General features: G+C 45.0%; 2 protein-coding genes across 3 annotated transcripts in view; one reads left to right on the top strand and one right to left on the bottom strand.

Moving 5' to 3' along the window:
* Nucleotides 1-3,660, top strand: part of Lexm (lymphocyte expansion molecule) — a 29,172-nt gene extending 25,512 nt beyond the window's left edge. Inside the window, exons 10-11 of one of the 2 annotated variants that reach the window (XR_007351995.1) lie at nt 1,209-1,338; nt 2,020-3,660. Coding sequence is in view for 1 of the 2 variants with exons in the window: in XM_048815320.1 (XP_048671277.1) it covers nt 1,209-1,281 (73 nt within the window). In the remaining variant the exon portion in view is untranslated. The remainder of the gene's footprint in view (nt 1-1,208; nt 1,339-2,019) is intronic. The other variant, XM_048815320.1, reaches the window with a different exon arrangement.
* A 6,706-nt stretch (nt 3,661-10,366) lies between these two features.
* On the bottom strand, nt 10,367-34,462 carry Dhcr24 (24-dehydrocholesterol reductase). Its single transcript, XM_015484946.2, has 9 exons — nt 34,109-34,462; nt 31,473-31,628; nt 24,130-24,235; nt 23,361-23,479; nt 21,243-21,506; nt 18,156-18,299; nt 13,699-13,896; nt 13,211-13,389; nt 10,367-13,095 (listed from the first exon to the last, which is right to left on the bottom strand). The coding sequence occupies exons 1-9, from the start codon at nt 34,337-34,339 to the stop codon at nt 12,942-12,944; spliced, it is 1,551 nt and encodes a 516-aa protein (XP_015340432.1). The 5' UTR covers nt 34,340-34,462; the 3' UTR covers nt 10,367-12,941.
* Between the last annotated feature and the right edge of the window lie 36,634 nt (nt 34,463-71,096).

The following is a 71,096-nucleotide window of genomic DNA, read 5'->3' as shown; positions in this document are numbered from 1 at the left end:
GATTTATTCACGATTTCTAATTTGTATTTTTTTGTTTTTTTGGCTAGTGTCTTTTTTTTTTTTTTTAATTTTCGACAAGATGTTGAACATCTTTTCATGTACTTCCCCATCTCTTCTTTGTTCAAGTGTTTTAAAATCTTGTGCACATTTTAAAAATTGGGTTGCTTGATTGTATTAAGCTTTGAGAGTTCTTTATAGATTCAGGACACATGTCCTTTCTCAGATATGTGTTTTGCAAATATTTTCTCCCATTCAGAAGGATTTTAATGAGAAGTAATACTGTGCTTTAATAAGTTTACTCTGTGGCATTATTGGGTGGAGAATGGAGTGGGGAGAAATAGAGAGAAGGGGAGATGGGCCAGGCCAGGGGACAGGGGGATGGCAGGGAGGAGTGAAGAGACAAAGAGATGGAGACCCACTGGATAGCAGGAAAGGCCCCCTTTACCCAGTGAACCCTCCTTCTCTCCTTCTCACTTCCTTCCGTTGGTAAATATTTGTGGAGCACTTACTAAGCATCAGGTGATGATCTAGGCATAGGGGAAATCCAAGGAAGAATCCACGTCCTTCCTTCACAGAGTTTGCCTCTTGATGGGGAAGACAGATAATCAACAGGGACATAGGTGTGTAAGGCTCATTCGGGATGCTCTTTGACACACAGCCAGGGGTTCCTGTGGGAATGCCATCTTCCTATTGGCTCATGGGAAATGGATCAGAGTCCTCAGAGGTTCACTCCCAGGACAGAATCCAAGCAGAAAAAGAAATGTGGGACTGAGGTCAGGAGCCCTGGGCCTGGATTCTGACCTTCCCTCTGATCTGCAGGTGACCTCAGGCAAATTCCCTCTTCTCTCTGGCCCTTGGTCTCCCTCTCAGGGTTGGCCTAGATGTTCTTTCAGGTGCTATGGATTTTTTAATTTGAAGTTGGGTTTTTTTTTTTTTTTTTTTGGTTATTTAAATTTGAAGTTCTTACAAACAGACCTCAGTGCTCTGATGAGTCCAATAGGTGCAAAGTGGAGGGACCTCCTGAGGATCAGGTCCTTTCATTGGTAAAGGTCTCAAGGTCATCAATTTTGGCCCCTCATCCAGTGTGGGATCTCGGGGAAGAACAACCGACAGGGACCTATTCATTTCTTGGGGTGCCCCTCTAGGGATGGGGGGCCCACTCCCTTCCAAGGGATTACTGCATTATGTCTTTCTCTGTCTTTTTAAAGGGAAAGGATCACACCTTTTACAAAGGGCAGGTGCCCTCCAACTGTGGATTATAATTCAAATCCTACTCCTTAAAGCCACATGGGAAGAACAGCTATGGTGACTGGAGGGCCCAAAGCCTGAAGACAGATGGTGGGTGGGAGGATGGGAGTGGGATCAGGGGTCTTGGAGAAAGGGTACATGAGAATGCCTGGGAGAAGGGAGAGGTATGGAGGGATCTCCTTCACTGGAGCCATATCCCAATGTCTTTTGGGACAGCAAGGGCCAGTTATCTTTTGTTACAAGAGATCAATTGTCCTGAAAAATGCCAATCAACCAGTAACAGAAATATGGGAACCACACAGCAGAATGACCCCAGGGGTGGGATGTGGGTGAACCCTGAAGCCCCTTTTATTCTAAAGCCAGAGTGCTGGTTCCTGCGCTTTAAAGTCCAAAAGGAGGTGGGAGAGTGTGGCATATATCTTATGGCAGACCCGGGCCCCCTCCAGGACCCCATCTCCATCCCTGGATGCTTCTGGAAATTCAGCAGGGCTTCATGCCAGGAGGAGACTGCTGACCTTCAGGCAATGTCCATCCACTGGGGATGACCTGCTCCTCCCCCAGAGGCACCCCTGTGCGCACCCTGGTTTAGCCCAAAGCTGTGTCTGTGGGGGCTGGTGACAACATTCCGAGCTTCTTCCCTCACAGTTTTTTGTCAGTGAGTGTCGGATGGGGTGGGGGAGTAGGTTGTTCCTAGAGGAGAGGAGGCTGGGACCCCAGACTGAACCACAAAACTTACGTAACAATAAAATATATTCCCAATGCTTCCTTCAGAGGGTGTCTTACAGAGAGCAGTTGCTTTCTCAACCGTGTCAGACAGCAGTCCTGGAAGAAGTCAGACCATCTTTATTCACGGACAGCAAGATCAGCTCCATTAAAAAGTCCTCCTGAATCTTCCAAAAAGCTACGAGGTCCAAGAAGTCAGTTTCGTAAGATTACAACAAATAAGATCAATCTACCCAAACTGTTTTCCTATACTAGCAACACACAACAAAAAAATTGGAAATTTAAAATACAACTTATATGGCATAAAACTATGAAACACTTAGTTTGAATTTTGACAAAAGAGATCCAAGGTCTGTACACGGAAAGCAACTAATACTGCGGGACATTAAAGAAGACAGAAAGGGAGAGATACCACATTCATGGGCCACAAGATTTGATATGGGTGTTAAGCTGTTTTCCCCAAATTCATCTATGGATTTAATGCAATGCCAATCGAAACCTCAGTGACCTTTCTGTAAAAGTTGACCAGCTGGAACTGGGGGTGTTGCCTAGGGAGGCCCTTGGTCTGATCTCTAGCATTGCCAAAAACAAATACCCGCAGACTGACAAGCTGATAGCGAAACTGATACAGAAATACAAAAGACATAAAATATCCAAAATAATTTAGAAAAAGAACAACGCTGTAGGACCAACCTTATCTTATTTCCAGACTCATCATCACAAAGCTGTAGGAACCAAGACAGTGGAATTGGTGCCAAGATAGATAAAAGGAACAGAGCAGAGAATCCAGGAACAGGAGATATGGACAACTGCACTTCAACAGTGGTGCAGAGTCAACTGGGGGTGGGGTGGGGATCTTTTCATCAAGTGTGCTAGAACCATTGCATACTAATCTGCAAAAAAGTGAACTGTGATCAGCAAGTCCCCTCATGGACAGAAACTAACTCCATCTGTGATACTCAGAAGTACAGTATATACTTGGTTTTCCTCTTATTTCATGACTCACAGCTCCTAAAACCCTGGGAACCTCCAGAGTGATGTCTTTCATATACTAATTAGATGACTGGTCTCTGAGGACCCTTAGATAGCTTTAGGCTAGAGAATTGTCACCAGAAAGACCCAGGCCTGTTTAAAGAGTTGAAACCTTTAATCCCACACCTCTGAGGAGGGGAAAGAGGCTGAAGGTTGAGTTGATCACTAATGGCCAAGGATGCAGCAATCATGCCTAGTAATGACCCCTCATAAAACCCCAGACAGGCTAGGTGTGGGGAGCTTCTAGATAGCCGAACCCACGGAGGACACCCAGAGAGAGCAGGGAGGCTCCCCCTCTTTCCCACATGCCCTGCCCTCGTCATCTCTTCCATCTGGACTGTTGATCTGCACCCTTCATAATGTTCTTTATAATATATGGGTAAATATATGAAAAGCATTTCCTGAGGGCTGTGAGCCATCCTAGCAAGGCAACTGATCCCAGGATCCCACACATCTGGCATCAGAAGTGTTGAGTGGCGTGTGAGAGGAGGAATGAGCTGTTTCCCCCTCTAGATCACAGACCTAAATGTAAGACCTTAGCTGTGAAAATTCTAGAAGAAAACACAGGAGGAAAACCTTTGGACATTATGTGAGGCAAAAAGTTCTGAGATGCAGATTTAACTTTAAAAAAAAAAATAAATCATACATATTGTTAAATTGGACTTAATTGAGATTTTTTTGTTCTTTCAAAGGTGCTATTAAAAGAATGATAGGTCACAGGTTGGGAGAAAATATTTGCAAATCATATATCTGATAAAGGACTTATATTCAGAATATGAATATATATATACATATACATATATATGCATATATATTTTAATATATATATATATATATATATATTTCAAGAATAAGAAACAACAAAATAGAGGCTGGGGTTGTGGCTCAGTGGTAGAGCACTTGCCTAGCATGTGTGAGGCACTGGGTTTGATCCTCAGCACTGCATATAAATAAATGAATAAAATAAAAGTCTATCAACATCTTAAAAAATTAAAACAAAAGAAACAACAAAATGAAAATGTACAGAAGATATAATAGATACTTTACCAAGAAGATAGATGGCAAATAAGCATATGGAAAGAAACCTGAACTCTCATTAGTCATTAAGGAAATGCAGGTGAAAACCACAATGAGCTACCGCTGCCCGCCCATTAGTTTGGCTAAAATGAAAAAGGCTGACCCTACCGAGGCTGGAGGAGGACGTGGGGTTCTCATGTAGTGCTGGGGGACATGTGTAATGGTACACCTCCCTTGGAAGACAGGGTAGCAAGAGAAGGAGTGAACCCTAATCCCATCTGACCCCGATCTTCCTCTCCCAGGTGTTTGCTCAAGAGAAAGGAAAGCATATGTCCTTGCAGACTGTTCACAGATGTCTTTGGCTGCTTGATTTCTAAGAGCCCCAAACTAGAAACAAGCCATCCATCCACCAGCCGGTCAATTAAGAGACATCAGTGGTGGTTTTTACCCATACACATGTCAAGACTCAGCCAGTTGATACCTTCAGCATGTGCAATTTATCATATGCTAGTTGCACCTTGGTAAACAACTGCAATTTGAGACAAAAAAAGAAAGAATGGGCAGGTGCGATGTAGGATACTGGATAGGATTCTGGAAAGAAATTATGGGGTTAAAGTTGGTGAAATTCAGATACGGTCAGTGGTTTAGTTGACAATGTTATGCAATGTGAATTTGTGGGTTTTGATAATTTTGCTGTGATCATGTAGCCAGTGTGAACATTAGGAGAGAGTGTGGGAGAGGGAATGTTGGAACTCTGTACTATCATTGCAGCTTTTCTGTTAAGCTTAAACTAATTCAAAATAAAAAATATATTCAATAAAACTTTTGTTAAAAGACAGTTTACCTTATAGAATGAGTACATTTCTTGGAATGAATCTGTCAACTATCATATTACTGATAGTCATTGACCCCCCATGGAGGTCAGCAGATTTAGAATACTCACTTTTATATAAGAAAAGACTGTGTAACAACTTGCACTTAGTTCTTTTAAGTATTTTGCCTGAGATAACCAATGAACTTGCATGTTGTTCTGAAAGTCATTTGTGCTGGGGAGGAATGCCCACCTATGAGTGCAAAGGTTGGCTGGCTGCCAGGTCAGGTTTATCAGTGTGGAGGCTAGAGGCACCACAACCTCAGGGGCTGCCCTCGCTGGTGGAAGTTGGTGTATCTGACACCCAGCTCCCTCAGCCCCTGAGGGGTACAATTTGAAGTGCATGTTTTACATTGGCTTCTGAAGCTTTTCCCATGCAATTAAACTCTAGTTGCCCAGTGGGTAACTGATCCTGTACCCATTACTGGTTGTCATCCCATCCCTATTCCTCTTCTGCTATTTTTTCACCTCCCAAATAAGCAACTTGCCCTTGAATTCTTTTCTCAGGGTCGACTTCTAGGGAAACCTAAACCAGGACAAATGCTAATATTTATTCTGGCATCATTCCGGTGGATCATCTTGCACACCTCTGGATTTGGTACCTCATTTTGAAGACCATTGTTCTTCTCCCTGTCAATCACTCCATCTTCCAGTCTATCCTCTCACGTTCCCCAGACAGCCTCTCTCATCACAGAGAAGCAATGATTGTAGTGTCCTTTGATGTTGACTTGAAATCTTGCTTCTGTGACCTTTGCCCTTTTGCTTGGGCAAGGCCAGAAGAGGACACGAGATGTGAGGTTTATTAACAGGGCCCTGCTGAGGCCTCTAGTACCCCTTGGGGAAGGAGGGCACAGGGGCTGGACTTCTGGCTCTACCCTGCTGGAATCAAAGAAGTTCCATGTTGGTCATACAGTGGACTTTTCCTAAAAGCATTTGTTTGGAAAAAAAAGAGTTCTATGGCCAATAAATAATAGATGCTAATAGCCACCTATTCTAGTTTGATCTTTTAACACAGTTCTGTAGAAGACTGGGTTGAACACTTGGGCACATAAATCTAATAAAGTTAACATAGGTTCTAGCACCTCCCCAGCTGGTCAGGAAGGTAGCACTTTATTCCACTCCAGTGTGAGATCCTGCCAGGTTGTGAGAAGCTCTGAGCAGAACCAAAATTGCCTTTCCCAAGCCACCAGACCTAACATCAAGGTTCCTCACTAGGCTTCCCGCACTGTCCTGCCACACAGACTGCAGGTACTAAAACAAGGAGCGGGCATCACACTCAGACAGTTTTGCTGCAACCAGGTCCTGGTGAGCAGCTAGTGGGTGTGGCAGGTGGGCATTGGCCATGCTGTGGCAGCACCAAGAATAAATGGCATAGCTGCTCACTTGACAAGGAGAAACCGAAGCCCAGAGAAGGACCCCATTTACCTAGTTGACACAGGGTTAGTGCTTTAGTAAACATATAGAACAAGGTTTTCCTTGGCTCTGTGAGGGTCTTATCAGTTTCTGAGGGCAATGGTTCTGACACCAGTGTCTTATTTGGCTTTATATTCACAAGCCACAATATTCCAGCAACCAGGGTAGATGAGAGGAGTACTCTTCTAGGACCCAGGGTCACAGGCATGCTAGGCAAGTGTTCTACCACTGAATTACATTCACCACCCTTCTTATATTTTATTTTGAGACAGGGTCTTGCTAAGTTGTCCAGATTGGGCTCAAACTTGGGATCCTCCTACCTTAGCCTCCTGGGTGGCTGGGATCTTCAAAGTTGTTGGCTGCTGGGCATGTGTCCTGGTCCCGAGTCAGTCAGTCTCACTCATTGAGCTTGACCCTACAAGTCCTCCTTAGGGCAGTCTGTGTGTGTCCTGGGTTCCATTATCCACTCCCTCTTCTTAGATCTGCTACAGTATTGGCCAAGGAATGGGGATTCAACAAGAATGGAAATGAGTGGCTGGGGTGTGGGGAGGATCCAAAGCCTGAGAGGTGAGTGTGCTGAGGCCAGAGAGAGCTGAGGGATGAGACCCTTTCCTGCTGAACTTGCAGGTGGGAGGGTGTCAGGAACAGAGCTATCGAAGTGGTGTCTGACAGTTGGTTCTCAAAACGGAGCACCTGTTAAGGTTATATGTCAGTTCACACCATAGGGTGCCCAGATCCTGGAGCAAGCATTCTTTGGGTTGTTCTGTGAGGGCATTTATTGCTCCTCCCTAGTGTGGGTGGGCTTTATCCAGTCCACTGAAGATCTGAATACAAAGACTGAGTGAGGAAACCCCTCCTGCCTGACTACTGGAGCCCAGGCTTCAGTCTTTTCCTGCCTTTGGACTTGAATGGAAACATTGGTTCTTCCTGGGTCTTGAGCCTGCTGGCCTTGGATTAGAACTACAGTATAGGCTCCTCTAGGTCTCTACCCTGATGACTGTAGACCTTGGAATGGTTTAGCCTCTGTAATCATGGGAGCCGATATCTTATAACTCTCTGTTGTGCTTGTTCTCCGGAGAACCCTGACTCTCATAACACCAGAGCAAAACAGGCCCTGATCTGTAGTGATTGCTAATTTCTGTGGTATAGACAAATGATTTCATGCTGTGGGCATCACTGAGCACAGAGGTGGGAGAAGGTATGTACAGTGGCTCTTGAAGACAGTTTAAAGCAGCCCAGCACACCACTGTCCCCTTCTCCACACACCTTCCACATTGCTCCCACTGAGGAGTCAGACTTGCGGTTTGTGGGTGAGGCTTCTGGGAGTTTCAAGGTCATGCATGGGAGGGCTCTTCTGCCTGCAGCTCCACAAGGTTGGGGAGTGGACATGCTGCTGGCCTGACCACCTTGCTCTTCCACCCTCCTGCATGGCTGAGTTGACAGCAAGACAGGGTAGTCCCCTTGCTCCTTTCACAGGTCTCAGTGCCAGGTCCTAGGCTTCAGGTCAGGAGCCCACTGCTTCTAAGATTCAGGATTGGAACTGGAGGAGGACACAGCAGTGTGCAGACTGAAGTGCAAACCCAACCCATCAAGGCCTCTGGTCTGAGCTCTTGGGCATCAGCTCAGTTAGCAAGTGGTTCAATTTAAAACAAAAAACATTCCTTGGATCTGCTCCATAGGAGGCCCATGGGGAGGTGGGGTGATGGGCAGAGCCAAGTTCAGCTCTTTCTGAGTCACTTGGCCCAACAAAATTAACATCATCAAAAGGTCACCTCCTGGAGCTCAGCAGGCCTCGCAATCCTCCTCCACACAGCACAGTTAGCTGTGTCATCAGTGGCCATAGGATGCTACCTGTGGGCCATATCAACACTGGGACACAGCCGAGAAGCATGTTGTTGAAATGCATTCCATGTAACTTGCATAGTGGTGTGTGATTTTTCTTTTTTTGGTACCAGGGATTGAACCCACAAAGTCTTAATAACTGAGTCACATCCACAGCCCTTTTTGTTTTGTGCCAGGGTCTCCCTAAGCTGCTTAGGGCTTCACTAAGTTGCTGAGGCTGGCTTTGAACTTGCAAACCTCCTGCCTTAGCCTCCTAAGCTGCTGGGATTATAGGCATGTGCCATCACCCCTGGTTTGTGATTCTTTCTCTTTGGAAAGCCAGCTATTACAACTCTGGCATGAAGGTCATTATCTGGACACTGCCCTGAGGACTGAGGGTCTGGCTCCCAACAGAAGGAATTGCTCCAGGTCAAAGCAGAACACTCCTTGTTGACCACTAGTGCCTTCCCTTCTAAGCCAAGTCCAGTGCTGTGAACTCTGACTACCTGCCACCCACAGGCTCAGACACAGGCCTCACCTCCGATGGCTTGGGCTCTAAAGTGCTTTGATGGAAGGCTAGTCGATGAGTCTGCATCCTTGCCTAACCCATGAGCAGTCTCAATGTGGCTTTTTAAGCAACTCATTTAAGCTTTCTTGAGCTTCACTTTTCTTCATTTGTAAAATGGGGATAGAAGCTGACCCTTCTAAAATTGTGAAGATTAAATAAGATATTGTGCTATTAAAATGTAAGGTGCAGGGGGAAGTGCTGGGGAGTGATACTGGTCAAATTATGAAGTGACATTGTGTGCATGGACAAATACCCGGTAACCCATCCCACCAATATGTACAGCTATTAAAAAAAAGAGAGAGAGATAAAATGTATTCAAAAATTATGGAAGCTGCAGGCTGTTCTAAGGAATGCTATGGCTTGGATCTGGAATGCCCCAAGGGCCATGTGTCAAAGGCTTGGCTCTATTGGTAGGTGGTGGAACCTCTGAGAGGTGGGAAGTCTTTAAGCCTCTGGGGGACTTGTGTCCTCAGGAGGACTGTGGACCTCAGTCCCCTTCTTCTTTTTATTCCCTGGCTGGTGAAGTGAGGGTCTAGGTCCACCACGATCAGCTGCCTCACCAGAGACCCAAAGCCACAGGCCCAACTGACCATGGACTGAATCTTTTCAAATCTGTGAGCCAAAATCAATCCTTTTCTGACGGTCTCTGGTGTTTTGTTATAGTATAGCTGGAAAGCTGAGAACACAAAGAACCTTAAAGATTTCTCCTTTAAAGAGAATACACAGAATCCAGTTTGTGAAACTGAACCACTGGAAAAGGAATTTCGTAAATGCATCTCTGGAGAGAACTTTTAGAGTAAGATTCACACATCGCATATATTTTAGGAAAATGACCACTATGTATATCCTTGTGTTTGCATAAAATTTTTTTGCATTAAATTCAACTTTTATATCTATTCACTTAGCCTATGGTATTTGAGGTGAACTACTATACAACCTTGTTGAGGTGGCTCAACTGCCATAGAAGTTTTTCTTGCTCCCATAACTCAGGATAGGGTTTGGGTTGGTGGCCAGTTCTCCATACAGTCACTCAGGGATCCAGTCTCTCTCCAACTGCACCTAAGCCCTGCCTCCTATGCTTGGAAGACTGCCTCTTTCAGGCAAGATGTCATTTTCACCCAGCTTACATTCCACTGGAGAACACTCTTTTCAAGGTCACACCTGACTACAAGGGAGGCTGAGAAACACCATCCAGCTGTGTGTGTATAAAGGGAGGAATGTGCTCTGGTGGACAGCTAATGGTTCCTGAACTAATAGATGAGGAAAACACTCAATGGGATTAACTAGCTTGTCAAAACCAGTCGGTCACAACCAAGTGATAAAGCCAGGACGGTAGCTAAACCTCCTGATGACTCTGTCTGGTGCCTTAAAAAGGACTGCCCCACCCTGACCTGAGCAGCCCTCCTCTCGCTTGGACTCCAGTCTTTTTTCTGGCCTCGCCACTTGCTCTCCCCACTGCGGCCTGTTCTCTACCTGGCAGGGGACCCCAGGAGAGCCCAGTCCAGACCTCACTAGGATGACAGAAATGCAGCTCATCCCCCCATGTTCTTGTTGTCCGTCCCTGGGCACGCAGGTTTGGAGAAGGCATCTGAGGGGCAGAGCAGCATGGCCTGCACCTAAGCCCAGGAGTGACTGTGCATCGTGGCCCTGAGCAAGAGATGACAAAGGCTAGCTTCCAGGCCATACTTTTATTTTGACAGAAGCAGCAGCCCCACAGCCACAGGACGCGTGTTCAAGCAGGCACAGTGTCTGCAGCTGCAAGAGCCTCATAGGGGAGACTCATGCCTTTCTCTTTGGTCCCCACGACCAAAGAAAAAAAAGTAAAAATCACACACCACACAACGCCACACCCATCCCCACCCCTCTCTTCTCTGTCAGTTAACAGTCAACAATTCATCCTTCAAAAGAAACGGGATTTTACATTAAACCTCAAGCAACCAAGAAACCAGGGCCCTGGAGGGGAGAGGCTCACTGTTCCTTTCTACACTCACTGCCCCGTGGCACCAAGTTTAACTCTGCCCAAAGCCACCACATGGATGGACAATGACAGGGCTGGCTACAAGAAAAGCTAGAATGCGGCTCAGCATGCTTGGGAGACGGCCTCTTTCAGGCAAGATGTCTCAGGGGCCAAACATCAACGTGGTGGGATTCCAAAAACCTTCCCTTTGAAGCCCTGGGTTCTGCCTAAGGTCGGTGAAGGGCTGGACTGGGGTTATAGGACTCAGGGTGACACAGGATGCTGGCATCTCTGGCCACCAGTGGCTTTGCGATGGGGCCTCCACTGGTGAAATGATGACACTTTAGCTGCTGGATTAACCTCTCAGGTCAACCATTCATCCACAGAAGTGGAGTCATCAGTTGACACCGAGTGGGGAAGCCCGGGGCCCACTCAGAGCTCAGGCCACAACGTGCGGCTTTGCAGACTAGAGAATGAAGGCTACTTTCTTCTGCCTCGCCCAGAGGCCAATGGGTAAGGGTGGCTCCTTTGCCTCCTGAGTGCCACAGCCAGACCTCACAGGACCACATGAAGACACGGCAGTGTGCCAAGGCCTGGATGGGAAGGTCCTTCAGTAAAAGTGTGACAAGATCTCAAGAGGATACTGGCCCTGGAAGGGACAAGACAGAAGCCAGCTGAAGATGAGCCGTTCTGAAAATGAGATGGGAACTGGCCCTGGGGCTGAAGGAAGGACCTTAAATGACGGACAATCCCTAAGGGTCACCTGCCTCATTTACTCTTCCTCTGACTTTCAACACAAATAAGGGTTGGTCCTCATGGGTTTTGCAACCATGGTATCGAAGACAGAAAGGCTCTAGGGAGGTCTTATCTGTTCCAATGTGACAGATGAGGAAACTGCAGCTCAGAGGGACAAATGATTTGCCCACGGTTGCACAGCTCGTTGACGGTACAGCAGGGACTGAAAGCCAGGCCCCCTGACTCCATCATCATGGCCGTGACTGGCTCAGCTCACAGACCTGGCTTCCCTTTAATAGGTCCTTCCCACATTCTGGGTTTCCAGCTGGGCCAGCAGTTCTCAAAGCGGAGCTGCGTAAACAAACAGGCTTTGATAACAAGGCAGAAGGACCTAGGAAGGTCCCTTCCCTCTGAACGGAAACTGAGCTAACTTTCTCTGAGCTTAGGATTTGTAAGGCACTGAAATTAACTACAGCTGGGGCGGGAGAAAGAAAAAGGGGATTGATGATTGGAGAAATCCAGTTGATGGTCTTTTCTTTCAGCCCCACAGCGAGACTCCTCACAGAAACACAATGATGGCGGACTCCACTTTCCCACCTGTTGCAGTCCACCTGCCCTGATGCCACAGAGCAGCGTGGACCTGCCCCCACCATGCCTAAGTGGGGTCTGCGTACAAGAGGAGGCCTAGGGGGTTGGTGAGCCATGGAGAATGAGCCTGGTGCTCTGGATCCAGTCAGAACCAAGGCCCTTTTCCCCACCTGGGCATACTGGGCCGGGCCGGACAGGATCCCAGATGTCTTCTCCAGGAACACAGTCCTCTGAGTGAACTTGGTGACGGCTGAGGTGGACCCACAGGCTTGAGCATGCAGGAGAAAGGGATAGGACATCACCAAGGATGGCAGAGAGAACTTTGGAATCGAACCTGGCTTTGGCACGGCACATCTCGGGCCTGCCCACCCTATGTGTTGCCCTCCTGAGACCCCAGGGGTGGAGAGTAGTCTTCCTTCTCCCCACGAGGAGCTCTTCTGACTGACTCAGGCAATGGCAGTACAACTCCAGGGCGTCCCCTTCATCATTCCAGCCAAACCTGTGCCCAGGGGACCTAACCCAGGTGGCCTTTTTGGACTCAGCTGCTGAATCCAAAGCACTTTAGTCAGAATGACACTGAATGGGAAGCACTAATAACAGCTCCTGCTCATACAGCCCCTTCCATGTGACAGGTGCATGACTTTGAGGACAACCTGCAGGTAGGTATTACTGCCCCTTCAACAGATGAAGAGGCTGGGACACAGAGGGATTAAGTGACTCACCCAGAGTTACACAGCTAATGAGTGGCTAATCTTGAGCCTGGATTCAGGTGTGCCTGATTCCAGATCCCATGTCCTTGCCACCTGATTGGGCTGCCCCTAGAAGCCAGTAGGAAGCGGTCAGGGCTCTCTGGATGGGATTTCTGCAGGGGATTCTTTCTGAAAATGTGGATCTGGGAAAGCAGCCAAGCTGGAGTAAAGGGAAGACGCCTGTCCCTGCCACGTGTCTGTCTCTCCAGGCGGCCCCCCTCAGTGCCTCGCGGCCTTGCAGATCTTGTCGTACACCTCAGGGAAGGCGTCTTGGCAACCGAGCTGCTTGCGCAACTTGTGGTACAAGGAGCCGTCAAACATCTCCCAGAATTCCTCCCGGTTCATGTAGCAGTCGGCATAGAGCATCTGGAATCTGCAGAGGGAGAGAAGCGGGTGAGGGCACGGGTTGATGGCATCCAGAAGGGTGGGAGATAAGAGGCACGTGGGAGAAGCCACAACTCCCCTGGCACCCTGAGACACCTGCTCACCCATGCACGCTCCGGACGAACTTCTCCAACTGCCTCATGCAGGATCTGGCTTCAAAGTGCTTCACCCGCGGCTCTCCATATGCCCCGATGTCGACGTACAGCTCTGCCTCGTCTCCCTTGGGGTGCACCAGGCCTGGCTGGCTGGGCAGGATGAACGGACACAGCCAGATGGGGTAGACCTGAGGAGGCCAGGGAGGAGGGTATTGGTGCTTTTTCTCCAGCAGGTGACAGTTGCATGGCTGTAGCCCGCCCCCTCCAGTCCTGCCTAAGACTCCCGACTCCCCCACATGAGGCGACCCACCCGAGCGGTCCACAGAGGCTCATCTCCAGGCCATCGCTGAGATAGGCTGAGGCCCCCATAGGCTGGGATGAGCCCCCCATTTTGTAGTTGGGGAAGGTGAGGCCCAGAGGGCAGGCCTGCCAAAGTGGGGCAAGTGGCTTAGATAAGACTGGGGATTCGGTGGGACCCCGCCCGGCCCCTGGCTCACGTGGATGTCGTTGTGGAAGGTGAGCAGGGCCTGCCGCAGGCACTTCATGGGCACCAGCATGTCCTGCACCACGTGGTGCTGCTCGTACAGTTTGCGCAGGGTCTCGCCCTGGGTCAGCTTCAGGAGGGAGATCTTGGGAGGCACCATCCAACCAAAGAGGTAGCGGAAGATAGGGTTGTTGCCAAAGGGAATGATATCCTGCAAGATGGAGGCGGGGGTGGAGAGCAGGGTTGAGGGTCCACGTGCATGGATCAGGGCCAGGTCCTTGTTCTGTGCTCCATGTAAGTACTCCATGTACAATCTCCTCACGTGGTGGGGCGTGAGAGCACTTAGGACTTGATCAAGTAGGTGTGGGTTTGATTGTCAGCTCTGACATTTACCAGCTGTGATGACCTTGGGCTAGTTATTTAACTTCTCTGAGCTTAGTTTCCTTATCTGTGAAAAGGGACTTGTGAGGCTAATAAGACATCAAATGGAAGACACTCTGCCCAGTTTCTGGAGCAAAATGATAAGGCTGCTATCATCCCTGTTCTAATAATTGAGGTCAGGGTGGCTGGCACAGAGCAGGCATTCCATAAATGTCTGAAAAATGAATGCTGTTGAATGAGAAGAGCAATACCCAGAGAGCTTAAGTAATTTCCTTCAGGTTACACAGCAGGGAGGGTGAAGCCTGGCTCAGGTTCCATAAGGAGTCCGCTGACTGGCACTTCCCTTGCTCACAGCCTGACGCTTGCCTGCCTTTCCAGCTTAGGGCTGCTGGCCACCCTGCTGAGCAGAAGCAGCCCTTCCTCTTCCACAATGCTGACTGCCAGGAGGGATGAGCCACCTCACACAGTGCTGCTGCTTTCCAGTGATGCCCTCTGCTCCCTGCCAGCCCCTCCAGGGCTCTCATAGCTGGTGATCCTGCTGACCCTAGAGAAGACTTTGGCCCCCTGGCTAGCAATGTTCCTCAATGCTGCAAGTCCTGCCATCTTCCTAAGAGCCTCAGTGCCCGGGGGAATCCCTTGAAGCCATGGCTGCTCCATTCTTTAAACAGTCACAAGGCACCTGTGAGGTTAGGTACCAGGTTCTATGCTGGGCACTGGTGCTACCTGTGGCAATGGAGACATGGGCCCTGTCCTTATGATACTTGTTCCCTCAGGTATGGAAGGAACAGGTCACTGGATTGTGGTGTGGATGAGCTGAGACAAATGGAGACAGAAGCAGCTCATCAAAGAAGCCACACATGCCAAGCACTGAAGGCATGTGAGTCTTCTGCACCCCCTCAAATTATCAGACCATTCTATAAGGTCAGGGACCTATCTGCTTCCTTCTCTGTTGAATCCCTGCGGCTCACCAATGCCTGTACACTACAAAGGCTCAATAAATTATATATATCTTTTATTGTTTCCTGGGAAGCTTTAAAAAAGCAGCTATCCCATTGGACAAAGGTTAAAAAGGCCTCCTTTCACACCCCGACTCTTCCCAAGAGCAACCGCTAGTGTGAATTCACTTGTGTGCACTGCTGGGCTGCAGGGGCCACTAGGGACCCAGCCAGGCCAGGACCCCCATTCCTAGAAGCAGAGCCTATGACAACAGCCCCCCAAGAAGACCAATGACCAAGGGCCCAGCATCTGCTCTTACCTGTGCTAACTGCCTACAGGACTAGCCACCTTCACCAAAAACAAGAGGACTCCTCTCTTGGGATGCCATCTTCTGGTTTTTCTCTCCCAGCTGCTGGGTTCCTTGGTGGGTTTGCCCTCCCCTAACCTATAGGCCCCCCCAGGCTCTTGCACCTTTCTTTTATCCACCCTCACTCGTCTACTCCCCTGGCTTTAAATAACATTCATCTGTTACTGACACCCACATTTATTTTTATAGCCTCAACCTCTGCTGAATCTGAGGTCCTGACCCACATACAGGCTGCCTGCAGGTGTCCCATCCAGGTGTCAGGAGGCATCTCAAACTGACACGCCCCAGACTAAGCTTCTGATTGCCCTTCCAGAGCCCCCCTGCTTCTTCCCGTGGCAGCCAAGGGCACCTCTGTCCACCCAGTTATTGGGCCCCTAACCTTGGACTCATACCCACTGCCGATCTGTCTGGAAAGCCTGTCAACTGGCTTGTCTCTTACAGTACATCTCAGGCCCAACACTTCTTTCCAAAGCTGTCACCTGGTCAGCAGAAATCTTTCCTTTCCTCTTCTTCTTTTGTCCACCTGCTATGCCATCAAGCTGTTTAAAAGTCATTCTTTAAAACAAAATCAGGTCATTGTCACTTCCCTGTTCAGATCCCCCACTGACTTCCTGCCACACTCACAACAGCCATGGGTCCAGCCTCTGGCTGCCATTTGACCTCATTCTGCACCAAGGCTCTAGCCCTGCGGCCTTCGTGCTGTTTTCCAAACATTCTGCCTGGACTGCACAGCTACATGCAAAACAATGGAGGTCGACTCCTACCTCACACAGCATAGAGAAGTTGACTCAAAATGTGCAGCAACCTAAACAGAAGAGCTAAAACCTTAAATAAAGCATTTATGGAAAAACGGGCAAATTGTGATCTTGCGTTTGGCAATAGATTCTTAAATATGACACTAAAAGCATAAACAACAAAGGGGGAAATAGATAAACTGGATTTTGTCTGAATTAAAAACTACTGAGTACCAAAGGGCATGACCAAGGAAGCGAAAGAACAACATACAGAATGGGAGAAAATACTTGCAAATCACATATGAAGAACATATGACGTACTCTTAGAACTCAATAACAACCAGTCCAGTTAAAAATGGACATAGGATCTAAATAGACACTTTTGCAAAAAAAGATATACAAATGCTAAAGAAGCACACAAAATGATGCTCAACATGGTTAGTCAATAAGCAAATGCAAATTAAAACCAAGAGATAAACATTTCACATTGAATAGGATGGCTGTAATTAGACTAATACTTTAAAAATCATGCTGGGTGTGGTAGCGCATGCCTGTAATCCCAGAGACTTGGGAGGCTGAGGCAGGAGGATCATAAGTTTGAGACCAATCTCAGCAAGTTATCCAAGACCCTGTCTCAAAATAAAAAATAAAAAGGACTGGGGATGTGGCTCAGTAGTTAAGTGCCTCTGGATTTAATCCCTGGTACCAAATAAAAAAACAAACAACCCCCCCCACCACCACACCAAAACAACCAGTCAGACATAACAGGGAGGGAGGAAGTGCTGAGGAATGATAGTGGCCAAATTATATTGTGCATGTGAAAATATGTAATAAGAAATCCCATCATTACACGCAACTATAATGTACCAATAAAAATTGTGGAAAAATGAAACAAAATAAACTGCAATAAGTAAATAATAATAAACAAACAAATAAATAAATAGCTATCTATCTCAGAAGTAAGTGTTGGTGAGAAGGCAGAAAAATCAGAACACTCATATGTTGCTAGTGGGAATGGTAAATGGTGTGGCCATTGTGGAAAACAGGTAGCTCCTTAATTAACCAGACAGAATTACCATAAAATCCAGCAAATCCACTCCTGGATCTATGTACACATCCCTCCAAAGAACCAAAAACTGGCCCTTGAACAAACACTCATGCACGAATGCTTACGACAGCACTGCTGTAAGAGGGCTGAAACCCAAATGTCCACCAACAGGTACATGGAAAAAACCAATGTGGGACATCTATTGAATGGAGCATGATTCAGCCACAAAGAGAAATACTGATACCTGACAGCATTCTGCTAAGTGAAAGAAGCAAGTCCCAGAGGCACATACTGTATGTCCATTTTTATGAAATTTCTAGAATAGATCAATCCACAGGGATAGAGAGCAAATTGTGGTTGCCACAGGCTGGGGGAAGGCAGGATAGAGAGGCACTGCTTAATGGGCACCAGGCTTCCTTGTGGAACGAGGAAAGTGTTTTGGAGCCAGAGGGGTGGAGGTTCCCCTCCTCTGTGTACCTGACACGGTGAATTTTCCGTTGGTCCACCTTAGCTGTTTCAGCTGTTCCCCTGCCTGGGCACTCTCCAGGAGGTTCTGCGTGGTCTGCCCTCCTCACTTCAGTTCCTGCTCATCTCCTAAAGGCCTTTTCTGACCCCATTTAAAATGTCCCTGCTTTCCATCTGCCCACTCCTCCCTACATAAAGCACAAATTCTTGCTCACCTTTCAAGGCCAAGGCCAAGTTTGACTGCCCCCTTCTACTTCCTCCTCTTGTTCTCCAGCCCTGTACTAAGCCAGAATCCATTGGTTCGATGAGGCTAACTGCTTCTCAAAGATAGAGCAGGCTTCTATTCCCCAAAACACCAGCCCAGAGACCCACTGCCAGACCCTTGAAGGAAGTTTGCTGCTCTCACTGAAGGGATCACAACTATTGCAGCTTAAGGTGTTTGTCCCTCAGGACAAAGCGTCAGTGTTGCTACCGTGCTAACCATCCTGGTTCCTGCTGCTGGCCAGGTGGACCCAGGGCTGTGCAAAGCCAAGCCTCACCTGGAGCTCCCAGAAGATGCTACGCGTGTGGCGGTGGTAATAGTGTCTCAGGGGAATGTACTCCAGGCCCTCTCGGTTTGTCTTCAGGTAGTTCTCCACATGCTTGAAGAACCACGGCTTGTAGTAATTACCAATGCTATTCAGCTGAAATGACAGAGGCCATTGTGATCAGCATGTAGACAAATGCCAAATGCCACCAGGGAGTGACAGCGATACGGGCTGCCGTTTGGCACTCCTGGCCCTTTCAAAGCTGTCATGTTGATCGCTGCCTTTGAGACTTGAAAACCAGGTGAGGTTGGGCATTACCAGTGTCTGCCACCAAGAGAGCTCCGTGCAGGTGGGCTCCTTCCTGCCCTCACTAGGCCAGCATGGGGCACCCATCTCATTGCAACCACTGCCCACAGTTCTAATTGACCATGGCACCTCCCTGCTGCCCCTGGACCAAGCTCCACCATCCTCTGGGCACAGTACTTCCCCAGACATCCTCATCCCCTGGAGAAGCTCAGCAGTACGAACCAGCACACTCTGTGGTCTGCAACATGCAATTCTTACAGTGAGCCATCTTCTGCAGTTACAGATGGTTCAGGACTCACTGTGCTGTGCACCCTGAGATGACTCAGCTTCTCCACACCTCAGCTCCCTCATCTATGTATGAAACGCATTCTGGGCAGATGCTCTTGGGGATTGGTGGGGGTGGAGGGGCATCCTGGACAGAGCACAGGCTCTGGGGCTGGGTGGCTGGGGCCAGATATTGTTCAGTCATCCCCTAGCTATGTGACTCTGGACAGGTCACTCTCTGAGCTATTTCTTCATATGTAAAAATGACAAAAATACATATCTGGGGAGGAGTTCTTTGTGCCTTATAGATAATATACACATATACTCTCACACACACACATGCACACACATGCATGCAGTTGTTATAAAAATAACAACCATCCTTTACATACTGCTCCAATTTGCTTTTTCCATTTACGACCTACTTGGCCGCTTCTGTGCAGGCTATTTAGCCTCTCTGAGCCTCACTTTCTGAACAGGCAAGATGGAGACACTGCTGCCCCCTGGGGTGGTTGGGGAGGCTAAAAGAGAGAACAGAGGATGTGCCAAGCCTGGTGCCTGGCCTGCAGCAGGGCTCACCCTTAGTTCTAGCCCCATACAGGGTAGAATCCATTTGCTTGGTGAGGCTCACCACTCCTCCAGGACAGAGCAGGTCTTTGTTCCTCAAAGTACGGCCCAGTGGCCCACTCCTGGCAATGCAGCAACTTGGACCACGCCAAGCAGGGTCCAGCCACACTGGCAGTGGCACCTACTTCATACTGAAGTTGAGACTTGGGGTACCTGGCTACCGGGTTCCTGGTGTCTAGACACCTCGGGTACCTTATGTGCCAGAGAAGCTTAGGAGACAATAAAGAAGCTAGATAGTGTGTCTCTCCAGGAGTGCGTGTCAGCTGGGGAGGCCAGGTGGCAGCACCAGCCTCACTTCATTGCTTCATTAATTACAATCATGAAAAAACTGGAAGCAACTTAAATTTCCCACTACAGGACAGTGGCATTAAGTGACAGGGCACTCGCTCAGTGCAGTGTTCTGCAGGTGTGTTCAACTAAGGTGGTGTGACTCACTGTTTCACGGGCAACGCTTACCATGCCCAGTGAGACGAATTCGAAGAGGTGATCACAGATGAAGACAAGACTGGAAAACTCTGTAAAGAGATGTCCAACCTCACGAGTAACCCAAGAACTGCCAAATAAAAAGATCTACTATTTTTAGCCTTATCAGATTGGCAAAAATGAAAGAGTAACACTATCATCACTAGTGCTGGCAAAAATGTAGGGGAAAAGAAATTCTGCTACCCCACTGCCGCCAGCAGACATCGAAGTGACTTTTCTGGAGGGCTGTGTGGTCCTATTTATCAGTATTTAATGTGCTCAAAGCCTTAGATTAGGAATTCCACGTATTTGACTCAACTCTACAAAAATGTCTTATTGAAAGGCCAAGGACAGATGTGAGAGAATCTTATATCTTCAGTGCCATCTTACTTGTAGGAGCAAAACAACTTACGCAACATAAATGCTCATCAGTAAACGATGAGTCAGGCTATTTCTAAACAGCAATGGATGTTAAGGAATGAAATCAGAGCACACTCACGTGTGTGCACACACATACACACAGAAAATGGGTCTGGAAGAATGCACACCAAACCCCCGAGTGGTCACCCTGGGGGTAAAGAGATACCCTTTAACTTTTCTCTTATATATTTCAATATCATCTATCACTTTTATAATTTAACAAGTTAAACTCTATGCATAGAGAAAGACAGGAAATAAATAAACTCTGACATAGAGTTTCTATGTCTATTGTCTTCTACCTGAAGTGGCAGCTGGCTGTGGGTCACATTTACAGATGAAGTCTTTTTTTTCCTTTTACTTATTTCCACCTTCCAAGTCTCTAAAGAGAAGGACAATTCAATTCCTTTCTTTTTTTTTGGGTTTTGGTTTTGGTATCAGGGATTGAACCCAGGGTTGCTTAATCAGTGAGCTACAATCCCTTTTTATATTTTATTTAGAGACGGGGTCTTGCTGGGTTGCTTATGGGCTTCACCAAGTTGCTGAGGCTGGCTTTGAACTCATGATCCTCCTGCCTCCACCTCCCAAGCTGCTGGGATTATAGGCATACACCGCCTCACCCAGCTTGGGAGGGACAAAATCCTTTCTAAATGGAGAAAAAATGGCTACTAAAAAATGACATGGTGTAAGTTGAAGGAGTGTGGATCTGGACTCTAAGGCATCAGATCTTGGCTTTGTCACCCTGTGGAAATTTACATCGCCTCTTGGAGCTTTGGTCTCCCCCACGGTCTATAAAATGGGGCTGCTGTGAGAAGCAAAGATCACACCTACCAAGAGGGGCCCACAACCCTGGCAGGTGGCAGGAGAGGAAAAGACGGAGGCTTTCATCACTGCCTGAGCCACCTCAGGAGGTCGAGCCCAGGTGGGGTGACCCCGGGAGCAGGCTCAAAGAGGCCCGGCCCAGGCCCCCAGGCCGTCTTCTCCCCGGGTCTTGGTCTGGGGGCAGAGGATGCCCTGGCCTACCTTGCTGGGTTCTGCTTCATCTGTCATGACCCCTGTCATGATGACAGCCTCATCCAGGGAGTAGAGCAGCCCTTCCACGAAGTGGTTCTCCGGCTGCTGGGACTCGTGGGTGAATTTTTCACAGATGGCCTCCAGGCCCCGCACTGGCTCAAACCGAAGCTTGACATACTTCTTGGCAGGGATGATGCGGATCTCGGCAGCCACCAGGAAGCCCAGGGTCCCGCAGGACCAGGGCACAGCGTAGAACAGGTCCGAGTTTTCAGACTAGGAGACCGAATTGACACACGATGAGAACTTGAACCCTGGACCCCACATCGTGGCATGCAGCCACTGGGAGGACCTGGGGCTGGGGCTGCATTCCTGACCTGTCACTATCTCATATACATCTGAGGAGGAACTTCATAAACTGTACCCAGCTTTCCCTTTCAAATTCCACATGATACTTAACCCAACGCTGCTCTCTACAGTAGGGCTGTTCACTGGGACTGCATCGTCCTCTTCCATTGAGTGAGGAAAGCCCCTGAGCCGTAGGACACCCAGGAAGAAGGCTGTGACAAGAAGTGTTCAGATCCCAAACAGGGACTAAGAGGCAGGGGGCCCAAGCCAGGCTAAAAAAGAGCTGAACCTTAAATAAGAGTCAAGGTAGCCGAGCGACAGGACACTGCCTCTCTTCTCAGCTGGTATGAAGAGTTACCCTGCCTTCCTGTGTCCACTAGATTGGGAGATCCTCCTTCACCCTGATACACACACGCAAAGCCCGTGGGGGGGCATTGCCTCTTTCGATAGCAAGAAAAGTGAGCCTCCAAGAGGTGGCCTACCTTGCCCAAGGCTTCCCCAAAAGCCAGATACAGAGCTGCTAGGCTCAGGCCAGGCTCCCTAACTCTGGGTCCAACATTCTTCCTGCAGGATCTCATCTGGTCCCGTCAATCTGTTTCTTAATTCACAAATTTCTTGCTTTGACATTTGTCTCAGAGACAAACCGCTGGCCTTTCCTCTGGCCATTCTAACTCAGACTCTTTGATTCTAAAACAGCTCCTTTTGCAAAAGTCCTGCCCTGGTTGCCATTACCAACAGACTAGCGCTGTGGATGCTCTCCTAGACTGGAACACCCTAGGTGGCGGACATGGGGGAGGCAGTGGAATAGGGAAGCCAGGGCAGGGACACTCGGTAGTGGGCCAGGAGAAGACTCTGGAACTGCAGAAATGGACCAGCCCCCGATCTGGGCTGCTAGCTGATTGCACCATTCTGATCGTGGCAGCAGAAACTGGACACTCATTGCGTGCCTGTCTCAATGCTAGGAGCTTTGAACACACCACCTACTTATCCTCCTAACTGTGCATCTGAAGCCTAGCCTCAGAAGAGAGGCCAATCCGTAGCATCTGTCTCCTTTCTCTGCTGGTAACAAGTAGGCCAAAAGTGGGGGCCCAGGCAAGTGTTCAGGAAAACACGCCGAAACTGATCGAGGTGCACCTGTCCAAGACCAGAGCTCCAAGCAGGCTGCGAGTGCCTGACTCTGTTCTGTGAGGCCAACAGCTCTGGTGGCTCTCTGAAATATCCCCTTCAAAAGGATCAGAATGTCCTTTCTATCCCAGGGGCTTCTGGCCTATGCCAGGACAGATCTGAGGTTATTTAAAGCTTCAATTCTGTCTCATTCCTTAGATAAAATTCTTCAAATGTTTGTGTCCCACAGCCCCTCTAATTGCTCTTAATTACCTCAAAACATCTGACATAGAATTTTAATGCAGAGGCCTGACTTCCTTCAGAGAGGCAATCTGGAATGATCCATGGAAGCCTCATTATCTAGGTTTGAGCCCCAACTGTGTAGGATTTACTGTCTGTGTGATGTAGGGCCAGCTTATTAACCTCTCTGTGCATTACTGTTCTATCCATAAAAATGCAGATAATACTAGAACTCACCTTATAGACTGCTGAAGGATTAAATGCCTTTATATATACATATATATAAAAAAAAAAGCATTCGCAAGAGTGCTTAAACACATATAAGGGGCTATATAAATTTTTGTTATTATTATTTGAAATGATAAATCAGGGAGCTACTTCCCTGACCCCAGGATCCCTAATGACCAGAGCAGTCTGGTGTAGATGTCCCCAACTCACTGGCGTGCATCGCACAAAGCTGCCATCGGCCAGGACCAGTTCGTAGGCGGTGCAGATGTGTTGGAACAGGCCATACTTGTGGGATGATGACTCGATGCCTGTGCCCATGATCAAGCCCCCTGCAGAGACACAAGCGTTAGCCAGAGAGAACAGCGAGCTGCAGGTCAGGGCAGAGATGGGGACGCTGACCTAGGGGAGACTTCCCATCTCTGCCATTTTAGATGGACTTAGATGGGAGCTTGATGGCTTCCCCCTGACCAGAGGAGGGATGGGCAGACCCCTCCAGGATGCTCACGACCTGACCTCCAGTCCCTCTCCACCTGGACACGTTCATTTTAAGAGGGACTTTATGGAAAGGGCTGTTGCTAGGTGGGCAGGAAGCCATGACTCATGGGAATGGTTAGAGGAATGGAAGGTGCTTCCCCTGGACAAGAATAGGCTCTAGGGGCCATAAATGCTGTGCAAAGGAAAGAGGGATTAGACTGATTGTGTGTTCCACAGGTCGAACTGGAGCAAGGAGCACAAGTCACAGGGAAGCAGATTCAACCTAGAAATTTAGAAGTGCTGTCTGTTAACCTGAGTTGCTCAGAAATTGGGTGGTGGATAGGGAGAGCCCTGTCATTGGCTTCAGGCAAGTAAAAGACAGGGTGCTTATATGTCACTGACAGAAGAGTGGCCATTCCTGGACCAAATGGAAGGTGGCCAAGGACCCTTGGCTCGGATCCTGAGATTGTCAGACTCCTCTTGCCCCTGAACATGGACTACTCACCCACTGTAAGATCATCAAGCTCAGGCAACACAGGCAGGGTCCAGCCAATGGAGGTCAGTAGGGCAGTCACTTGACCCATGGACACCAAGGGCTCTACACGGACAATCTGTAGACACAAGAAAAGCATCCTGGGTCTCAAGAAGGTGGCCAGCCCTGTCGAGGGCTCTTGCATGTGAAAGTGTCATCCCAAACCTTCCTGAAAACACTCAACGTATGGATTCCTATGCAGTTGTTACAGGTGATCTCTGGCGTTAGGCTAACCAGGGTTGGATTGCATCCTTTCAGATATTTTCCAATGAATGCTTTCTTAATTTTTTTCAAGATAACAGGAAAAACATTCATTTGGAAGATACAACAAAAGTGAAAAAGAAAACAAAAATAATCTGTCCTAGCTCTTCAGAGTTATCAGTGTTAATGATGGAGTGATTTACATGTTTTTTTTTCATATATGCCTATATATTGCTATTTTGTACACACACCCTGCTGTCTTGCCTGTTAAAAAGTTAGCACAGTACTGTGACTTATCATTAAATATCCTTGGAAAACATGCTTTTAATGAACATGTTAATATGCTGTCATGTGAACTTCTCTGCTTCTAGCTGAGATGGAGCAACAGAGAACAGATTTACACTGCTGTTTGGGGGAAAAAAAGCATGAAAAAAATACATAAAACAAGTTTTCGACATGGTGGACACAGGCCCTGAGACTTAGTGATCCCTGAGACAGGAAGCAAACATGGCTAGCTCTGCGCATGCCCCAGCTGTCTGGAGTTAGGCAGTGTGGGGAAGGGAACCCAGGTGGAGCCCAGTGCACTGAGCTGTGGAGGTGGAGGTGAGAGACCTGGAAGACCAAGGGGAAAGTGTTCGCAGGACAGAGTACTAGGAGGAACGCGTTGCAGAGAGAGCACCTTGAAGAACTGCAAAGGGTGCCGCTGGCTATCAACTGAGTAGGACTGGTGCATTCAGGCAGACAGTACCTGAGGCTGGGGCGAGGCAGGGAACAACCATCAGAAAAGATAACAGGTAAAGACAGCTCACATGGGGCAGGAAACGGTATCTGTTCCCAGAAGCCAGCCTGGGGAACCTCATGATTCCCAGGGACTTGGACAGAAGACTCAGAATGTTCTTGCCTCAGCAATGGGGAACAATGAACCCCAGGTTAAATGCTGCTGTGGTCCCACCCAACAAAATCAAGACCCAGTGGGATCAAACTGTTTCCAAGTAACTCAGCTGCCTCCTAGAACAAAGCTTAAGATTTACAGGACTACAACACCTAGCACCCAATGAAGTAAAACATCAGAATGTCTTAATGTCAAATCCACTTGACATTTACTAGGCATGCAAAGAGGCGGGAAAATTCCAGCCATAGGGAAGAGAAAAATCACTCAAGCAAAACAGACCCAGAACTGAAACGTGTGTTAGAATTAGCAATCAGGAATACCAAAACAATTGTTCTAACTGTATTTTCTATATTCAAATACTTTAGTAGGAAACATTCCAAAGATATCAGAAAGACCCCAATCAAACTTCTAGAAATGAAAATCACAATGTTTGGAATGAAATATACACTGAATGGGACTAATAGCAAATTAGATATTACAGAATAAAAGATTAATAAACTTATTATACAGAAACGATCCAAAATGAAACAAAGAGAAAAACATTTTAAAAAATGAACAGTTCATCAATGAGCTGTACTGTGGAACTTGAAGCAGCTTAATATACATGTGATTGTCTCCAAAGGAGAGAAGGAGGAGACAGAAAAAAAATATTTGAAGAAATAGTGGCCATCAAGCTTCTAGATTTGATGAAAAATAATAAATTCCAAACCTAGGAATTATGAAGAAAACTATACAAAGGAACATCATTGTAAAATTGCTAAAAGCCAGTAATTAAGAAAAAAAAATCTTAAAAGCAGGCAGATGTAAAAATAAACACATGAGACACAGTGAAGCAAAGATGAGGGTAATAGATTTCTTGCCAGAAACAATGCAACTAAAAAGACAGTGGAGTATCTTCTTTATGGCACTGAAAGAAAACACCTGTCAACCAAGGGAAATAAATGGTATGTGTACACACACACACACACACACACACACATCATGGCTGACAAGTATACAATGGAACATAGAGATGGCAAGTACAAGGACAAATACGAAAGGTTCTTCCTGCAGCCCCAGCAACTTAGCAAGGCCCTAAGCAACTCAGCGAGACCATGTCTCTAAAAATATAAAAAAGGGGTAGGGACGTGGCTTGGTGGTTAAGTGCCCCTGGGTTCAATCCCTGATACCAAAAAAAAAAAAAATTCTTTAGTAGATAAATTGACATTTAAAATAATAATATAGTGTGGGGTTTATAACATGTAAAAATATGACAGCAATAGTACAAAAAGATAGGAGGAAAGAAGTGGAAGTCGATTATTGTAAGATGATTATGTACTACATGTGAAATAAGGTAACTGCACTTGAAGGTGGACCCGAGTAAGTAAAATGTGTATCATATACCTTAAGATAGCGGCTAACATAGCAAAACAGAGTGAATAGCTAATGTCAATAAAGGAACTAAGAGAGGATCTTAAAATTTTTTCAATAATCCAAAAGAAGATGGGAGATTAAAAAAAGAAACAGAGAATAAAAAATATATGGGATAGATAGAAAATAAATAACAAGATGTCAGATTTAAACATCATATCAATCACATCAAATGTAAATGGTCTTACCACCCCCAGTTAAAAGTCAGATTCAATAAAAAAGCAAGACCCAGGGGCTGGGGTTATAGCTCAGTGCTAGAGCACTTCCTAGCACATGTGAGGCCCTGGGTTCGATTCTCAGCACTGCATATAAATAAATGAATAAAATAAAAGTCCAGCAACATCTAAAAATATATTTAAAAAAATACATCATTTCTTTTTTTTAAAAAATAAATGACAGCGGACTGCATTACAATTCTTATTACATGTATACAGCACAATTTTTCATATCTCTGGTTGTATATAAAGTATGTTGACACCAATTTGTGTCTTTATACATATACTTTGGATGATGATGTCTACCACATTCCATCATCCTTGCTAATCCCCTGCCCCCTCCCTTTCCCTCCCACTCCTCTGCCCTATCTAGAATTCATCTATTCCTCCCATGCTCTCCTCCCTACCCACTATGAGTCAGCTTCCTTATATCAGAGAAAACATTCAGCATTTGTTTTTTTGGGATTGGCTAACTTCACTTAGCATTATCTTCTCCAACGCCATCCATTTACCTGCAAATGCCATGTTTATATTCTCTTTTATTGTTGAGTAATATTCCATTATGTATATAGGCCACATTTTTTAATCCATTCATCCACTGAAGGGCATCTAGGTTGGCTCCACAGTGTAGCTATTGTGAATTGTGCTGCTATAAACATTGATGTGGCTGTGTTCCTGTAGTATGCTGTTTTTAAGTCTTTTGGATATAAACCGAGGAGAGGGATAGCTGGGTCAAATGGTGATTCCATTCCCAGATTTCTAAGGAATTTCTATACTGCTTTCCAAATTGGATGCACCAATTTGCAGTCCCAACAGAAATGTATGAGTGTACATTTTCTCCCATATCCTTGCCAACACTTATAGTTATTGATTTATTTAAATCAATAAAATAAAGGTGCAGCAACAACTAAAAAAAAGATATTTAAAAAATACATCATTTCTTAAAAAAAAAAAAAAAAAAAATCAAGGCCCAGGGCTGGGGTTGTGGCTCAGTGGGGGAGCTCTTGCCTAGCATGCATGAGGTGCTCGGTTTGATCCCCAGCACCACATATAAATGAAGAAATAAAGGTATTGTGATCACCCACAACTAAAATAAATATATATATATATATTAAAAAAAAAAAGCAAGACCCAACAACATGTTGCCTACAAGAGGAAATACCCTTTAAAGATAAGAGACATTAGTCAAATGAAAACTGGGGTGGTTTGTTTTTTTAATATCAAAGTAGATTTCAGAACAAAGAATATAGAAGGGTTATAAAAGTTAATTTCATAATGAAAAAGGGATTGATTAATCAAAGACCCAAAAAATATTAAATATGCTTATACTTAATAACAGAACGTCCAAATACATGAAGCAGAAATTGATAGAACTATAAGAGAAATAAGTATACAGTTAAAGGTAGAGATTTCAATATCCCCTCTCAATAAATGATAGAATAAATAAAACTTGTTAAGTTCATAGAAGACTTGAATAAAACTACTAAGCAACATGACCTGATGGACATTCATAGAACATGCCATCCCCAAATATCAGAATATATTAAAAAAAAATAAGTATGAAACATTTACCCAGATAGAGCATATTCTGGGCTATAAAGGTAATCTCAGGGCTGGGGGTGAAGCACGGTGGTAGAACATTTGCCAAGCATGCATGAAGCCCCAGTTTCCATCTCTAGCAATGTAGAAAAAAAAAGTTAAGTCTCAATAAATTGAAAGCATTCTAATCTGAAAGTGTTTTTGACAACTGAATTAAATCAGATATCAGAAATATAAAGATCTCTGGAATATTTCCAAGTATTTGGAAACTAAGTAACATACTCGTATAACCCAGGGATCAAAGCACACGTCAAAAGAAAAATCAAAGTATTCTGAACTAAATGAAAAGAAGATATACTGCGATTTGTGTGCTGTCTTTAAAACAGTGCTTAGGAAAAAATTCATAGCATTAAACATCCCTATTAGATAAAAACAAAGGTCTAATGTATGATTTATGCCGTAACCTTAAAGTATTACAAAAAGGGTCTGAAGATGTAGTTCAGTGGTAAAACCGAGTGCTTTGCACGTCCTGCTTTAATCCCTAGCACTGCAACAAGGAGAGTAACATTAAAAAAAATAATAATAATAAGGAAAGAAAGGCAATAACAAAGATCACAGCAAGATCTCTATTTCTCAACCAATTAGAGAAAAATCAATGAAATCAAAAGCTAGTTTTTTGAGAAGCTCAATAAAATTGACTAGCCTTTAGCCAGACTGATCAGGAAGAAAGGAGAGGACTCAAAAATTACCAATATCAAGAATGAAGGATGTCGCCGGGCATGGTAGCGCATGCCTGGAATCCCAGTGGCTTGGGAGGCTGAGGCAGGAGGATGATGAGTTCAAAGCCAGCCTCAACAACTTAGTGAGGCCCTAAGAAACTTAGTGAAACCTTGTCTCTAAATAAAATATAAAAAAGGGCTGCAGATGTGGCTCAGTGGTTAAGAGCCCCTGGGTTTAATCCCCAGTTAAAAAGAAAGAATGATGTGACAATAGCTACAGATTCTATAGATTTCAAAAGGACAATCTGGGAATATTACAAACAAGTCTGTCAATATATCATACAATTTTGTGAAATGAATTAATGCCTTTGAGAACAAATTACCAAAGCTCCCTTAACAAGAAACAAAGAGAAGAGCCATATCTATTAAAGAAATTGAACTGGTAGTTAAAATGTTGCTCACAACTCCAGGCCCAGACAGCTTCACTTAAATCAGATATCAGAAAGATAAAGATTTCTGGAACATTTCCAAGGATTTGGAAACTAAGTAACATACTCGTATAACCCAGGGATCAAAGCACACTTCAAAAGAAAAATCAAAATAATAATAATCATTAAATCTCTGAACTAAATGAAAAGAAGATATCCTGCTATTTGTGTGCTGGTTTCTATAAAACATAGGAGAAAACCTTTGTGACATTGGATTAGGCAAAGATTTCTTAAATAAGGCACCAAAAGCATGATCTAGAAAAGAAGAAACTAATGAGCTAGATTTTTATCAAAATTAAAAACTTTTTGAAAGACAAGCCACAGACTGGGAGAAAATATTTGCAAATTGTTGGTTTATAGAATATATAAGAAAAGAAATAACGTGATTTTTAAAAATTGGTGAAAAGTCTGAACAGGCCTCACACCAAAGATATACAAATGGGGCGGGGGATGTGGCTCAAGTGGTAGCGCGCTCGCCTGGCATGCGTGCGGCCCAGGTTCGATCCTCAGCACCATATAACAAAGAATACTAAAAAATAAATATTAAAATTCTCTCTCTCTCTCTCTTAAAAAAAAAAAAAAGATACAAATGGCAAACATGCACATGAAAAGACTCCCATCATTAATACAAACTAAAGCCACAATGAGATATTAGTACACATCTATTAGAATGGCTAAGATTAAGACTAACCATACTGTGCTCTGATGGTACACAGCAATGGGAACATTCACGCTACTGTTGGGAATGCAAAATGCTACAACCCCTTTGGAAAACAATTTGGCGATTTCTTTAAAAATTAAACATATAGAGCCTGGCACAGTGGTGCACACCTGTCATCCCAGCAACTAGAGAGGCTGAGGCAGGAGAATTGCAAGTTTGAGGCCAGCCTGGGCAACTTAATTATGTGAAAAACTAAATGGGAGTATAGCTCCATGGTAGAGTGCCCATGGGTCCAGTCCCTAGTACCGAAAAAAAGAAAAACATAAAGATAAAGAAAGTTAAATATCATAAGCTTCAGCCACTCAACTCCTAGGTATTTGTCCAGGAGAAAGTCTTTATGTGCCTATAAAGAGATTGCTCACTCAAGTTCCTAGTCATTTTATTTGTAATAGTCCCAACCTGGAAATAGCCCATGTGTCATCAACAGCTGAATGGATGAACAAACTGTATATTCACAAAATGGAATATTACAACAGTAAAACAGAACATACTACTGATTTATGCTTTCACCCAAATGAATCTTGAAATAATCATTAAAGCAGCCAAACCTTTCTCCCCCAAAAAGTATATATTATATGTTTCCAATGATATCAAACTCTAAATATGAACTAATTTATAGGAAGAGAAAGCAGACCATGATTCGCCTAAGGATATGGGAGAAGAGGCAGGGAGTTTAAGCCAGGTTTCACGAAGTAGAATTACTGGTGGGCCAAAGAGTAAGCCTATTCCTAAGACTGTTATAAATGAGTGAGTCTCAAGGAAGCTCATAACAAGGTTCCCTCCTTCCAACACCTTTGTAGCCCATTTTTTTTTACCAGCACATACCAGGTAGGGGTAAACAAATGCTCTTTTGTCTCATCTTTACTCATATTTCCCCATCCTTGATTTTCTGTAGAAATGAAGACAATCAAAGGACCCCCCCACCCCCTTGAGTTCTGAGTTTGCCTTTCTGTGGAATGGGGCTGACCAGTCCCCAAGCTGGGAGGCTTGGGAGAACAGCAATGGTAGACAAAGCCTTTCTTGATGACCATGGGCCTTGGCCCTGTCCACTCTGGGATGCTCTTGGCTAAAACCATCATCTTATGAGTCTGTCCCCCCTCCCAGAGCTAGGCACCCACAGTGCATTCTCACCTGCTTCTTGGTGTCCACCTCCAGGATGTCCATCAGATTGATCATGATGTTTTTGTGTGTCTTCTTGTACTTCCCAACGCGCAGCGAGACGGTGAGCCAGCCGGGGCGCCCAGTGCACATGAACGTCTTGCTTCCCTGCTCCTTCCATTCTCGCACCTGCAAGGTGGGACAGAAGCTGAGCTAGTCCCACCAGGGATTCCCAGAGAACCGCAGCCTTGTTTCAGGGAGGGAGCTGGCAAAGTTGCCTCCATTCAGGAATTGATTAAGACAGTAAAAGGCCTGCTGGCCCCACCCTTTGGCATCTCCCTGGTTGGCAAGGCTGACAGAAAAAGCTGATTTATTGCTACACCACAAGGTAGAATGAAGACAGAGAGAATACATACTCAGGGTGTTTTGAAAATACTAACTGGAAAGTTCAGGAAAGGTTTCGCAATGGTAATTAGTGCAATTACAACAATGATCACCATTTACCGTGTACCCCCACCATGCTACGTAACTGTTCTTTGCAGTCTTTCACAACAATTCCAGGTGGTTGGGATGACTCCCTTTTGCATATGACGAAACTCAGAGGCAATAAAACTTTCCCAAGGTCACACACGAAATAACTGGCAGGGATTGGATTTGTAGCCAGGACTGTCTGACAACATGTCTAGGAGCATAGCTGGGCTTGTGATGATAGTCACAGATCAGCTAACACTATTGAGGCCTATTCTGCACATGCCCTGTTCTCAACATTCACCCAGGTGAACTCATGACCATTCTGATAGGAACAAAAGGGGAGGAAAAGACCAGAAAGCCAATGGAAGGGACAGCTTTGATAAAGCCTTGACTATAAGTGACCAGCGTACAAAATAGGAAATGAATGACCCTGATGATGACAAGCCTTCAGGAACAGAGGAGGAGGCATCTGCTCCTGCTGAGAAGGAAAGAGCAGGGGAGGTGGATAGCTCTTGTTCTGACTGGCAAACATTGAGCCCTTGGTCAAGCTGGAGGGTAGGCCAGCCTCTACCGAAGGGTAGAAGGGTTGAACAGGATTCTAATGGGAGGTGACCAACATTTTGGGCAGGGAAGCAATGCTGAGAAAAACACTCTTCAAACTACACAGGACAAAGGTCAGGGGTAGGTCCTTGGAAAAGGGTAACTGGTCAGGCAGCTATTTACAACAACCAGATTTACAGGATGGAATGGAAACGATGGGAAAGAAAACAGACCAAGGGCTCAGGCTCTGAATTCAAGCTAACCAGGATGAGCTTGTCATCCTGGGCACGTAACTCAGTTTGAACCTCCATTTTTTTTTCCATTAGTAAAACAGGTATAAGACCTATGAGGGTTCCTGTGAGAATTATAAATAAGGGACATTAATAGCATAGGGGAGTGGGACATGGCAGGTCCAGGGCAAGAGACTGGTTTAGCTGAGCCCTTGTTTTCAGTCCACAGTGCATCCTTCTGTTGAGTTTGAGTTCATAAGCACTCCCCAAGCTGCCTTGGAGTCTGGCCCCAGAGGCCAGAGGTGAGTCAGATAACAGTCCTTGCCTTCCAGGAGCTCACCATCTGATGGGGTGGATCAGCAGGTAAATCAAGAATCCAAACTCTAGGAAAGAGCTGGGGAAAAGAATGCACCTGGAGGGAGGGCAGGCAGAGCTCTTGTGCTGCGACTGCTCAGGAAAAACACTTCCAAAACATTGCATTCTCTCCCACCAGGCCTAAGGTCTCTGCATTGTCACCCTCTTGCCTGCAGCACCCAGCGTGGAACAGACAGAATATAAAGGCTGCTGCACCTGCTACGAGGGTGACAGCAGGAAACAGAAGCTCTCTGCAACCTGATGCCAGTAAGAGAGGAACATAAGAAGGGACAGAGGGGACCAAGAAACTGCCCAGGCCAGAATTCCAAGTCAGCCCTGAATGTGAAGAAGGTGGTTCCACTGGAGCTGCAGCAAGGTCCCAGCAGGGTGCTGGGAGTATAGGAGTATGTCCAGTTACTGGGAAATGGACTGCTTAGGTCAAAGAGTGAACCCTGGGTCACCAGAGGATGTGAAGCTCTTCACTAGGGCCTTTTTGCTTTAGTCTTCTACTCTAAATGCGTCAAACTACCTTGTTGCTACAAGATAAACTTTAACCTCTAACCTGGCATCAAGGACCCTCTCCAAGGTAGCTCCAAACTGACTGTCCAACCTTATTCTGTCAGCACTTTTCTTTCCCTGCCTTTGCTCACACCAGTTTCTCCACCTAACATAACTTCCCGAATAATTTCCCTTCCTTCCCAGCCCCACCTCCCGGAAGCCTTTCCTCCTCTGAAATGCTTGGGCCTGGTGAGAGTTACCTGACTGTTGCGCACCTTCCCCTCATCTGAGTGTTCTTTATATCCGTCCAGGTACCGCACACGCCTTGCACCTAGTGGGCACCCAATAAACATCGGGGCAATGTTTTGTTGCCCCCAAACCTTTCCTTATTCTCTTCCCTCTCCAGAAAGCCCCCATCACAGATTTGCTTCGTCCAATTCATCCCCCCTCCCCCGCTCCAGCTCCTCCTCCGCCAGATCTAGGGTGCCTCCTGCACCGTTCTAGCCTTCGCAGCCTCACGGACCGCTATCCCCGAAGCCCGTGGTGCTGGGCCCTGGTCAGGCCGGCGTCGCTCACCTGCTTTTGGATGTCCCGCACGCGCTGCTCGTGCAGGCGCGGCGCGCTGCTGAGCTTGAATACCACCCAGGCGCGCACAGAGTAGTAGATGTCGAAAATGAGCGAGAGCGGTAGGAGGAAGAGGCACACGAACACCCAGCGCTGGTGGATGAGCACGAACTCCAGCCCCTTCACGCGCACCCACAGCAGGAAGAGCAGCGCGCACACGGCCAGCGACACGGCGGGCTCCATGGTGCAGCGGCGCGCCGCGCGGGGAGCGTGCGGGCTCGCGCCGCCTGTCACCGCCACCCGAGCAGCGCCTGGCGGGCTCAGCGCCCGCCGCCGCCGCCCCGGGAGCCGGTAGGCCGCCCGCCGCCTCGTGATTGGCTTAGATATCCAAGGTTCGGTGGGCCGAGACCCGGGAGGCGACCAATGGTGAACCGCGCCGGGGATCGGACCAGGAACCCGCTTCTATGATTGGCTGAGGGAGTCGGACCGCTCCACCCTCTTCCCGCCGACGCTCGAGGAGGGGTTGACCCGGGCCCGGGACGCTGGTGGGGTCGGCTGCGTTTATTCGCGCAGGGGGCGGCGGGGACTCTGGTTTCTCGGCCTTGGGGTCTGCAGAGCCTTCCCTCCATTTCCCCTTAGGTGGCGCCTCCTGGAGACGCGCGTCGAGCGGTCACGCGTTGGGTTGCCTCCCGAGAGTGGGAGGCGCACCAGGCCACGAGTCAGGCACCCCGCCACCCCACAGCTTCTTGGCAGGTCGTGTCACTCTGGGCGAGCTAGGCCAGCAGGGGCACCTTTTCATTTTTCGAAGTGCTTTCTCCATACATTCATTTGAACTACCCAGCAGTACTAGGCGATGAGTAGTTTGTGAGCCCCGTTTTTTACGCGGGGACCCAGCAGGTAGAGGGTGAAGACCCCGACATGAACTCCAAAGCACTTTTTGAAGTATAGAGGCCACTGCTGACGCCCTTCCACTTTTCCCACCCTTGAGGCTCTTGGGGAGGCCTGAGGAGAAAAAAGGAAGGAAGGAATTCCAGCCAGTATAAATAAATCCTCCAGGGCCAGGGCCCCTTTGCAGGCTCTGGGGTAAGGTGGTGAACAAAGCAGAAGGCCCCGCCCTCCCAGAGCAACCAGGAGCAGCCCTGGTGCCCAGCTGAAACCTAAGTCTGGTGTGATTTACATTTCATCTGGAATTATAGGAAGTTTTTGAGGTGTTTTATTTTGGAAGGCAAACATGACCTACCCGGCCTTCTCTGTCTGGCCCTCCTATCTTTACAGTTGCCTCTTCTTTCACCCTTGCCCTGACACACATTTCTAGGAGGTTCCCTTGGCTGGCTTTCCTGGCTCCTCATTTCAGCCTCTTTGGTTAAGGAGCCACTTCAGGGATAGTTTTCCCATTTCCTTCACAGAGCTAGCATTCCACAGCTCAGACCCACCTTAAGCTACATTTATGGCACTGGTATACCCTTTCAGGTGCTCATAAAATAATGTGCATTATTCTGCCACATTATTTTATAGTTGTCTCTTTATGTGTCTCTACCCCAATAGACTAAGCTGTAGGGCAAACATCATCTTGTTTGCTTTTGTATTTAAGTTTCTAGCACAGTGCTTGGAGCATAGTAGACATGCCAGGATGTGTTGACCAATGGCTGAGTAAAGAATATAGGCAGAGGCTCAAGTATTCAATAGTAATTGAAGTCCAAAGAGTGAGAGGTTGTTTACACTGGACTTGAAAAGGGAATAGTCTAGACCTGTCTTAACACAACGGCTATGTATGGCTACAAGTATGTGGGAAACTCAAATTGAGAAGCCTCAAGAATAAAACACAAACTAGGTTTCAAAGACTTAGGAAAACAAACAAAAAAAAAGATGGTGCAAAATACTTCATTAATATTTCTCATTAATTATATATTGAGATGATACATTTTGATATATTGGATTGAGTAAAGTAGTAAAGTCATTGTCACCTGCTTTATTTACTTAAAAAAATTTTTTTGTTGTTGTAGATGGACACAATACCTCTCTCTCTTTCTCTCTCTCTCTCTCTCTATATATATCTATATTTATATATATTTATATATATATTTATATATATTTATATTTATTTATAAATATTTATATTTATTTATTTTTATGTGGGGCTGAGGATTGAACCCAGTGCCTCATATGTGCTAGGCAAGTGCTCTACCACTGAGCTAAAACCCCAACCCCTTTATTTACTTTTCTAAGGTGGCGACTAGAAATTTTAAAATTTAATATTTGTCTTGCATTATATCTCTAGAAGCTACAGTCCTGAGGAGGCATCTTCAGTGTGCAAAGGGTACAAAATAGTTCCATCACCTCCAAACCTCCCTCCTGTTGCCTGTTTGAAATCCCACCCAAGCCCCTGGCATCTGCTGCTCTGTTCTTGGCCACAATAGTTTTGTTCTTTCCAGAAGGTCAAATAAATGATTATATGAGAGCCAACCTGGAGCCCATTAATTTTTGCTAGATTCAAAGCTTCCCTCTTTCATAGGGAATCTACACATAATTGTACCTTATTTACGGACTTGATAACTCGTGAAAACAGAATATGTAGGAATAGGATATTCTGAGCAATAACTCCTCAGGTTAACTGGGAATTAAGCAAAATCCTTTTCTAGTTTTGTCATATTATAATCTTTATGAAATGTGAGTCTCTATTTTTTTTTCAATATAGACCCTAATGAACACAATTTTTGTAAATTAAGGAGCTCAATAAATACCAGAGTCCTAGAAACAGCATTTTCTTATATTTGTACAGTACAGTTAACTGAGATCATTTGGTCTTTACAACCAGCATGAGGGGTGGCAATGCAGAGAACTATTGATTTGTTATTATTAACAAATGGAGACATTAGGACTAAGACTCAGAGGTTAAATGATGTCTTGTTGTAAATAGTGAAGCTGAGATGTAGCTCCCATCTTCTGGATATTTGCATCTGATGAATCTATTTCCTTGATTATGGTGTGAAACACATTTTAGTTTCCATTCCGTGAATAAAAGTCAAAGTGTTATAATAGAAGTTCTTGTGTAGTTTGCAGACCAGTTACATCAGAATGCTTACTGAAATGCAGATCCTGGACTCCACAGAATCCCACTGAATCTAACCCTCCAGCAGTGGGGCCCAAGTACCTGCTTTTAAAAAATGGTCTCAAGTTATTCTTATGTGTGCTAAATTTAGGAGATGGGACTGATTATATATCGATCCTGGAATGTCTCCAAGGATTTTACTCTTGTTTTAAATAAAGCCCCATTTGGGGGATTTCTTTTCCCTTACAAAGTGAGGTTTCTACCAAAAAGCCAAGTTTATCCAGAAAACTATAATAAGCTAACTTCTAGATAATCAAGGCTTTTACTCTTATTGCCTTGAGTTTCTCAAGAACTCTTAGAAGTTTTTGAAGTCTCCAAGGCAAGACTTGAATGGATCTAGGGGAGTTGGCTTTCTTATGCTAGTGAATGTCCAGTTATCATTGGACATTCATTCACTCATGTTCTGATGATTTTGGCTGCATGTAACAGAAAACCCTGATTCCAGCAGCTCCAAAAACAGAGGTGCTTGTTAGTCCGCATAACAAATCTGAATGTAGATGGGCCCAGAGTGGTTTAATTTGTTAGTCAGGGGCAGTGTGAAAGATCCAGTTCTTCCTATCTTTTGCCCACTCCTTCTCAGGTTACCTCCCCTGGCAGTAGTGAAAAACAGCCATAGTTCTAGGTGCTGTAGCTGATAGATCAGTATCCAGCAAAAGAAGGGGAATGGATTTGGGGAAGTCAACCATGTTTGCAGCACATTCATTCTGGGATTAATGATGTGTAGGAATTGTGCAAAGTGCTTAGGATATAGTAATGAATTAGAAATCTTGCCCTAACAGATTGTTGTAGAGGATTCAGAGAGATCAACAAGCAATTATAAACCAATGTGATAAGTGCTATGATAAGGAATTATAGGATGCTATAGAAGAAGCACATGAAGGTGTGTGTGGGGGTGTGTGTATGCAGACTAGGCAGAGATGCCATGGGGTGAGTGGGAGTTAGGCAGGTGAAACAATGCATTGGGTTTTAAGGGATAAGATCATTCCAGGAGAGTAATGCCACATACAAAAGCTCAGAGCTATATCAGGGCTAGGGATATAGCTCAGTTGGTAGAGTGTTTGCCTTGAATTCACAGGGTCCTGGGTTCAATCCCCAGCACCACAGAAACTCAGAAGAGAACAAGAGGATGTGGTATTTGGATAATCAAAAGGAGAGCAACTGGCAGACTTTTAGAAGAGTCATCCCCATGTTTGAAATGATCATTCTGGCTGCAGGAAGGGGAGTGAATCAGGAAAGGTGGTGAGCAGGTGGGAGGCCAGGTAGGAGGACATGATGAAAATCCAGGTAAGAAGTGATGGGCTTATAAAGCTCAGGTGGTACTGGTAGATATGGAGAGGAGATGGACATTAGAGATACTGAAGGGGAAGACAGGAAAAAGGAGGTGGAGCCCAAGATGCTTTCTGGGTGTCTTGCCTGGATGACAAGGTAGATGGGAATGTTTACCAGCAAGTCAGAGAGTAGGTTTAGGGCCAGACTTGTAGGTAGAGTGGGAGGCTGGATGAGTCAGAGGTCTTCTGGTCTGATGCAAAGAAATGATAACCGGACATCATCAGGGTATGAGGAAAGACAAACTGTGGGAGCTCATCTCCTGTATCCCTTCCATTTGGGCACTGTTGTTGTCTTTCCAGAAAGTCAGTGAATCAAACTGAGGAATTAACTACAGCACAGTCATCTCAGAAGGCATCATATATTTTGAAAGGAGATAATAACAGCTATAACATATTTCACATGAAAATAGTTTTATTGCTTTTTTAATCATGGGATATACTCTTCTAAACAAAGCAAGTTATACAGGAAAGTACAGAGAAGAAAGTAAAAATCATCTCCAATTTCTCATGCAAAGCTAATTAAGGTTTCCATTTTCATGACATTGCCTTTAGACCTTTCTCTGAACCCATATATATGCGTGCGTGTGTCGTGTATATATGTAGTGCATATGTGTGTATATCTATCTATATTTATTTATATGACTTTACAAAATGTTAACTTTACATGAGTTTTACAATTTGCTTTTGAAAAACTTGACAGTATGTAACAGCTATTTCAAATGCTTTCTTTGTATTCCAGTGAGTGTGATTGTGTGTTGTATATGTAGGTGTGTGTTTGTGTGTGTACTCGTATGTGATGTATTTTAATCAATCGTCCTATTATTAAAGGACATTTGTTTCCAAAGTTTTGTTATGATGAGCAAAATTTCATTGCAGTTTTCTTATCATTCATGTTTCCCATCTTATGAAATTATCTTAAAATACACATAGAGAAGAGAGATGTTCCCTCTTCCTCCTTTAATTCTTATGTAGGCTTTTTGGCTGGATCTAGGAACCCAATAAATGCAAGCGCTAATAGAGAAAAACATAACAGTTTTTTTTTTTCATTTTAATGTGTATAAGGAGTCTTCATGAAAAAGTAAAGCTGGAAGAAATGACCAAAGTATGATGTTTTTATAATTTTTTAAGACAAGGAACAATAAATTGGTGAAGGAAAGACAGGTATCTGGTCCGGAGTAGTAAATTCTAGGGATCTTACTAAGAGTTATATGGGGGGAGGATTCAGAAGCCAGTAGAAGATAGGGTCACTTCAAAGAGTTTGTTTATTCAGATTCACTGCAGCCTCGGTTGCCAGACTCTGTTGATGAAAGCTACCTTCTGGCCTTGGTATGTGAAGTAAATCCCTCCCCAAAGAATTGTGATGGGGCTGGGGATGTGGCTCAAGCGGTAGCGCGCTCGCCTGGCATGCGTGCAGCCCGGTTCGATTCCTCAGCACCACATACAAACAAAGATGTTGTGTCCGCCGAAAACTAAAAAATAAATATTAAAAAATTCTCTCTCTCTCTTAAAAAAAAAAAAAAAGAATTGTGACTGCTTGTTCACACAGGACAAGGGAAGTCAAATGGCCCTTTCTGACATTTCAGTTCCTCAAGTGATTGCAGCTTAACAGCATATCCTTCCACCTTCATAAAACTTTTTTTTTTTAATTTTAAAACCTATTGCCAAATTACTGTCCAAGAGTGCTACCCACAGGATATAAAAATACCAGTTTCTCCTTCACCTTACCACTGTGTGGCATCCCATCATAGTTTAAACAGGAGCCTTTCAGGGAGTAGCTGGTTGCTCAGTTTGGTCTTTCAGTATCTCTCCCATCACACAAGTAAGTAGTTTGCTTAATACCAGCAAAGACCAAAGGAAACTTGGCCACCCACCTCCTTTCCTAGCCTGCCATCATGTCCACATTCTAGATAAGGAAGACCGAAACAAACATCCCAAGCTGACCGGTCTTCTGCAGTCAGCAAAAGTCCTTGGTGCTGTGGCAGCCCAGACTGTGTCATTTCCAAGCACAGTTCTTACAGTTACTCTGTGGCTACAACCTTCTGTGCTTAGGTCAGTGACAAACTTTCTGACTACTGTTCGTGAATGCCACTCAGTCATTTAAGGAATCTTATCAATAAATCATTAAATATTTATTAAACATCTATAGAATAGTCATAAAACCCCTATATATTGGCTCATGTCTCTGTTTTTTAATTCATTTTCATTTTTTTTTGTGTGTAGAACTTTATGATGCCAGGAAGTTTCTTCATACCCTCTAGCTGTCTCTATGAGAGGAAATGTACAGAACACAGATGCAGCTAGAATTAGGATGGAGAGTAGTAAAAAGCATGCTTACGACCTTTGTGGCCATGCTGAACTATAAGCAGGCACTCTGCCAGACTCTGAGGATTAAACAGAAAATAAAACGTTGTAGTTCCTACCCTCAGGGACTCAGCAGGCTACTCAACCTTGGAATCATTGATACTTTGGGCCAAATAATTCTTGGTTATGATGCTATCTTGTGTATTTTAGGATTTCAGTAGATAGATGCCAGTATCACCCTTTCCCAGGTTGTGTTAACCCAAAGATGTCTTCAGGTGTGCTGAGTGTCCCCTGGGAAGTGAACTCTGCCATGGTTGAGAATTACCAGTGTGAGGAGAAGACAGACTGAATGAGCAATCACGAGTAAAACTCTTCTCAGGTTGCAGAGTGAGATCAGTGGGGAGAAGCAAAGGGCCTGATGATGCTACTCAAAATGATGCCTGACTACTCAAAATGCAGGCTTTTTAGACAGCAGCGTCCACATCACCTGTGTCTTAGTCCATTTGAGCTGCTATGATAGAATACCTAGATTGGGTGGCTTGACGTTCTGGAAGATGAGAAGTCCAATGTCAGAGTGCTGCCAGATTTGATGTCTAGAGAGGGCTTTCTTCCTGGGCTTCTTTCTGGTCCTTAGTGAGATGAAGGCACTCTCCTGTTTGTTTGTTTGTTTGTTTGTTTTTAATAATAATAGTAGCATTGATCCCATTCATAAAGTCTCTACCCTTATGACCTCATCATCTCCCAGAGTCCCCACTTCTACAACCATCACATTGGGGGTTAGGATTTCAACATGTGCATTTTGGGGTGGAGACACGTATTCAATCTTCACTTTAACATGATCTTGTCTAGAAGAGGAGGGACAGTTTGCCTGAGAAAATAGTATTTAATCTGAAACCTGAGAAGCAAATAAGCATTATCCAGTAAGAACTAGGGGTGACAATTGGTCAAGACGGAAGAAATAGCTTCCCTGAAGGAAGGCCTTGGACCTGGGAGGAACCGTGGAAAAAGTTCTATGTGGCTGGAGCTTAATGTGATTTAATCAGATTTTTATTTTTAAAAAAATCAGCCAATATCAATGAGGCTATTTCCAATTTCATGGAGCCTAAGGTATATACAATTTGGGATGCCCTCTTAAGGAAAATTATTAAATGTAAATTTGATTATTTATTTATAATTTTAAAAAGCACAACACATTACAATTTTTAAAAGCTGACAGATGGTACAAATATAAAAATCTAGAAAAGTAGCATAATATTTTTATAAGTTGCCAGATACAGTTTTCTAATACTTTCCCCCTATATTTTGGGGCTACATTCTCTTTTAACATTTCTGCATGTGACAACAATTTTAAAACACCATTTTATATGCAGAGAATAAAGTGATAATTCAGTTCTCCTTTGTGGGTTTTTAGCCCGCTGTTCCCTCCTGACCTGCAGGAGAGATTGGGGGAGCACGCCCCGACCAGGTTTTGAAAGGTAAAGGTCGACTGGCCACCCACACCCAGCCCTCCCTTGCAGGAGGACAATCAGACGTGCCAAAGAGAACGGTCAAAGCAGGATCTCATTTATTGAGAAAACACACACAGCTAATATAATGTACAGGAACCAATCAGGGTAAAGGTCAGCAGGGTGGGGAGAATTTACATCTACACCCATCCTACAGGCAGTAATGGGAGAGGGCAGAAGGGTTCTGAGCCTATCCTAGAGGTGGTCCGATTCTTCATCACTACCCACGGCAATGCCTTCTGGCTAATTGCTAGGTGCTCTCTTAGCCACATGTGGCCCCAGGACTGGTAAGCGGGTAGCAGCCAGCAAGTTAGGTTTCCTCTTTTCTGATGCAACACGTCCCACGTTGCATCATGCCCTACACTCCTTCCTGCATGGTGAATTAAAATTTCCTTTTTATTATTGATAGTTTGGGAAAGTTTTAGGTACACAGATACTTGTTAAAGTCATGCCAATCTTTTTAGGTTTTTTGTCCAATTTTGGTAAATCTTTATTAAGTTTCTTTCAATTATGAACTGTAAGGTTTTCAAATGTTTCAGATTTTCTCATGTAGTGGATAATCTCTACTTTCTGAAGTGAGTGTGTTCATTAACCAGAGTTTTGGGAAATGTTCCATCAAGTGAGGAGCTCGGAAGCCTAAGCTTCACTAATTGCATACTTTTCTGTGTATTCAGCTTCAACTACGTACGGCATAGGTATATTGAGCTGGATCTTAGGTGGTAGAATCTCCACCTTTACCCCGTAGACCAGTCCTGGACCAATGGAGCAGACACCTCTAAGACTATGAGCCAAAACAACCCTTTTATCTTTATGAGTTATTATCTCAGCTATTTTGCTATAGTGATATAGTTTCCACCAAGATTTCAAAGGAAAGCCTGGGAAACCAGTGTGCTACAGGGTCAGGGTCCTGAAAACACCTCCTGCAGGGTGATTTGTGGAACTATGGGAGTGAGGCTGTAGCTGCAATGGAGACCCCAGGAAGGAAGATGTGCCAGCAACATGCAAAGCCTGTGAAGGGAAGAAGCAGGCAGTGAGCGGAACCCCTGAAGAGTGGCCATGTGGGCTGCAACCAGCAAAGCCATGGGTCAGAGCTGCCCAGGTTCCTGGGAGCCCATATCCTACCATAGTGTGCCCAGGCTGCTGGAATACAGATTTAGGATTTAATGTTTGCCCTGCTAGGTTTTGTTCTCGCTTTGTCCTATCCCTTCATACTGTTTTCTATACCCTTCCCTTTTGAAATTGGAACGCTTACCCTCTCCCTGCTCCACCACTGTATCTTGGAAGTTATGTAACATTCTTTTTTATTTTTTAGCAGGGATTCATGGCTGACTTTGCCTTGAGTCTCGGAGGAGATTTTGGACTTGGATTTTGGAGTAATGTTGGAACAGTTAAGACTTTGGAGAACCCTTGAGGACATATTAAGTGGATTTCACAATGTGAAACAAACAGGAAATTTTGGGGGCCAGCCATTAAATGTAATAGTCTGGATGTTGAATGGCCCCCAAAGGCCTGTGTGTTAAAGGCTTGGTCCCCAGGACAGCACTATTGAGAGGTGGTAGAGCCTTTGAGATGTGGAGCCTTGTGAGAGGTCATTGGTGGCATTCCCCAAAGGAGATTGTGGGACTCTGGCCCCCTGGTTTTCTCTCTCTCTCTCTCTTTTTCCTGGCTTATAAGGTGAGTAGTTTTACTCCACCATATGTTCCCACCATCATGTGTTGTCTTGGTACAGTTCTAAAGCAATAGGGCCAACTAATCATGAACTAGAACCTCTAAAACAACCCTTTTCTATTTATAAGTTAATTGTCTCAGGTATTTTATTATAGTAACAGAAAACTCACTAACATACATACCCTCAATATATAAGTGTTCAGTGAAATTAGGGAGCTAATTCAAGGTATATAACTGGTAGAATCAAGTTCCAGACATTTACTTTCCTGGAGAAGTTGAAACCACAAACCAGTCACAGATAGCCAGTATGGGTTTTGGCTTTGATCAACTTTAATAAAGGTTTACGACAATTAAATCAATCCCCAGTTCTGCAAAAATTAAATTAAATTTAAGAATGAAATAAAATAAGATTCCTGAGAATCCTGAGTGTGCCTTTGGAAGAGCCTTCTGAGAGGAACCAATCACTATAAATGCTTTTGCTAGCATGTAAATCCAACTGGCCAAAGCAGTCTCTCCTGCTTCTCCCTGTACCCCGGACCTGTTTTCTTCTCTTGTAGCTGGTTCCGTTAGGCAAAGATCCCCTTGAGGGCAAGCGCTCTCTCCTAATCTCTGGGGGCCCAGTTCCCTCAAGGCCAATGCCCTCAAGTCAACTGCTTCTCAGCTTGGTTCTTTTTTTTTTTTTCAGCTTGGTTCTTGAATCAGAATAATATCAACTTTTTCTATCAGAATTTCTTTAAAAAAATTCTATTATCATATAAGCCTAACATATGTAGAGTAATATATATGTATCTTCACTTATTTAGTGTTCAGACTTTAGCAACTTACTGTTGAAAACACTAACAGGATTTAGCCATAGAAACGTCATTCAGGGATTCCTAGTTTGAATCCTAACTTTTCCACCTGTTAACCTTGGGCAAGTTACCCAGCTACTCTAGATAAGGTCTGTCTTAAGTTATGGATGATTCTGTCATTACCATGTCTTAGCAGAAGGGGCAAATCTCTTTGGTGACTTGCTGAGCCCATGCCCTCATTCCTAGACAGAGATAAATCGTCTTATTAGAGTCACAGATTATTGAATCAAATTGATATGCATAAAGCACCGATTTAATAAGTTTGGTGGCCTGACACTCTGCGGCATGGGGACAGGAAAAAGCTGACATGAAGAAGAGATGGCTAATGGGGCGAGTAAACTGCAGAGGTACTGAGATTGCTGTGCAAAATTAGAAGCACACCCAGGGTGGCTTAATGAGGGACAAGCAGTCCTCCTGACTTCAGTAGACTCCTAGAGGGCACGGCTGTGGTTTGACAGCTCTTTCTAGTAATAGATGTATATAATGAACACCTTAAGCATTCATAAAAGGTCAAATATGTTCGGAGGAAGCATTCAGCTGAGCAGAAAGGTGTATAATGCTTTCTTAAAAGACACCTGAAAGCCGGGCACAGTGGTGCACGCTTATAATCCCAGTAGCTTGGAAGGCTAAGGCAGGGGGATTGTGAGTTCAAAGCCAGCCTCAGCAACTTAGCGAGACCTTGTTTCAAAATAAAAATAAAAAAGGACTGGGGATGTGGCTTAGTGGTTGAGGACGCTGGGTTCAATGACTGGTTCCAAAATAAATAATAATAATAATAAAAAAAAGACACCTGAGGACTGGGGGTATAGCACAGTAGTAGAGTGTTTGCCAAGTATGTGTGAGGCCCTGGGTCCAATTCCCAGTTTTGCAAAAATTAAATTAAATTTAAAAATGAAATAAAATAAGATTCCTGAGAATCCTGAGTGTGCCTTTGGAAGAGCCCTCTGAGAGGAGCCAATCACTATGAACTCTGATACACTGAGGGGCAGCGTTTACTGGGATTTTTAAAAAGTGAAGGACCACCGTGGGGTTGCTGGCTTATTATTCTGCCACATAAAGATGATAAGAAGTAAACCAATAAAAGAACAACCATCTACTGTTGCCTTCTTCTCACAAAAAGAAGGAAAACAATAGGAAGCTCACAATCTTGGGATAAAAAGACAATCCTTCAAATCAGATGTGTTGAATATGAAGAAAAACTTGGGGCATTTCACAGTTTTTCCAACCTGCTGCAATTTCTGGAAGCATCATCATGGACCCACCAAATGGGCCCGGCATTTTGAAGCTACTCTGTTCTAGAGCAATGGTTCTCCAAGTGTCGGGTCCAGGGCAGCAGGGCTGGCATTCCCTGGAACCAGCCAGAGATACAGATTCCCAGGCCCCGTGCCAGGGCAAGTGAGGCAAAGATTCTTGGTCCCGGGATCAGAACTTAGCAAACCCTGCACATAGTTCTGACACACCCTGTTTGAGAACGACCGCTACTGAGCCTCCCTTCTAGACAGATCACATAGGCCTTTTCTAGACAATCTTCAGAAACAGGATCCCACTGGCAGCTTGGAAGAAAACTGGTTTGTCTCCTAGTCCCACTTCTGCCCTCCTGAACCACATGGAATGGATCTTCTCAGTCTCTACTCCTTGACAACACTGTGTATACTTGGACATGACCATTCCATCTCCCCTTTCCAGTCATCACAGCCATACCTCTTAGCTGGTCCTCACCTGGTTTGATCTCTAGTCTTCTCATCAGCCTGGTCTGGATGCCCATTGTTTATAACAACTACCACTTACTGGAAATCTGTTACCGTGTGCCAATCACTACCTAGAAATGTTCCATAGGGCTTGACTTTAATCGTTCATGACAACTTTATGAAGTAGGTCTGCGATGTCCAATGTACAGAAAGAAAATAAGCTCGCACCCAACATACTTAGCTTGTAAGCGGGCCAGGGTTCAATACTTAGATCTGTGGTACTCTGGAGCTCATGCTAGTTACACTACACCAGGCTGCCCTGAAATTTCTATCAAAAGATGAGATCTCGAAGTGTGGGAGGCCAACATATATGTGACAGTGTTTGCCTTCCCTTTTGATGGGTGTGGCACTGTCAGACACCCTGTGATCTGGTTGCTTAGATAACCAAAGATAGTAGCCCTGATCTTTAGGGTTGAGAAAACCCAAATGTGTCTTCATGCATGGGTGTGCCTTCCTACATCCCCAGGGGTCGAGCTATGCTCACCTATTACTTTGTGATATTACTCTTTGCCCTGTTTGGGATAGAATGATCCATGGAAACGCCCTTTGTGTGTCCCCTTCTCTTACTGTGCCCTTGGGTGTGACCTATCTAGATGTCAGTCAACCTGCTGACAGCAGACATCATGAAGCTAGACTCAGCCCCTTGAAACCTGACCCCTTGCCTCATTTGAATAGCTTCTCCTCAATAAAAGGGGTCAGCATGCGCGGGTTCTCTCTCTTTCTGCGGACCCTTAAGGTCAGAGGAGCCGTTACAGCACCCCCAAAGAAAAAAGGTATTTCTGTCTCTTGTGTGGTTATTTCGTGCAGCCCAGTTCAACTGGAGTGACCCCTGAGTGTTTAAATACTTCAATGCGACATTGAAGTATTTCCAAAAGGTCAAATATGTTCAGGGTAAGCATTCATCCAGGCAGATTAAGTAGAGCCTGAGCCAGGAAGAGGTGGCCACATGACAGAGTGTGTAGTGTGGTGGGTATGACATGGACTTTGGAGTCAAACAGATCTACACACGGTTAATTCCTGTCTTAAATGGACTTAAATGTTTCTACTCTCTCTCAGCCTCAATTTCCTCATCCATACAATAGAGATAATAATAGCATCCACCTCATAAAACTGCTATGAGTATAAAATGGATTAGTGCTTAAAAAGCACTATACCAAGTTCCTGGTAGACAACAAGTGTTCAGTAAATAGCTCTATTACTGCTACAGAATGTAAGTACTCAGCAATCATGTAAGTATCATATAGATCATATAGATGAGGTGTGTCCAGACACATGCAAGTTACAGTGACATAAATCAGCGTCCTTTGCACTGCCCCCCCCCCAATACCTCCTGCTTCTGATCCTGGTTAGCAACCTCATAACTGATTGTCTGCCCACAATTTCTCCCTCTTTTGCAAACCAATCTCTATGAATTGACAAGTTAATTTTTCTAAAACCCAGCTCTGATTATGTGCATCATCCTCCGGTTGAAACACCATCTTCAACTTAAGTCCCAGTGTCTCTTCTTGGCTTTCAAAGGTTTTTTTTATACACAGTTCCAAATTCTCCCTCTCACCTTGTTCCCACTGTCGCCCTGTGTGGACTCTGGTTCCAGCTGGACCGAGTTTTAGCCTTTCTTCATACATAGAGTCCTGCATTTTCTTCATTCAAAAATGGCACCCTCTTCACCTCCTCCCACTCCCTATGCCTCTGGGCTTTTTGTGGAAAAAATTTCAATGAGTAGGAAGATCATTACTTTGCCAAAAAAGAGAATTTGGAGGAAGGAAAACAGGGGATTGCTGAAATAATCTAGAACCAGAACTAGGTGGGTGTTCTGTGGGATGGGAAGGACACTGATTTATGTCACTTTAATGTCCATGCGTCTGGATATGCCCCATCTATATGGGGCATAATTGTTGAGTACATATGTTCAGTAGTGGCAACAGCTATTTATCAAGTGTTTGGGTGTGCTGGGTACTTTGCTAAGTGCTTTATAAGCACTAAATCATTTTCTACTTGTAGCAGCCTTATGAGGTGGGTGCTATCATTATTTCCATTGCACAAGAAGAAATGAGGCCTCTTAAGGCCATATAATTAGAAATTGCTTGAACAGGACTCAACCCAGATTTGCTTATCTTAAGTCACGTTCATACCAGCTAAAATACATACTTGTCCCACTACCTCCAAGGAAATGTGGGCAATTAAATTTCTTTCAACTCATTTGACTTTTGCTTCTTGACTTATTATAGTGTTATAAATAGCTTGAATAGCTTCTCCTCAATAAAAGTTGAATAGCTTCTCCTATATTTTGCCACCAGAGTATACCAAATTCTATGTATGTATGACTTTGTCAAAATGAATCAACTACCGTGTCTAACTATAATGCCCTGATTTTAAAAAGTAAATAATAATGAAAAGAAAAAGATTTTGCCACCAGGTAGACCTGAGTTCAAATGCTAAGTCTTCTTGTGTATCATGTCTCTGAGTTTAAATTTCCTTATCTGTAAATTTGGGATAATAAAATCTCCTTCATATGGTGTCTGTGAAGATGAAACGAGATGGAGGAATGCAAGGCCCCCTGCTCAGAGCCTCATTCACGGCAAGTTTCTGACTTTCTGTCTCTTACCCCTCCCCTGCATAACACGATTTGTTCTCCCTATTCATTGAGACATCGACTTCCCCTTAATCACCGTTCTATCCTTCGCGGTGCTTAGAATACTACTTTTTACTCAGAGCTCAATAAACACACACTGAGCCTGTCACAGAGGTGCACACCTGTTGTAAGGGTCCAGCGAACGTCAGAGGAAGAGACCACCAAGAGACCGCGGCTCATGCAACAGCAAAAGGGGTTTATTGAGGATCCAATCCAGCGCGCTGGGGCTCCGTGCTCACTCAAGAAGGGAGAGCAGCCCAGAGCCCCGAGCAGAAGTTGAGCAGCGCTTAAGTACACTTTTTGGGGAGGGCGGGGACTTTACATACATCACAGTCTCCTTTAACAAATCATCATACACCGCGGGAAAATCAAACAACAATTCTGAGACATGATTAGTACATTCATTGGTGGGAACAGGTTGGGCGGGAGTGATAGGTCAGTTCCAAAGCGGGGTACACATTCAAACTGATTGGTTTAGGTCCTGTGATGCCTACGTGCCAGGCCGCACAGGGTCCTAGGTTATTAAACAATCAGATGGTCAGGGGGAATATTTACTGGGCAGTTCCGAGTATTGTCCTAACAGCTACAGGAATTTCAGGTTTTGCGTGTAGCATAGGAACTTAACAATACCTGGTCCCTTACTTTTTAACTCAGGCCTTGCAGCTTAGAAACTTTACAATGCCCGGTCTTTTACACTTTAACTTTTACACTTTAACTTCAATTTCTTTTACCCTTACACTGTAATCCCAGCGATTTGAGTGGCTAAGGCAGGAGGATTGAAATTTTGAGGCCAGACTCTGCAACTCAGTGAGACCCTGTCTCAAAATAACAAATCAAAAGATCTGGAGATGTAGCTCAGTGGTTGAGCACCCCTGGGTTCAGCCCTCAGTGCCACAAAACAACGACAACAAAAATAACAAATCAAAATAAATACGTGCTAAACTGAATCAACTGCCCTTCCCTAACAGAGTGTCTCCGTTTGCTTATCCTCAACAAATCTTTCTGTTCCTTCTAGTTATGACCTTCTTTCATTCACTGGACAGACCTCTCCTGGGCATCTCCTGATAATTAGGCTGTGTCCTGGGTGCTGGGGATAAAATTGCTCAGAAGTTGGACCTTCTATAGCTTGAACTTTGCTCCACATAATGGGAATTCAGCCTAGCCTCGGTCCCCAAGCCCTGGTCACTGACTGTGGGGCTATCATAAATGTGTCAGGAGAAAAACAGGTGTAGGCAGCTTGGCTGGTGCCTGATGATTTAGATTTCTCAACGCTATCCTTTCACAACTCACTGGGCAACGTGACAGTGAGGTGAGGGAAGATGGAAACCTAACGTCACCCTCGGGTAAAAAAGGTGTTGTGGTTTTTTAAAATTTTTTTAGCAGATTTATTGAGATAGAATTTACATGTTACATGCACCCATGCACCCAGTGTATAATTCAATGATTTTTGAGCGCATTTACAGAGTTGTGCAACCATTATTCTAATTTTAAGACATTTTTACCCCCAAGTAAATCAGCACCTTTATGAGACAGGCTGAGTTAGTACCTTCTCCCCAGCCAAGCCCCAGCTTTACTGGCACGAATGTGGCTGGGCTCACTGTGAAGATGCCAGGTTTGAGGAGCAGGGCATGGGAGCCTATGTGGTCATTTGATGAGCTGGCTTCAAACAACCAGAGGCCCCCCTGGAGAGACTTGGTAAAATGCAAACATGTCAGCCACATTCATCTCCCAGTGCTCAGCATAGCATTAACAGCCCTGGCCCCCAGGGCAGATTCCTACTCCCACATCCACAGGGTGCCCTAAGCCTGGCCCCACCCATGCTTCCTATTTTTTTTTTCCCTCTCTCTTCCCTCCCTCACTCAGGGCAATGATTTCTCCTCTGTCCTGTCTTCCAAAGTGCCCCTGCAACAACGGAGCCCTCTCTTGATCCTGTCTCCTACCCCACCCAGCGCTTGCCCTCACCTCTCACCCTCTCTGCACAGACAAGCTGCTGGACACCCTGGCCACACTTGCTGCCCATTTCCACCCCTATACCCACCCTGGCCTCCCTTCCCTCCTGAGCCCTCTCCTAACCACCCATCTGGATAACTGTGGAGGGCTAGATCCAGTGGTCCCTGGTCAGTTTTCCTAAATGCCAACTTGTCCTTGAAACCTGGTGCTCCCCTGATTCTGAGACCGTGGCCTCCTTCCACCCATCTGATGCCTTGTCTCTTGCCTGGCTCTGCCCCCAGCCCCACCCCTAGCTAGATGCTGCCAGGCCTAGGCTCACACCTTGGCTCAGCACCCACAGGAGCATGCTTGAATGTTAGTGTAACTTTGCAATGGCTGATGGCTTCATCAGGTGTGGCATGCAGGTGACATGCATGAGAGGAAGAGGAGAGGCACTTTGTTGGCCCGCTCCAGGGCCCATTGCCCTCTGAATGCTGATGACCCCACCCCCACATGGGCCTGCTCACCACCCAGGTACCGAGGCTCCCAAGCCTTCCCAGGCAGCGGCAGTCTGACAGACTTTCAGGCAAAGTTGCCCTGATGCTGACCTCAGTGTGGCCAGGGTCTCTGAGCATGGTCACATGACCTGGGAGAAGAGGGCCTCAGCCAATGCTCCTCTGCCCTTGGTGTGTGGGGGATCTGAGGATCTGAGAGAGCATGAAGCAGTTTATATAAGAATCCCAGCACCCCTGGAAGAGGAGGCCTGAGACCACACCTCCCTGACCCTTCTCCCTATGATCTGAAGTGAGTCATCATCATGACCTTGTTTGTGGTCCCAGATTTTTTTTTTTTTTTGGTATAAAGTTGTTTTTATTTATAAACATCAGTTTGGACAGTCATCCAGAGTGGGGAGGTAGGGAGCCCCAGAACACAGTCCCTAGCAGGGGAAGTGGAGTCAGAAGATAGACTGGGGGTCAAGGGTAGGAATGAGGCCTGATGGCAGCAAGGCCAGCCCCCAGCCAGGCTTCAGACTAGGGGGGTTGGGTAATAGCCACCAAGGTGAGACACAGCTGCCACTCAGCAAATCAGAGCCACTGTGTGTCTGGATCAGCCAGGGAGGACATGAAGTCTAGGGGCAAGCCAGGCTCCAAGGCAGATTGCTGTGGCTAGGGAGGTCTGGGAAGGACGCTGACCCCAGGGGCCCCTCATGCGGGGACAACAGGGAGGCAAGTTTCACTACTCCGGGGGAATCTGGGTAGACAAGGACTTTAACCGAGAAAGCTCCTGCGGCTCTTGGGTTCCCCAGTTATAAGGGGGATTTGAAGGTGGTGGCACTGGGGGATGGTCTTTGAATCCATGACCAGATCACAGATGGAGGTCAGCACTAAGATATCAAAGAGGGCTGGGAGAAGGACTACCACGTGGGTGGTCAGTCACAGTGCTGACTGTGGCTGGTGGCAGTCCTCTGCATCTTTTTTCTTTTGAGGTCTAGGGGATTGAACCTGGAGCCTTGTGTGTACCAGGCAAGCCCTCTACCACTAAGCCAAACACCTGTAACATGTCAGAAAAAGGGGTCCACCTGGAAAGTGAGCCATGAGGGCTGCCATCAGGCCACATGGCTACCACCATGGTTTGCAGGAGGGCGGACGGGCAGGAACGCCATCTCCCCTACGCAGACCAGTGAGCCTTTTCTAATCAAGTCTCCCTGGAAGCCTTGGCTCAGCACCTGCAGGAGGTTGGGGAAGGGGCTCAGCCACATCATGTAGTGACCACACTTTGAGGAGGGCCTGGTACACAGGAGATGTGATGTCCCCAGCTGGCTTTCTAGACCTCATGTTGAAGACAGGCAAGGAATGGTCAATGAACTGTGGTTCAGCACGTTCAGCTGAACCACAGTGAGGAAGCTCAAGTGGACAGACTGGCGGGTCAGGGTAGTTGGCATCTCTACGCTGGAGAATGTTGCCCAGACCTGGATCTGCACTCATGATTTGTTCTGGAACTACAGGTATCTGAACATTGGCCAGACACCATTGAAGGAGTGAAGTCTTTCACAGGATGCAGACTGCCCAGGTTCTGTGTTATCTGATCCTTTGAGTTGTTCTACAGGTTTGGTTTGCCCTTTATTGTGATCAGGGAACTGATCCCAGGGATCACCTAGGTGGTGAGGAGGTTCTTGGGTGGACTCCCAGTGCTCCAAGTTACACCTATGATTCTGATAAGGCCTGTGCTGGGTTTCTGTTCTCGGGACTAAAAGGCTCAGGGGTTACTCCAGTAGAACTGGGCTAACTGGGCTGCACGAAATAACCACCAAGAGACACAAATACCTTTTTCTTTGGGGTCATTGTGGCGGCTCCTCTGACCTTAAGGGTCCACAGGAAGAGAGAGTGAGAGCACGTGCTGACCCCTTTTATTGAGGAGAAGTTATTCAAATGAGACAAGGGGTCAGGTTTTAGGGGGCTGACTCTATCTTCATGATGTCCACTGTCAGCAGGTTGACTGACACCTGGGTAGGCCACACCCAAAGGCACAGTAAGAGAAGGGGACAAAGAAGGGGACACACACAAGGCACTTCCATGGAAGATTCTATCCTAAACAGGGCAAGGAGTTACATTACAAAGGAACAGGTGAGCATAGCTTCACCGATGGGGCTGTAGCAAGACACACTCATGCACGAGACACCGACCCTCAAACCCACATTTCTGTGACTGAGCGCCTCAGCACCCAGCCAGGAAGTGTGACTCAGTCATGTGCAAGGTCGGTCTCCCACATATTCCCCCTTTCTTAATATATAAAAAAAAAAACTGGGAAATTCTTTCTTTCAGTCACTTGACTCTTGGTCCAAGTTCATCACGATCTGCTATTGAAACACAAAAATAATTAGTAGAAAACATATCATCTTCATAACACAATCAACTTGGAAGATACAGGTTATTATTATTATTACTTTGCCAAATACTTATCAGAAGATTTTTAATCTTTTCCCAATTTTATTGGGAGGAGCTGTGTTTGGCCATAGTAACAAAGACATTTTCATTGCCATGGCATTTAGGCCTCTCCATAAACCATAGAGCAAAGGGCTCACTCACATTTATTACATTGTCTTCTAGAGCATTATTACTTAGTTCTCATCCTTCCATCAGCACTTATCTGACCATGAAGGATTTTGGAAGTAATTCAAGTCAAAGATTAAGAAAATCCATACATTGTAAGTTTTAAGACATAGCCACAAATAAACAATGAATAAACAATGAATAATATTTAAAGTAGTCACTTCAGGGATTATGAGACCAGCAGCTTGCTTAGGTCTGGTTAATGGACATACACCTGTTTTAAAGCCTGAATATTAACTTTAGCATATTATAGCTCTGAAATATTAGCTGGCAATAACAAATGATACAATAAGTTATATTTTTACAGGCTACAGGATATTTATCATCTTTTTTAACTCTCACATTTAAGGAGTTAATTAGGTCTGTCAGTAATATAAATACTCTTGGAAAAATCTATTTTAATAATCTTTCCAACAATTGTCCATATAGGTAAATATAGACTTAGTCACTAAGTCCAGCATAATTGGCTGGCTTAGGTTTCTCATATGCTGTCTTGCATATGTTCCTGTCACTGGTGTGGTCCATTAGTTGCGCAGCTACTTCGGCTACCTCAGTCGTGGGGTGGGAGGTAGAGACACGGAATCAACACACAGACTCCAGGAGCTGTGAGAACTGGCTGGTGACAAACCTCAAGTCGATGTCCAGTAGCTCAGTTTTTTTTTGGAATGCACACAACTGTTATAGGCATCGAGTGGGGTGTGCCCGTCAATCATACATAAGCAAGAGAGCATCTATAAGCCAATCATCTTTTGCCTAATGTAACCACACTGTGAGGAAGCTCTAAATGCTCGTAGCTGCTAGTTGCAACTGAAGGCTATTCCAACATTTCCTCCCCTTTTATTAAATTTATTGCCAAAGGAGAACCATGATGAGAGAAGAAAGGAAAAGGGCAGCGGTGAGAGGGCAGTCGCTGTTGACTAGGTCTCCGTCTGTCATTTGGGTTCCCATCTGAGCCGAACGTGGGGAGCAAAGCAGCCATGGGACAGGAGGCCTCTCTCAGAAGGGGTGAAGAATTAGGCCTTTGCACCGGTGTGTGTGGGGGGTGAGGTTCTGGGCCTCACCTCTGTTGGCCCCCAAGTTTTCTCCTGATGGCCCCTCTGTGACTGTGCCTGTCTTAGGTTGTCCCTCCCTTGAGGAATCTTACCCGTCATTGACTAACCAGCCATCCTCCGGGACCAAACAGGGTGATGTGGAGTGTGCAAGGCATTGTGCCCGAGAGGGCTGTCTGTCTCCTTGATAGATAATGCCCCCTGTGGCCTCCACATCAGCATTTACCTTAGGATCAGCAAACTCAGGTTTCTTCTCCATGGAGGGCCCAGCACACAACACTTAAATAGGAAAGAAGGAGAAAGGCCATAGACAGATAAACAGTAATATTGTGACAGAGCTGAGAGACACAGATAGATGAAGAGGAGAGCAGTGCTAAGACTCAGAGCATGATCCCTCATAGAACTGGCTCTTAGTTGGTGTTACTTACATTTGGTCCATAGCCGCTATCCATACGGATGTGGAACAATCTGTTATTTCAACACTGTCTTTTTCTCAAAAAATACTTCCAGACAGTCTGTTTACCATAGAATCAATATATAGGTATAACTGACCATTACAGTCAGGACAATTAATCTAGTTTCATGGGTGGACTTTCCAGTCCACACTGCAAGACACATTAAAGGTGGACCTGGGAATGGGTCCATATAAGTCTTTTCATAATTTTTACTTACCTGACAAGCTCGTGAAGCTGCATGCCTATAAACTGTAGCTGAAAGTTTATTTTCCTGTGCCAGGTTTCTCAGTCATTATCATGATGACTGGCTTAAACTCTCCTTTGAAATCTGATATAATTTACTGAATCATGTTCAGTAATATTAAGACTGTTAATATTACAATTTAAGGAAAAAAATTAAAATATTTTGTAAAATCTAATGTGCATCTCTGGGGTCCTGTATCCCCCCTTTTGTTTATTTACTAAAATTGAGTAAAGGCTTGGCATAAGTCATATATCATCAGTTTAAGTTATAGATAATAGTACAAGTACTTAAATGATAAGAATAAATTTATCTTTTATTGATTATTATAATTTTCCAATATAGACTAGTGTATCCATCCTAACAATTTAGAAAGAACTCTCAATCTCTTTTTGAGAGATGTCTCAAAATATCTCTACTTTTAGAATATTATCCTTTAAATATCTCTTAAGTATCTCTTAATTGTCTTTTAAAAAATATGACTAAGGTCATTTCCCAGTGTAGGGAGCAGTATATAAATCTTACTGTATTTTTTATGGACAATAGGTCCAGCCAGAGAACTTCTATAATATGATGGAATTTTTAAAGTTTGTAACCTTTATTGCTCAAAAGTAACATACAACTTTAATTTGGAGAACCTCAGTTCTAATAAATAAAATGTAAGAATCAACAGTGTCTTTGAATCAATCAAATTTAGTCTCCAAGGACAATTGTTAAAATTGGGATCTAAGTCAGTAGTTCAATATATTTAGTGTTTAATCAAGGATGTGAATTTATTTACCAAAATTAATCTTTGTCTTAAATAATAAGAATCATTAGGTAATAAAGACCTTTTTAAAAGAAATAAACTTAACATTTTAATAGGTTTTTATCATGTCAAAATATGGACAAAATCTTAGCTCACATCAGTAAAATCAGAAAAATAGTCTAAAATATCCTTGAATTAATTAGTTAAAATTTTAATCAGTCCAGTATATATAAATCTCTTTTATAATTGTTTTAATGTTTATATCATCTGGTTAGATAATGATATATAGATCTTTCTATCTAGAAAAGTATTTTTATCATTAAAATTTAGAATAGAAAGACCTTATTTTACTCAAAGGTACCTCTCATGGGACCCTGAGTTCTCTTTGAGAGTAAATTTTTGTAAGAATGAGCTCAGCTGGGCTTGGTGGCACATACCTGTAGTCCTATGGACTCCAGAGGCTGAGGCAGGAGGATCACAAGTTTGAGGTCAGCCTCAGCAACTCAGCAAGACCCTAAGCAACTCTGCAAGACCCTGTCTCATAATAAAAAATAAAATGGGGCTAGGGATGTAGCTAAGTGGTTAAGGGTCCCTGGAGTCAATCCCCAGCACACACACACACACACACACACACAAAATGAACCTAGGCTGGGTATGGTGGTACACACCTGTAATCCCAGCAGCTCAGGAGGCTGAGGCAGGAGGGTCACAAGTTCAAGGTCAGCCTCAGCAACTTAGTGAGATCCTATCTCAAAATAAAAAGGGTTGGGGATGTAGCTCAGTGGTAAAGCACCCCTGGGTTTAATCCCCAGTACTAAAAAGGAAAAAAAATAAAAGTGAACCCAACCTCAGAATTGCTCTCCAGTTCTCCGTGTCAAGATGTGACCTCTTCCTCCAATCATGCTTCTGTTGTGACACCATTCATTATTGAGCCCTCCCCAGGGGCCACACCAATGGGGCTGCTGATCTTGAATTTTGGACCTTCAAAATGATGAACTAATTAAACCTCTTTACTTTATAAAGTTAACCTGCCTCAGGACTTTTTTATAATAATGAAAGATGGACTAAGACATATACTGAGCAGGTGATGGGGACATAACCTGGCATACATACATGAATATATTTCTCATTCTGTATACAATGCCTACCAGACATTTCCACTTGGAGTCCTCTGTGAAACTTAAACTCCGCAGGATCAAAGTTTCCACTGAAAGTTAGTTCCAACCCTGCCTACCCTGCTGGTTTTGGATATGGGGATGGTGTTATGGATTGAATGTTTGTACCCTCCTAATCCCACCAAATTCATATGTTGAAGCCTAATCCCCAGGGGGGTGGTATTCAGAGGTAGGACCTTTGGGAGGTAGTTAGGTCATAAGGGTGAGGCTTTGTGGATGGAATTAGTGCCCTTACAAGAGACAGCAGGACTCACCCACCCCAACCACAGTCCGAGGGTCCCACCAGGGTTCTAATGACCCCTAGTTCTTTGCCATCCTGCAGGAAAGAATTTCCAGCAAGTCACCAAGAGGAAAATGAAAGCTGATTAGAAAAGTTGGAGTGTCCAGGTGATCAGGGCAGACAGGAAGGGTCACCTTGAGGAAGTTGGCACATTCTTTACAGGATCAGGATATTTAAGGACTTAGGTTCTTTTGTCACAAAGTCTTCGTCACAGAGCTTCTCCGACCCACTCCACCTAAAGGACTTAGGACCACCTGTAATCGTTTGCTTTTACCTGTTTATGATGTGGCTCCCTGAGGTTCTAGTTCTGTGGGGCACACAGGTCTGCGACCTCCCCGGGAGTTACAGCTGCCCATTCCTTACCAGTTCATGGCTGACTTCCTACCACTGGGACAGCCACAGCCTGGACCCAGCAGCCCCAGGGGAAACTGCTGCCACCATAGAGGTGCAGTGGCCCCATGCTCCCAGGGAGAGGTCAGGGAGCAGACAGAAAGGAACAGCCTCATCCCTTGTCCATCTGGCAGCTGAGTCCGTCTCCCTACCTCCTCCTGTCTCTTTAGCTCACGCACAGATCCTAACACGGGGCTAGGAGGCAAAGCAGGAAAGTGAGGCTTGCACAGACCCAGCCTCTCTCAGTCTGTTCCGGCTGCTTAACAACCATTCCCTGGACTGTGTGGCTCAAACAACATTATTCCTTACAGTTCTTCAGTCTGGGAAGTTTGAGATCAAGGTGCCCTCAGATCCGGTGTCTGGTAAAGGCCTGCATTCTGGTTTGCAGGTGGCTGCAATCATGTTCTCATGTGGCAGAGAGAAAGAGAGGGGGAGGGAGAGAGAGCACGCAAACAAGCTCTCTCTTGTAAGGGCACTAATTCCATCCACAAAGCCTTACCCTTATGACCTAACTACCTCCCAAAGGTCCTATCTCTGAATACCACCCCACTGGGGATTAGGTTCCAACATATGAATTTGGTGGGACTGGGAGGGTACAAACATTCAATCCATAACACAGTCCTGCTCCAACACTAGTACTTGTACAGTGCCCTCATTGCCCTCAGCCTCAGGGACACCTGCACCAGCCACCCAGTCCCCCTCCCTCAGGCACTGGACCCCAGTCACCCCATCAATGGTGGGCTTTTAATGGCTCCCACCCCTTCCCGTGTGCAGTTCTTGTACCTGATACTTCATGATACTTAAGTGGTTTCTTCTTGAACTTTCTGCTACTGAGTCAGCAATTTAACCCACTTACATTTCTCGATAATAAATTGACTCTGTTAAAACCACTGGGCCTTGACTGAGATGCTCAATGATGTGTCAATTTAAAAAACAAACACCATTCCCATTGGACTCTGTCTCTTGGAGGGCAGCTGCATGTCCACAGGAGTCTAGCGTCCATTCCTGTGAGAGCCTGGGCCTGGCGACCATGCTGCTGGCAAAGAGGGTTAAAGCTGTTGTCTACATTTCCCTTCATGCTGGGCCCACAGAAGGGCCTTATTATTAAGTATTTGCTGGTTGGATTAAAAATGAATCTTTGGCTGGTGAGGAATGAAAAAAGTACAGGTTATAGAATAAATCAGGCTTGGGCTTCCAACCCTAGTCTTTTCACTTACTAGGTATAGAGAGCAGGCTGTGCTCTGCTCAGAGTCACTCCATGATGTATAGAACAGCAGTGTTCAGGCTGTAACTAACCCTGAGTTGCTCCGTTTTATAAGCAGTAGTTTGCCATGAGCTACTCTATTTTGGATATAAGTGCTGAGGTAGAATGAGGTAAAATGACCCTCTACCTGGTTTGTACACATGAACAACCACCATCTTCCTGGCCCATTCATAAGGCACAAATTCATAAATCACGCACCTGTGACCTGTGATAAGACCACCTGTCAATTTATTGAATTAATCGGAAGCACATGGATACATGGGTGCATCAAACTCTTATTGGAAAACCAGGCCCATGCGCTTATCCAACGCACCAGACCACCAAATGAATCAACCCCTTCATGTGAGGCCCATAAGAAAGAGGAGCACCTGAGACTGGACACGTGGCACCCTGACCCCATCATCTGGTTGCTTGTCACAAGCCTTGCCCAGGAAAATGGCCACAGCAACTGACTTCTGAATTTCCTTTCACGGGCTTTAGCAGAGGGGGGTTTCTCTTGCCTGTGAGGACCCCACATGGCCCTCTCCAAGCTGACACTGAAACTGCCCTCCCTTGGGACCTGGGCCTAGAATAAGTTCCTATGTGTTAACAGCCGTGACCTGAACAAGTTCCTCAGCCTGATTCATAATCTTATCTGACTAACTATAGTGACTCTTTGCATTTGTAACCCCTTTGGCTTCCTTAACCCTTTCTGAGCCTTTCTGTAACACACACACACACACAAATATACTGCACACACAAATATACATATAAACACACACACACACACACACACACATATATATATAGACACGCATTTGTATATAGTGTGATGTGTGACTTGAGTGTTATAGATATTAGAAATTAAAATTGGACTATAAGAGCTTATGACTACCAGGTGACCCACAAGTATTCAGTGAACTGCCACCAGTGAAAGTCGGGCAGCCTGTGAGTGTACTGTTACTCAGGCAGTTCTGACATTATGGAGAGACACATGTGTTTGGTCTGTATTAATGACAGCTCTCAGGAAACTAGGCAACTGCTTCCGCTTTCCTTCCTCTGGAAGATGAGGTGTGACCCCTTCCTGTGTGGTGTTGTTAGAATTAGAGGTAACTGCTGTCATCGGAGACTACTTTTGATCTCTGCCAGGGCAGGATATGTTAAGAGGACATAAGTTGGCGATCTAATCAGTATCCAGGGGAGGTGAACAAGAGGCATGTGGTAAACTTGGGAGGTTAAATTGCCCGTGACGATGAGACACTCAGGAGTTACTGTCTTGATGGAGTCATGATAAGGAGGGACTAAAGGCCTCTTAGAGAAGGTATTGAGTTTATGAGGCGTTTGGGGACTTCATGAGGAACCTGGTGACCACAGAGGTGTCATTTGGCTTACAAATGCGAGGACCCTCCCTAGGCCAGACTCTATGCTGGGCATTAAGAGGGCAGGGATGAATAAGTCAGGGGTTTTTTGGGGGGTGGGGCGGAAGCATACAGAACATTCCATCAATTCATTAATTTACACACACAGAAGAACTACTGGGTACCAGGCCCTGGTTCAGGAGCTGGGGCTTCAGAGTTGATTCAAGCAGCCCCTGATGTCAGCAATTCAGAATCTAACAAGGGGTCAGCAAAACCAAGAGAACAGCAGGCACCTCGGGCCCAGAGGACACATTGCTATTTAAACAGTCTCACAGCCTCCTGTCTGTCTGTCTGCCTGTCTATCTTTCTCCCCTCCCTTCCTGTGAACCCACTGCCATCAAATTCACACCCCTAAAGCTCAGTTCTGCCCTGAACATGAACGTCGCAGTTGAGAGCAGCCGGATGTGGGTTTGAATACCATTCCTCCACTAGTTCCCCGTGAGGCCTTAACCAAGTCCACGCCAGGCTTCACCTCTAACATGGGATGATCTCCCACCTCAGGGGCTGTGGCAAGGGTGAAGGGAGGTAACACGTGGCAGGTGCCGGTACAGTTCCTGGAGGTGGCGGAGAGCTTAAGAGGTGCTTGTTACTGGCCACTGTTGACTCAGACCAATTTCATGTATGCTGAGTGCCTTGAACAACTTATTTCCTTTAACATACGGGTCACCATTTCATGTTCATCTAGATTCTGGGAGGAATGGTATGTGCTTTTGAGAAGAGTGTTAATCTCTTTCGTTTCTGAAACTTTGTCTCCCTCCCCAGGGGAATGACTTTGATGGGCGGGTGGAGAGAAGGCAGGGAGCCAGGGGTCCTCTTGTACCTGGGTCCACTTCTACCTGTAAACATAACCCTTGCTGCCTGGCCGCTGCAGCTTATTTTAGAACTGACACAGTTATTTGTTTTCCTTTTTCTCTTGTCCCTCTCCTGCTCCCTAACCTTGGGGGAAGCAAGATTAACCTTCTTCCACCTGAGGCTGTGTTCTTAGGCTCACACCCACAGGAAAGAAGTCATTCAGACTCAGAAATGGCACCAGAAAAACCTAAGAAATGGTATCTTTCAAGATGACAAATGGATTATGTCCCCCAAGGAGACACAGCTAGAAGATAGCCTTTAAAGCACCTCTCTACAAGCCCTCTGTTCCCCTGATGGTCGGAATCACAGGAGTCCCTTGTATTTCTCCTTTGCTAGCAAAGCAATAGCATTTCTTTTTTTCCTTAAAACTTTGTCTTCATTATTGAATTGGCAATGAGGACAAGGACGGAGCTTTCGGTAACACTTCTTTGTGGAAAGGCCTGTCCGACTTCAATACCCAGTTCCGCCCATTACCGGAAGCTGCTTCTCTCTACTCCGTGCCACCTCTCATGTCACCCAATTACTCAAAAACCTTGAATGGCCCCCATCATCCATGGAGAAAAGCACCAACTCCCCAACCTGGCATTCAAGGCCCTCAGATGGGGCCGCCCTACCTTCCTGGACTTGATTCTGATTTGCTCCACAACATGCCCCATGACCTCAGAGGCAGCCACAGGGGACTTTTCCCCTCAGCTCCATCATGGGGAGGGCAGTGGCAGGCCAGGCCCAGCTCATGGTGTCCGCCATGCCAGTGAGTCAATGCGCAGCAGCAGCAGGGTCTTGGCGAGGCTCTCGGTGGCCTCGTTTGAAGCTACATAACCTCAGGGCTCAGTTCCAAGGACCTCCCAGAGATGTGGTGAGATACCCAAGACCCTCTCAGTAATTTTACGTGGCATTGGGGTGTGCTGCTGCAGTGGTTCTCCTAGACGGAGTATTAGACATGGTGCTGGGGACAGAGATACGAATGAGATGGGTCCCTGCTCCCAAAGACTCAGTTTGAAAGTGGTAGTGAGACCATAAAGTCACCATACATTTATCCACTCAACAAACCTTTTTAGGAGTCAGCTGTGGGCAAGGCACTCTGGGGCATGAGTTGAGGTTAAAAGACAGAGAAGGGATTGGGGTCGGGGCTCAGTGGTAGAGCTCTTGCCTAGCATGTGAGAGGCACTAGGTTTGATTCTCAGCACATATAAATAAATAAATAAATAAATAAATAAATAAATAAATAAATAAATAAAATAAAGGTCCATCAACAACTAAAAAAAAAAGTCAGAGAAGGGTAAAAAACTTGCCTGTTCTCCCATGCATCTGGTAGAGCGAAATTCTGCCTGTCTTCTAGGGGAGCCCCATCTACACCTTCTCCATGAAGCACCCCCCTCCACCCTGCCAGTAGCCCTGCCCCATCCACTCCAGCTTGCAGCTAAGTTCAGTCATGCCCCCTGTGGAATCCGGGTTGCTCTTTGAACATAGCAAAGAAATCTGTCTCAAACCCCAGTGAGACCAGCACAGGGATCAGTGATGGAGAGGACCATATGGCAAGCACTTTGCCAGAGTCTGGGGAGACAGAAGGAGGGTGGACACTCCTGAGTCAGTAGCCATGAGCCAGCCCCATTACAGGTCCTCTCAGTGCTTCCTCCCACAGTTTTGCAGGTAGGTGCCATTAGTGTGATTTCATGGATGAATTGTTAGGGACTGACTCAGAGTTATGGAGCCATTTAGAGGCAAGGCCAGGATCTGAACCCAGACTCTGACTTCAGAGCCCACTATGGAAGACACAGCAGTGATGGGAGGGCCCACACTGCCCAGCCACTTTCTCCCAGCATGCTCTTGGTAGATGTGAAGCTCTGCCTGTTCTCCATGCCATGATCCATGTGTACTGCCTGAAACAGCTACAGAAAGTCCTGTATAGAAAGCACCAAGGTTGTTGGAGGTCACCAGAGGAAGGCTCACAGTGGCCAGCCTGGGGTCTTGCTGCATCAGAAAGGCTGGTTTCTCTAACTGAAGAGGAGTCCAGGGAGTGAGAGGGACTCCATTAGCACTAGAAAGTTTTTGAATGAATCTGTGATATAATGACAATGATGATCATGATGGAGGTGGTGGCAGAAGTGACAGAAATGAGGGAAATAATGCAAGCAGCTGGGGTTGTGGTGGAGCTGGTGGTGCTGGTAGTGGTGACAATGGTGGTGATGGTGGAGGGTGGCGATGATGATGATAGAGTGGTCTGATGGGGTAGATGTTAATTGTTGTAGTTGTGATGTTGTTGATTGTTAGCAGAAAGAGACCAGATCGGAGGCACACCGCATGGATCATTTCAGCCTTTATTCAGGAACGGGACTACACTATGGGAATGGATCCACTTTCCTGGTGGAAAATGAGCCCCTGAACAAAGGAGGGGATTGGACTCATATAGGTTGTGAGGGATTTAGTGCACATGTCAGTCTTGGCACTCAGGAATTTGAGTTTTGGGGCTGGGGGTCAGTGGCCAGTACCTGGAGAGGAGTTATCTTGGAAGAGATTAGTGTCTCCTAGAGACTGTTGCTTTAGGTTTGATGGAGCGCTTTCTCCCCACCTGCAGCCAGCATCTGAAAGGGATTTACCTTGAGAAAGATGAAAGCTATCCATGTATGGCTTTCTTTTTCATTTCCTTTTCCCAGGTCTCGCTATTTGGGGATTTTTCATTTTCCATATCCATAGTGATGATGGTACAGGAGGTGGTAATGCCTATGGTAATGGTGGTGATGGTGGATATAGTGGAGATAATAATGATGGCAACAGATGTAGTTGAGATGGTACTGCCGGTTGTCAGTGTTTGCTGGCAGTGTTGGTAGTGATGATGGTGGTTCTTATGGTGGTATGGGGGTGGTGGATAGTGTTGATGGTGGTCACGATGGCAATGATGATCATGGGGAAGACATAGAAAATGATAGTGCAAGAGCCTCTGGATTCAGGCAGACTTGATTTCAAATTTCAGCCCTACCACTGTCTTAGTTTTCCTGTTTCTGTTGCTTTAACAGTACCTGAGACTGGGTAAGTTACAAAGAAAGTGGCTTATGTAGCTCACTGTGGAGTCAGAGAAGTTCCAACAAGGTACCATCTTGTGTGGGCCTATCCTGTGTCATAACACATGGAAGTCATCACACGGCCTCAGCACAGAAGACTCTGGCCCTTTAGATGGGTGAGATCCGCACAGTGAAGGTTATGTTTAGCCATCTAGAACAGCATTACTCTCAGCAAGTTGAGTTTCTGATATCCTGAAGGCATAAATGCAATTTTGCCACTGAAAGTAGAGACAGAATGCCACTCACTCACTACCAGATGGCACAGATTTCCAGAAAGCTGTTGGTCAGAGGCCAGGATGTGCCCAAGGTTGATGCCCTTGTTTATCTCCACTGTGAAATTGGCTAAAGAGCAAGGTCTTTTGCCTTTTAACTGGTTTGAGTTGGCTTGAGATTTTAATCACATGCATTCAACCACAAAGTAAATTCAGCTAGGCTTGCTGGACTAATCTTCCCCCAAGCTCAGAAAAGGGTTCTGACTCATCTAAGGGAAAGGGGAATCTAACAAGAAGTTCCCAGACTTAATGGTTTAGGAGCAAGATTTTAGCAGAAAGTGAAAGAGGCAGGCGATGTAGATGAAGGACGCGGATAATAATCCCCGGGGCACTCCCCTGTCTATAGCTGTTCCCCATCTGCCTTTCTGGGAGTTTAGGGAGTTGTAAATTGGAGCTTTTATCATTCAGGATCCCAGGCCTCAGCCAGAGGGAAGGCAGGAAGAGAAAGCAGGGAGAACACAAAAGAAACTGGCACCTGACCACCACCTGCTGGTACCAGTTGCCTCAGTACCAAAGGCCCCAGGGAACCTCCCTACCTTTCCTTCTGACCCACCCTAAATAAGCCAGCCAAAAGTAGCTGACCAACTCCTCCCATGACCTGGCTCTGCTAAGTGCTATAAAACTCACGCCATTGTTGTAGCCTGTCACCATTTTCTCCTCCCTGCTTAATTAAAAGCTCGTTGATCCGTCAAGATCTGTCCCCATTTTTTTTTTTTTTTTGCTTTTATTTTGTTGCCAAAACCCAGGAACAGGAGTTTTTTGCGGTTCTTTTTACCCCTCCTTGTTCCAATGAACTTTCCTTCCCCACCACCTTTGGCCTTTCGCCCAACAGTCATGTTAAATGGCCGATAAGACCTGGGAAGTGACCCTTGATTGTCTAGCACTCCTATAATAGTTCTCTGAGGTTGGGGAAGCCCTCAGCCACAGCTCATGAGACCATGGCTGAATTCCCAGACTGACTATCCCCCCTTCCTTCCTGCCTTATAGATGGAAACCCTTCACACTCTCCGATGTCCACTTTGGCTAAATGTCACCCGGTGCATGACCTGAAACCGGCCCCATTCTTGGGCTAGATTTTTGCTGCCTTACTGCTACCTGGACAGAGTAAGGATCTGTATCGGGCCCTGTATTGGTGTTGGAGGCCTCCTCCTTCTAACCCTCTCCTCTCCAATCCCTCCCTCTACTTGGGCCTCTTCCCTGCACTTAAGACCTCCAGATTAGAGGTCACTTACTGCCATTTTGTTCCTGCATGCAGTGCCAGCCTTCTCATTCTCTGGAGAGGTAAGATCACTTCCAGTCTCTCACAGAGGTGTCCTGCCCAAAACCCTTGCCTTTTTGGCTCATCTGGTCCCCGGGGGGTCCTCTACCACTGAGATTGTAGAAGGGGACACCCTCTCATTCTCTGGTGGAACTCCTGTCCAGTGATGGGAGACATCAAGGGACACCTTGATCTCCACCACCACCCCAGACAAACCCCTCCAACATGGGGGCTAACCAGTCTGATCCACAGGACTCTCCCCTAAGTTGTCTAATTAAAAATCTCAAAATCCTCCACCTCCAATCTGATCTCAAAAGCAAACGCCACTTACTATTCTGATATGGCCGTGATACAAATTAGACAATCTGCATCCATGGCCAGAATTCAAGACCTTAGAGCAAAAAATGCTCCAAGATTTGGACAATTTCCTCCAACAAAAATGGCAAATGGTCTGAGGTGCCCTACCTCCACGCTTTCTTTTACCTTTGCTCAAAGCCTTCGTTATGCCAGCCCTGCTCTGCTCCACAGCTAATTCTCCCTGAATCACAACTCTCTTCTTCATTCACTGCCCCATAAGTAGCAGGCAAACACCTTCCTTACAGACCCCAAGATCCCACTGCTCCTTCCTCCCACCCTCCTCCTCAAACCCCACACCCACACTCCCCTTCCCCTTTGCCGTCACTTTCTCTTACACAATCTAAAACTCTTCCAGTGACACGCATGTTCCCTCTCCAGGCTGTGGCAGGGGCTGAAGGGATGGTCTGAGTTCATGTTCCCTTTTCTATGATAGATATGTCCCAAATTGAGGACAGATTAGGCCAATTTGCTGAAAATCCTACTACTGAGGCTATTACCAATTATACCACCCTAGACCTCAATACTCCTGCTGGTACTCTCTTGGTCCATGTCCAACTTATTGGCAGATCTGCACCTGATATCTATAAAAAACTTGATTAGAAAAGGGTCTCAAGACTCCTCAGCAGCAACTTCTAGATGCTGCTTTCAAAGTCTTTAACAATTGGGAAGAAGAGACATAAAAGGAGAAAGAAAACCATCTTAAAACTAAATATCAACCTCTGGCCTCAGCCATCCATAACCCTGAAAAAGCTTCTGCTGCTTATGGCCCCACCAGGCCCTCTGACACACCTCCAGGGCCTGTTTCCAAAGTGGGCAGACAGGACACCGGGCAAAAGCCTGCCCTGACCTGAGGCCCCCCATTAAGCCCTGTCCTAACTGTGGACAATGGGGACCCTGGAAGAAAGACTGTCCCCAGGGAAGGACACCCCTCCCCTCAGTACAACCTGCTTTCCAAACCCCATACACTGAATTAGTGGAATGAGCTCCAAACTCCACTGCCCCCATCACCTCAGATGACAAATCTGTGAAGCCCCAAGTTACAGGGATGGTGAATGGCCAGGTAATTTCTTTTGTGGTCAACACTAGGGCACGGCTTTCCCTTTTAACACAATGGCATGGACTTAACACCAAAGCAAATATCCCTGTTATGGGAGTCTCCAAATTAAAAACTTCTGTCATCATTCCTCCTTGAAGATCTACTACCATTTTTTAAAAAGTACATTTCAGCAGGACCTGGTGCTTGTTTCCTTTAAGCCTCCAGATTATTTCTTACTCGCTGGGATTGACCCCCCAGTTTGGGACACCTCTCAACCCAACATTGCCAAACACCATCCCCCTATTCAAATCCAACTAAAAGGTCCCACTCAAACCTGGCCTGATTACCAACTGGGGGAAAAAACATAAATGGCAGGAACACACCTTAAGATACTTGTCTTACAAAGGAAAAATGGTTAAAATGGCCTAGGCAGGAGGTGTAGCTCAAATGGCAGATTCCTTTGGGGAATCTTTTACCTAATCTCTATCTCATCAAGGCTTGCATTGAAATGTATATTGCAGAGGCCTGCTAAGCTTACAGGACTTGGGACCAGAGGGGAGAAAAACGTTCCCCTTTTAAATCCAAGCCAGTGGTGGCTGGCAATCTGACATCCTCAGGGAAGGAAAATGGCCAAATCTTGTTTACCTTGAGAATCTTTATCTAAGTATTTCAGGGATCTCTCTTATTTTTTCAATATCTGAACTCACTCTAATCTGAGCCAAAAGTAGACTCTGATCTTATAAAGATGTTCTGCATGCTTCTTTACTAATTAGGCCATGTTATTTTTTCCCCTAGGACTTTTATTTCTTAAATTATGTATTTTTGAGCTCATGGTTTTATGGTGATTTCACATTTGATCCTGTGTGCCTAAATTAACATATTTTTCTGATCAGTCTTTTTTTAAAAGTTACTTTACCATGTATTTTTAGTAGTTGATGGACCTTTATTTTATTCACTTATTTACATGTGGTGCTGAGATTCGAACCAAGTGCCTCAAACATGCTAGGCAAGTACTCTACCACTGAGCCACAACCCCAACCCTTCTGATCAGTCTTATTTGATCTAATTATAGAGGTTTTACACTGTTTTTATTCAGAGGCCAAATTTTTCAAGGGTTAGCTCTCAATCGAATAGAGGCTTTAATATATATCTGTAGCATTACAGTGGAGACCTATCTACAAAAAGCTACAAGCTCTTTGTTTTTTTGTCTGTTTTGAGAATGTGTATACACTTGTGTATTGTGTTGTCATGTCCACATGTGCTTGTGTCCATATATCATGTACATGGTATCAAAATTGGCATACATATAAATGAGTGCTCATAAATTACAAATTAAATGAGAAATGGATCCAAATATCTTTCAGTTTACATAATTTAGAAAGTTCAATTTAAATTAGGTAAGTATGGGCTGGGGTTCTGGCTCAGTGGTAGAGTGCTTGCCTAGCTTGTGTGAGGCACTTGGTTCAATACTCAGCATCACATAAAAATAAATAAATAAAATAAAGTTATAAAAAAAGTGTTGAGGCTAATTATAAATAAATAAATTAGGTAAATAAATGAGAGTGAAGATATCTCTAAAATTACTAACTCACAAGTTTTTCTAGATGGTCAGACAATTAATAGAGTCTTAATTCTATAAAATGTCTAAAATGTAATATCCATTGTTTCTAGGATTTTTCTTCAACAAGGAAGAGATGGCTAGTAGTGTTAACTACAGTTGTCTGATATCTTTGTTTTACAGTTAAAAATAAGTAAACTATATTTAAGATCAATTGGATTAATCTTCATAAATGTGTTTGAAAGAAAACCATCTTAAAGCTAAATATCAACCTCTGGCCTCAGCCATCCATAACCCTAAAAAAGCTTCTGCTGCTTATGGCCCCACCAGGCCCTCTGACACACTGATTAATTTACAAAGTTAAAGTGCTAACTGCTAAATATAAAATCAAGTACTCTTGACCTTTTAAATTCCATAAGGTAACATATTTTAATATTATGTGTGTTTTCATAAATGGGTAAATGGAAAAGGTTTAAGATTGCCTTGTTTCTGTGTCTTCACTAAAACAACGTTACTAAGAGTTAAAGTTATAACAGGTCTAATTCTATATGCAAAGGGTCCAAAAACTTTCAGATGTGTTTCAAGTAGAGTACTATAAATAGCATAAATTATTTCATCAAATTTAAAATGGAGTAATTTGTCTTAACTCAGAAATTCCATGAGGATTGTTTCAGAATGAAAAAAATGGGGGTCAACAGCTAGGAAAGAGACATAAGAAGATTCTAGGTATGGGAATGTATTTTAGAATGGAAAGTAGAAGGAAAAGGAAATGTTTATGGATGAGAAAGCCTTTTGTGTTATAAAGTAAAAAGTGGTAAAATGTCTGAGCAAGTTTAAAAAGTTTTGTGGAGAGTAAATTTCAAAAAGTTTGTGTGTAACTATGTTGGTTATATATAAAATTAGCATAATCAGGTTTTTTGCCTAAGGTCAAATATTAATGTACTGGTATAAACCAAAGTCTAATCCTTTAAGGGTTAAAGTAGCAAAGATTTCTTAATCTGCTCTTATCTATCAAGATAATTTCTTGTGTCTGTTAAGTTTTATTCTTTAGAGGAACTGGTCTTAAAGGAATTAGGGTTTGTACAACTCTGGTTAAACAACAACTGTTATTTTAAAGTATTACACTACATTACTGAGTCAATTTTTCTCTAGAAGCTAAACTTGGTTAATATAAGAACATCAGTGTAGTCATGTTCCTGGCTTCTTTGTCATATCTTCCAAATATATAAGTGTTTAAAGTATAATGTTTAAAATGGCATTTTACCAAGCTTGTTGTTCTTCAAACTAAAGTTTAAAATAACAGGTTGGGATTATAAAAATTATGTTTCTTATTGAAAGTTATTATACAAACTCAATATGTTTTTATTATTGTTAATTTCATTTTGTATTTTCCTTGTAAACTCTGTTGTCTGTAAGTGCCTTATAGAA

The sequence above is a fragment of the Marmota marmota genome, unplaced genomic scaffold (genome assembly GCF_001458135.2).
Source record: "Marmota marmota marmota unplaced genomic scaffold, marMar, whole genome shotgun sequence".
NCBI classification, from domain to species: Eukaryota; Metazoa; Chordata; class Mammalia; order Rodentia; family Sciuridae; genus Marmota; species Marmota marmota.
This window is presented reverse-complemented; position numbering and strand designations above follow the sequence as displayed.

Coding starts and splice junctions, on each gene's coding strand:
- Dhcr24 (XM_015484946.2), bottom strand. CDS start 34,339: ATGGAGCCCGCCGTGTCGCTGGCCGTGTGCGCGCTGCTCTTCCTGCTG. Junction 24,236..31,472: donor AGGTGGACACCAAGAAGCAG/GTGAGAATGCAC, acceptor TTGTGTCTACAG/ATTGTCCGTGTAGAGCCCTT. Junction 13,897..18,155: donor GCATCTTCTGGGAGCTCCAG/GTGAGGCTTGGC, acceptor TCCATCTTGCAG/GATATCATTCCCTTTGGCAA.